This window comes from Quercus lobata, chromosome 12, assembly GCF_001633185.2.
Source record: "Quercus lobata isolate SW786 chromosome 12, ValleyOak3.0 Primary Assembly, whole genome shotgun sequence".
Classification (NCBI taxonomy): Eukaryota; Viridiplantae; Streptophyta; class Magnoliopsida; order Fagales; family Fagaceae; genus Quercus; species Quercus lobata.
The window spans coordinates 14883124-14955212 of record NC_044915.1 but is presented as its reverse complement, the minus strand read 5'-3'; the positions used below and the strand labels follow the sequence as shown (position 1 = coordinate 14955212).

The following is a 72089-nucleotide window of genomic DNA, read 5'->3' as shown; positions in this document are numbered from 1 at the left end:
CTACCCTATTGTAAACTGACTACAAGGATCTTTAGTTACTACATAGCCCCTAAGCATAGACTATAAATATTTGTCAATAAAGAGAAATAAAAAAGGAGGTGAGGGTTTTAATTAAGGTTATAACTTATAACTACCCTCCGAAAGTCAAGCCAATCTTTTTGGCCTTTTGAACTCTAGCTAGTGGGTAGATCTCACATTCAGATGTTCATGCTTTGTTCATCCAGTTGTTATTTAGATTAAGGTTGGAATTGATCTTTGATATAACAACTCGTTGAAAGATGAGTATACTCCCTCCATCCTACACACACTAAGCAATTACATGTAAAAATATCTTAAATTTATAGTCCGTTTGTTTTGAAGTAAAATATTTTTAGGTGCTTGGTATGATATATAAAATTTTTCAAGCAAATCACTAAAACCTATATCTCAACCACTAAACCAACTAGTGTCGAAGGTTTCGTGATTGGACCACTGGAACAGTGGTTGTGATGAGTGGATCACCAATGACAGTCGCTAGAACGATGTCTTTGGTAATTGAACCAACGACACAGGTTGTCAAAACGGAGTCTTTGGTTACCGGATCGCCAAAATGCTGGCTTTGATGAATGGACCACTGGTGATCGTTGCCGAAGCGATGTCTTCAGTGATCGGACTGTTGACACTAGTTGTCAAAATGGTGGTTTGATTGTCAATGATCACCGTTAAAATGGCATCTCCAATTACCAAGCTGTTAGGACTGGTCACCGGAATGATGTCTCCGACCATCGAACCACCAACAACAGCAGCTCTGGCCACTGAACCATTGGCACCAACTGCCCAACCTATCCAAACCTATGATTTAGCCACCAGATGGTGGGAGGGGAAGACATTGCATGTTTTTGTAAAATGTTTTACCAATTTTTAAAGGATTTTACAGTCAACAGAATTATTTTGTAAGTTTGACTACATTTTACATGCATACAAAAACCTGAAAATGGGAAAACATTTTCTGAGAAATATTTTACTTCAAAACAAATGGAGTGGTAGTCTCAAAATGTTAACTATAAAACTTAAATCAGGACCTCATGAATTACAAAAGTTTAATAAACCACTATTTAGACCATGACTGATGACTTGTATTGACACTCTATTGCTTGCACTTGTATTGGGGTGCATGGCAAGAAAACATAATTAAAGAGAAAATACATATTATTTTAGTAGTAAAAAAGACCTTTTGGGGTTTAGGTAAATTGCAAACTAACCTCCTTAGCTATCAAATTTGTATTATTTATCCCAACATTTAAGAATTATCCAAATTGATCTCTCTATCTCAATTTCGTTAATTACTATAATTGGCAAGAAATGGTCCTGTGCTATGCGCGTATTGCTTTTTAAATTATTTTTTAAGTAGAGTGATCATGTGCATACCACGTGCAGATGACCATTTTTTTTGTTGGTTATAGTTAACGAAATTAAGATGGAGGGGTCAATTTGGACAATTCTTAAATCCTAGGGATCTAATACAAAACTGATAGTATGCCCTATAGGGTCATTTTGCATTTTGACCAAAAATTTAAAAAGAAAAAGAAATTGGAAGATTAGTGCTAATCATGCTATTTATGATGTTCTAGACAAACCTCTTCAGGTTAAGGTGGAAACTAATTGTTTGAGCTTTACTTATTGTTGGAATTGACTTATATTTTTTGGGCCAACCAATCCAATGGCCTTATGTGTGTAGTAGAGTGGAATGGAGCAATAAAATATGGTAAAGTCAAGGATATTTTGGGGATTCATACTGGGTAGGGTTATGTTATATATTAGCATTAATGTACCATCATTTCTCATTTAGTGGATTGATAGCCACTTGTAAAGGTGTCCAAGTAACCCAAACACTTGACCAAACTGACCAACCCACCCGGACTGACCCGTTTGCCGCTCAATCTGACAACTCTAGCGGTTGGCAATAGGTTTTAGCCTTCAAAACCTGAGTCTAGCGGGTCAAGTGGCAGGTTTTCTCCTTTAAAACCTGAGCCACTCGACTTAACTGACCTCCACTTTAAACAGTCCCCCTTCACTTAGATCTAGCAACAATCAACCCTCCTCTCCTCAAATTTGGCTATATTTTTCTCAGATCTACTTAGATCCGGTGACCTTTGGCTTATTTGGTGATATTTTTCTCAAATATGCTTAAATCTGGTGACTTCGGCTTAGATCCAGCGATGTTTATCACTCTCTAGCTCAGACCCGGCCAAGTTTTTCTTTCCTTAGCCCACTGTCACCCTTCGCGGTTTCAACCGAACCTACCAATCATTTTCTAGAGTTTGATCCAATTTAACCTGTGGTGATTGGCGATTAGTTGTGAGTCTCATCTTCTTCCACTCGACCTGAGTGAGTCAATTTCAAGTTAAGTCCAAAACCAACCTGGACCGACCTCTGGACAACCCTAATTGCTTGCTTCATAAATGTAATCACATAGGCATATTGCCAAATCACATAAAATTTCTATGTTGATTTTTCTCTTCTTTAATCTTACTTAAACAAATTATTCACAACACCTATTTTCCCTACAAACATAAATAGGCTAACCAAGCTATAAAATTATCATCAATAATTTTGTTCATCATAAGCATATTGGCATCTATATCTTCTAACAATTCCATAGCTAATTGCCATCAATTCTAGAAACATACAATTTAATCGTATGATATGTGCCCAACATTCTTATAACTAGCATGTTCCTTGCACATGAGTATACTTAAAAATATTCACAATTAGATGCATATGATATGATGCCTAAGTTTAATATTATTCACATTTCTTTTTAAATGTCAATTCTTGAAATATTCTTGCAAGAATATATCATTTGGTAAAGTATGCAAATTGCTTATTCTTAATTGTGCCGGTTTAATAATTAAAAAAAGAAGAAGATAAATTGATCTATTTATATACTTAGATTATTTTTTACTCCTTAAATCTTAGCGTAATTATTATTTTTTTCTTTTTATTGTGATACAATAAATTTTGTTAATCTTTAGTAACGAAATTTTAGTCACAGACAACTTGTTTTTTTGGGAACATGGTAAATTTTTCATTGAAGTTTATACTCGAGTTAGAAATAAGTTTTGGTAAAAGAAATTAGATTAGTTTGCAAATTTACATGTGAAGAGGTGAAAAGTCGTGATTCTCAAAAAAAAAAAAAAAAAAAAAAAAAAAAAAAAGGTGAAAAGTTTTTGGTTAAGCCTGCAGCAAGATGGGCCACAGCCGGGCTCAGATTCGTTCTAGGGAGTTTGATTCGCCTGTCTAATTAAGACTCCAATGACAAATCCACACAGATAACCAAAAAAAGCAAGCTTGGCCACACTTGATAAATTAGTACCTAAACAAATAATGAGGGACAGCTCAGAACTCGCCTACCTAGTAAAAGGATCGGCCATGGGATGATGATTTGTGTTTAGTGTTGACTGTTTGGCCACTGTGAAGACTGAAGATGTTGTTAAAGAATAAAGAAAAATTTCCAGCAGCTAGGAAAATTTTGAAGTTTGAATGTTTTGATTTTTGCTTTCCTCCATTTGCTTCCCTAAACTTATTATTTTTACACTGAAGAGGTTCTTTGAAATTCCGAATTTATTACTTTTACACAATTAGCTCTGTACACGAAATCTACAAGCAGAAAAAGTTAGAAGTGGATACTATATAGTATATATAAATAGTTTAGTCACCCACTTTTGCTGTAGAGTGAAGGAAATTAACATCGGGCTTATTATTTTTCTTTTAAATGAGCTCAATTTTGTTTTTTTGATAAGAAATGAGCTCAAAGTACAGCTCGGGTTGGGGGTGTTTTGGTTTTTTTTGCATGAACGTCTTGTGTTGTCTAAAGTTGGGCCTAACTGTGGGCTGTGCATAGCATGTCTCTGTTTATTGATAAGCATCGTTTAGTGAGTGATCGGCCCTTAAAGGTTGCCCTCAAGCATATAGAGTCATTGGTTTGGGCCTAACACGTTTTCCGTTAAAAAAAAAGTCCCTCGACAACACGCTAGCACAAGTTTCTATTTAAAAAAAAAAAAAAAATTATGATAGAACGATTCTATTCTAAAAATGGGTTAGAATACACTTAATTTCCTCCATATATATATATATATGTGTGTGTGTGTGTGTGTGTGTGTGTGTGTGTGTGGGAGGATGAGAAGCCGAGGATATAAGTGAACAAGAGGAGATCAATGCCAGAAGAACACACATTGGAAAATACTATCAAAGAATTCTCGGGGCAAATACGACAACACAATCACAAGCCCAAGGAAACTAGAATGCCTGAGGACCCTAAGGATACTAATGCATCCTCGGAAGGGCCGAAGTCTAATGCTGAAGACCATCAAACATGAACCGAGAAAGAGAGGGAAAGCTTGTCTCTGACCAAGAAAGGGAAGACTGCAGATAAAACATCCATCACCTCCGCATTCAATGCTCTGAACCCACTTAGCTGACTGCATTAATGAGGAAATGACCCCTAAATAGTGTCATCACAGCTCATAGCCTGATGTAAAAATTTTCTAGTAAGACTCTGATGGGACAAGTATCAAAGGAAATGAACCCTAGCCCTACAAATGGAAGGTCAAGATACAATCTGGGTGACTATATTAGATAGAGAGGCCTCTGTGAATAGGGGATGAAACATTTGAAGAAAGAGAAAAGGAAAGTAACACCATTGTAATCTAAGAACAAGTGTAAATCTGTATCTTGGACCAATCTCGAGAAACATAATTTAGGCAATCCGAGACTATTGTTAATCAATTTCCTTGTCTCATACTCATTCCTAGCTCTTATCCTCTCATTTCAAGTTTAACCCACTTAAAAGAGGGTAACAAAGGTTGATTGGCATCCCATCTCTATAAATTAATTGTGTGAGGTAAAAAGTTAGTCTGTCCTATTTTTGCCTATATATATTTGCCTCTCTCTCTCTCTATATATATATATATATAATGAATTAGGTAAATTTATAATTGTAAATAAAAAAATATAGATGTAAAAATAAATTGATATTTACATTCTATTTCATTAGGGCATTAAAAGAGTCAAGGTTTTTCAAGTATTGAATGTTCAAGCTTGGCTCAACAATAAAAGTAAAACGTTTAAACTCGACTCAACAACAAAAGCAAAATTTTTAAGCTCAACTTAAGCTTGACCCAAGCCTACATACAACATTCTCGTCAAAAATTCTAAAAGTTTGAGTTTGGTTTGACACAGCTTAATTCATTAGTGAAACCGAGCACAAACTCATTACCAATCTTAAACTCAAGCTAAATATCAAGTTCTTAAGCTAGAGATATAACCTAGATACATTATTAAGTCAATTTCAAACATATTATAAACTTCATTTGATTTGAATGAGTTGTCCTAACTCCCAATTAATTGAAAGATTAATAAGATATAATTTTATTTTTTGAATCCATATAAAGATTATTACCAAATCCATATACCATCTTATGCTCGACTTGTTTTTATTTATTTTTATTAAGTCTTATTTTTGTGAGCATGTTTATATAATCCTAAAACTAAAACTCAAGTTTGGCTCTTCTTTTGTGTGTGTGTGTGTGTGTGTGTGTGGCAAATAAGAGTATTTAGACTTTTTCAAGTATCAAACTATTTTTTTTGACATGTGCAGTCTTCTTGTTCCACAGACACCGGGTATCCAGCCTAAATCTAAGTTAGTTTTGTTTATAAACAAACATGAACGAGTTTTATTTTTTTATCAAACTGAACTCACATTTTGTTGTTTCTCCAAAAAAAAAAAAAAATCACAGTTTGTTTCATTTACTGCCTTCTGTTTCACAAGCAAAAAAATAAATAAAAAGAAGAAAAGAAAATCACAATGGCGGAAACGACATCGTCTTTGAATAAACAAAAGCGGCCCCAAGTGTCCGTTTCCAAAGGCAGAGACACAAAAGCAACAGAAAACGTGCTCCGCTACCAACATATTTCCATCTCGGACAGCGAGCGAGCCAGAGAGAGAGACAAACTCACAAACTCGAAAACAGACCCGACCCGGAAAACAATGGGCAAGGATCTGAGCGATGACCAAGTTTCATCAATGAAAGAAGCTTTCACGCTCTTCGACACCGACGGAGACGGTCGGATCGCCCCGTCGGAGCTAGGAATCCTGATGAGATCTCTCGGAGGAAACCCGACCCAAGCCCAACTGAAATCGATCGTCGCCGGAGAGAACCTCACCGCCCCATTCGACTTCCCTCGGTTCCTTGACCTCATGGCCAAGCACATGAAGGCCGAGCCCTTCGATCGCCAGCTCCGCGATGCCTTCAAGGTCCTCGACAAGGACTCCACCGGCTACGTCTCCGTTTCGGAGCTCCGACACATTCTCACCAGCATTGGGGAGAAGCTCGAGCCATCCGAGTTCGATGAGTGGATCCGGGAGGTCGAGGTCGGGTCGGATGGTAGGATCCGATACGAGGACTTTATCGCTAGGATGGTCGCCAAGTGACGACGTGGCAGTGTCGATTCGGGGTTTGTGTTTCTCGTTATGTTTGTTGATGTTTTGAAATTAGGGTTTGTTTGGATATTCTGTTTTATTTTTATTTTTATTTTTGTGTGTGTGTGTGTGTGTGTGTTGGGAATTGTTGAAGTAATGCTAAATTGCTAATGTGTTTTTCTTTTTATTGAAGGGAATTTTGGGGGTTGTTGTGATGTTTATAATGTGTATGGTCTTCAGGGTAATTGGGATTTCGCTGGTTCTTATTCTGGAATTTTGTTTGGTTTTATTTTGTCGTATGACAATTGACAATGTTGTGTGCTTTGATGAATTCAGTAATTGTGTTTATGATGAGATTTGGGGACCTGTTTTTTTTTTTTTTTTGGTTGGGTATCTTTGTTTTGACGAATTCATAGGACCATGGGCGGCTCTTTTCTTTGTTTCTCCTCAAATTTTCAAAAAAAAAAAAAAAAAAATTGTGATTATGAGAAATATATCAGTTGTGTGAAAATTTGAAGTCATGCTTTTTAATAAGTCTCCTTATAATTTGTATAAAACATGTCGTGGGATTAACTGTCCTTTCTCTATTTTTGATTGGTTTTGATCTTGAATACAACTGAGATAGGTAGATCACAAGTGAAGACTCTGTTCTTTGTTAACTTCATGAAAATTCTTTGAGGAGAGAGGCAAAATGTTTAATACTTCAGATATGCTACAATGTTGGGTGTGGGATGCTTCTTGTGCAACAAGTGGTGATTAATGAATGGAACTTCTACACGCTGAAAGTAACATGCATGCATATTGGATGAACTAGAGATTGTAGTAGCAATGAGCTATAACTCAACTGGTTCTTCCTCCTCCCATAATAATGGGATGGAGGGTGAGGTCGTGGATTCAAAATCCATTGGGTGTGCAACTTACCAATTAGAAAAATGAACTAGAGATGAAAGTGATTGGCTTAATCTCTTCAGCTTTCAAGCTTCCTTTGCCTTCTGCATAACCCACATCTAAAAGAAAAGTTTATCTGTTTGATGCAAAAAAGAAACAATGTTGGCTACCTGTGTGTAGAAGTTGTTGCATTTGGAATAACAGGGTAGTTTTGTATGTGAAAAAAAGTGTGAAGGGAAGAAAATAATTTGTTATGCATTTATAATCCAGCAACATTTATAAGACTTACCATCATGAATATAAAGTTTTACTGATTCTCTTTCCAGATCTGAGGATATTCCCTTTTCCATTTGTTTCCCTTTCCAGAAGCTAAGAACCATCCTATGTTGCTACTTATGTATTGGGTATTGACAGAATTGTAATAGATGCATCTTTTTAGGTAGGCAGTGAACTTTTCTTGGTCTGCATGGTGGTTAGGGTCATCTTGATTTGAGGCGTTTCTACTAGGATGGGAAGCAAAGGCTTCTTGAGAGGTGTGCTTATTAAGCATCTTCAGAATTTGAGAGGTATCTTAAGCATCTTCAAATTTTATTAGCTAGTTGTACATATTCATTGACTAGGAGCTGTCAGTAACTTGTGAAGCAGAGCCTCCTTGAGAGGCGTCTTAAGCATCTTCAGAATTTGAGAGGTATCTTAAGCATCTTCAAATTTTATGAGCTAGTTATACATATTCATTGACTAGGAGCTGTCGAAACTTGTGTTTAAGTTGAAATTTCAAAAATTGTAAAATTCTCTAATCAAGTAATATGATCTACAATATTGATAACTATTAGACTACGAAACAAGCTGGCTTCTTTTGCAAGTAAACCTTGGAAGGTTGGATGAAGCTTCCCACCCCCCAATATCCATATGTGTCTGAGTGGTGATGGATATTCTCCTTTGGCCATGGAATTTTAGTCCTGAATGGGGACCAAGTACATTCATTTTGATTGTCTGATTGCATATGTAGACTCGCATAATCTCTTGGTGTTACACATTCTAAAGAAATAATTATAAATTGTTCAGTGATATCCATGGATAGATCAAACACAATCTATTGGGCAATGGTATACCTTAGTAATACACTATGGATCTGTTTGGGATTTATTTATTGAAATTGAAATTGAAAACTTTTTTATGAAAGTATTGTAGATAAATTTAAAAATTAATTAAAATAGTATAGTGAGACTCATAAATAGTACTTGTGGGGCGCAAATGATTTATGGGCCAGGCCCCTCTACCCAGAGAGAGTCCAAAGGCCCAGGCCGAGGAGGATTATGGCCCAAGTTCAACGAAATAGCCTTTGGGTACCGCCGAGGGTAGTTCAGTCCTCGGCAGACCCACAGTACCTCCAAAGGGAAAGGTAAAAACGGTATAGGACTGAAACATGGAAGAAAGATCTAAAATATCCAGGGAAAGCTGCTGTTATTGCCATTTAATGTTCTGAACCCGACAGAGCCGCATTCTTTGGCTTTTACAACCATCCCCAACGACTTTGAGTATGGACTGATGGGACAAGTATCAATCTTGGAAAGTTTAACCCTACGCGTGGACGAAGGACAGTGGACGCGAGCTAGTATAAAAGGAAGAGTAAGTAATCTATAGAGGGGGTTAGGAAAAATGGCCAGAAACCAGGGCCTCCCAGCCCATCTCCAGGAAAAAGACTCCAGGGGTGTAGGAAAGCTTAAGTTCATACGAACACCGCGAAAAACCCACCGCCTATCGAACAAGGCCTAGCCTTCCAAACCCACGCTCTACAAATGATATTGTTAGGGGCCTTTTCACGTGCGAACCCGACACTGTTACGATCCGTCACGAATCGCGTCCTTACAATTGGCGCCGTCTGTGGGAAAGGCTTGTGTGTTGGTATAGGAAGTGGGTCGATAGAGTTTCTTCGTTATATCTAACCGTCGATTATAGAGTTCTAATATAAAGTTCTGTTAGGGACTATGTTTCTTGACTAGGGGCTGGGTTGAGGAACTAACTCCCTTAAAGCCAAGGTCCCCTGTAAAGAGTAAACTAGGCACCTGGTAACGTTAACCGTATGGATAAACTCTAGGGGCTTGGCCGAGGAGCTAACTCCCCTAAAGCCAAGATCCCACACAAAGAGAAAACTAGGTTTTGGACAGAACTAAGGCATTGCATGGTCCACGGACCCAAGCCTCAGGGGAAACCAACTACCTGGATGTGGAAAACTAGGTTTTGGACAGAACCAAGGCATTGCATGGTCCACGGACCCAAGCCTCAGGGGAAAACCAACTACCTGGATGTGAAACTAGGTTTTGGACAGAACCAAGGCATTGCATGGTCCACGGACTCAAGCCTATGGGGAAACCAACTACTTGGATGAGGAAAACTAGGTTTTTTACAGAACCAAGGCATTGCATGGTCCTCGGACCCAAGCCTTTGGGGAAACCAACTACCTGGATGTGGAAAACTAGGTTTTGGACAGAACCAGGGCATTGCATGGTCCACGGACTCAAGCCTCTGGGGAAACCAACTACCTGGATGTGGAAAACTAGGTTTTGGACAGAACCAAGGCATTGCATGGTCCACGGACTCAAGCCTCAGGGGAAACCAACTACCTGGATGTGAAAACTAGGTTTTGGACAGAACAAGGCATTGCATGGTCCTCGGACCCAAGCCTCAGGGGAAACCAACTACCTGGATGTGGAAAACTAGGTTTTGGACAGAACCAAGGCATTGCATGGTCCACGGACCCAAGCCTCAGGGGAAACCAACTACCTGGATGTGGAAAACTAGGTTTTGGACAGAACCAAGGCATTGCATGGTCCACAGACCCAAGCCTCAGGGGAAACCAACTACCTGGATGTAATGAAAACTAGGTTTTGGACAGAACCAAGACATTGCAAAGTCCTCGGACTCAAGCCTGTGGGGAAACCAACTACTTGGATGAGAAACCAACTATTTAAAGAAAAAACTATGGCCCGTAAACCTCGAAATCCCTCCGAAGAGAACTCCGCGTTAGCAGACGGGTTAATACCTTGATTGCGCGGATTCCTCGGTCTACCCTCGGATCCCCAGTATCAAAGGGGTTGATGCGATACGGCGCAACATATTGCCCCAAAAGCACAACCAAAGTCCCTCGCTACTTAGCTACCCTTTCAGACGAATTATTTAGAGATTATCGTTCTCGGACATTGGTCTAGCATGCATCGCGTAGTACTCAACGCTTATCCCGGTTAGTTCCAAGAATTTAATTTATTGAAAGTTACCATTGTTATACTTGATAATATTTGTGAGTTTAAATTAGTAGGAACCCGTGTTAAAGCATTTTTTCTGCCTGGAATATCCTTAAGGGCAAGCTTGCATTTAATATTCATGCATAAAGTAGTTGTTACGGAGAAGAAAGATATGTATGGAGAAATAGACACATATTTTATTAAGACAAAGGAACAGTACAGTGTACAATGAAAAGCTGAAACAAGCTTACACTAAAGCTGACCACATAAGTAAAGGAAAATACAAGCGAGTGGAGAGAAGGCCGTGGGGACAGCTCAGAGGAGAGGTTGGCTACTGCGCCAAGTTATTGTCTAAGGAAACCATTCCTCGACACCTCTGCATGCCCATAACTCAGGCAGCCAAAGAACCTGACCTCAGGCTAACACCATCTACAGAAAAGGTGCTAGGAGCTTGAGGTTGGGAAGCCCCCACAAAAATTTGCCTGCCACAAGGTAGACAGTGCTGATGGTGGAAATTCCTTCTTTGGACATACCGAAAAACTGGCATGACCAGAACCTGTTTCGGATTTTGACTAAAAGAGGGAAGAGGACCCCCTCCCCTATGACGAAATGGAATGCTCCCTTGAACTTGCACCTCCTTGGCCCGTATCTCCCTACTCTGAGTCTCGGGGGGACATGACGCCTTTGTGGCGGAGGGAGCTCCTTTTTCCCAATCTCTGCCTCAAGCATGATGAACTAAGGGAGGAATCTGAAGGATTTGTGTGTGAAAAGGAGCAACTTTCTCTCCTATTTATGTTAAAAGATAAGGTGGTGGCATTTAATTCGCGCAGCGTCCCAAGGAACGCTACAGACAAAACGTCTCTGGCTCGACTTCCAACGTCGTCTGCAACCCTGAGGTTAAAGGAGTCTCGAGAAGGTGCACCTCGAACACTGGGACGCCAAAAGGTACCGCGTGATCAAAAGTTATGGAAACACCTCTTAATTTGTGGGCCCAGTAAATTCGTGGCCCAGGCCCGTTCGGCATATGGGCCCAGGGGCAGAACCAAGGCCTTATATGGTCCTCGGACTCAAGCCTATGGGGAAGCCAAGCACGAAAAATTATAAAAATTACAAGTTTTTGGGCAGAACCAAGGCCTTGTATGGTCCTCGGACTCAAGCCTATGGGGAAGCCAAGCACGAAAAATTATAAAAATTACAAGTTTTTGGGCAGAACCAAGGCCTTGTATGGTCCTCGGACTCAAGCCTATGGGGAGGCCAAGCACGAAAAATTATAAAAATTACAAGTTATTGGACAGAACCAAGGCCTTGCATGGTCCTCGGACTCAAGCCTATGGGAAAACCAAATACTTGGATAAGAAAAGGTTTGACTCTCATAAGAAAGGTTACTTGGTAAAAATGTCAGGTCACTTCATCCACGGCTTAAACACCATAAAATGTTAAGGCCAATAAAGGTGTAAGGAAAGGGGTGGAACGCCCCAGCATTTAGTCGTATAAGAGGGCTATTCATTTGGTAGGGGATATGTCCTCGGACGGCTATTTCTCACACGGCATCAAGCCTTCGGTTCTCTCCTCGGCTAGTTCCGGGTGAGTACTATTTTTTACGGGTCGGCCTTATTGTGCCAAGCACTTCTATTAAAGTTATGGCGACATCATTTTATTATCAAATGTTTTGGTCTTAGTCGTCATTGATTTAGATGCTATATTATTGTGCCGAGCAGCGCTTGCAAATTTATGAAAACATAGAGACATAACATGCGAAATAAGGTAGACAACAATTTTTATTAATATAAAAAAAATCATTACAACATACAAAAAGGGGCTCAAACGAGCCTATACAAAATGTAAACTGCCTAAGCAACCATTACATCTGTAGTACAGAAAAGTAAACTGTCAAGCGTCTTTTAAACTCGTCTTCAAAGTTTCTCCAATCTCTGCCTCATTGCTGCTCATACTGAGAGAGGGACTCACTTTAAAAAAGAAAATGAATGAAGAAGAAGGAAATAGTAAGGAAGAAATCAATGACGAAGATGAGGGGGATGAATAAAGAAGATGGAGGACATGAGTAAAGAAGGAGGAGAAGAAGAGAGAGAGATGAAGAGACAAAGAGAGGAACAAAAGATAGAAAAGAAACAGCACCAGGGCGGAACTGGTGCTGGGAAGACAATAAGAAGAGGGAGGGGAAGGGCACCAAGGAGCAAAAGAGGGAGAAGCAGAAGCACTTAGCCCCTGCCTCCGCCCTGACTCCTAACACGCCGGTGCCATATTAGGAACGCTCGTGAGGAGCCGGATGGTAACGATCTTGGGTGTTCTCGACTCAGTCACGTCGAAAGTTTGACGTGACGAGTCCCTGCTTCGGATTTTGACTGAAAGAAGGATGAGGTTGATTTTGAATCTTCGCCATCCTTGTCCCGATCGAGCCATGATAAGCTTTATCGGAACGTGGCGTTTTTGGGAGGGGTGAGACTTTTGCATCCCTTGTTGTTATGGTAAAGTATTTTGCGATTAAGTGTATAAACCGGCGAGTAAACCGAATCTTAAGGGAGGCTAAGTATTCCAGAGTCGCAGGAGGATGAAAAGGGATTTTTGATAAAAACAATCACCTCCTCCTGTCCTACTTATACAGAGGGCGGAGCGAGGGACATTTAATAAGTTCAGATCTCCAGAGGAATCAGCAAACCCAAACACGTCGGTTCCGCTTCTCCACCCCATCAAAATAAACCGTCGAATTAAAGTAGTCTCGTAAATAGTGATTATTCAAAGCGCGTTTTGAATACCCCAAGCGATAAGAATGCATCAAGCGCGAAATTAAAAACTGTCTCACAGACCGGTGCACCTCTTGGGCATATGAAGCGCCGCCAGCATGTTCAATAGGCCGAATGGATTGGGCCGTAGGAAGAAGTTTGGCATCACCAAAACCCCCCTGTCCAGCCCAGAGGTTGGACAGCCGGGTTTTGAGGGGCTAATGTGGGGCGCAAATGATTTATGGGCCAGGCCCCTCTACCTAGGGAGAGTCCAAAGGCCCAGGCCGAGGAGGATTATGGCTCAAGTTCAACGAAATAGCCTTTGGGTACCGCCGAGGGTAGTTCAGTCCTCGGCAGACCCACAGTACCTCTAAAGGGAAGGGTAAAAACGGTATAGGACTGGAACATGGAAGAAAGATCTAAAATATCCAGGGAAAGCTGCTGTTATTGCCATTTAATGTTCTGAACCCGACAGAGCCGCATTCTTTGGCTTTTACAACCATCCCCAACGACTTTGAGTATGGACTGATGGGACAAGTATCAATCTTGGAAAGTTTAACCCTACGCGTGGACGAAGGACAGTGGACGGAGCTAGTATAAAAGGAAGAGTAAGTAATCTATAGAGGGGGTTGGGAAAAATGGCCAGAAACCAGGGCCTCCCAGCCCATCTCCAGGAGAAAGACTCCAGGGGTGTAGGAAAGCTTAAGTTCATACGAACACCGCGAAAAACCCACCGCCTATCGAACAAGGCCTAGCCTTCCAAACCCACGCTCTACAAATGATATTGTTAGGGGCCTTTTCACGTGCGAACCCGACACTGTTACGGTCCGTCACGAATCGCGTCCTTACAGTACTAAAAAGTACAGTGGGATCCATGAATAATAGCAAAAATAAGCTGATTAATAAAATAAGTTGGCAAAATTAATCATGCCAAACGTACACTAAATTTGACTTGTTAGAATTAGTTATGTTGCCTGATCTGTAGATTTGTCCTACATTTCATGATGGTTTTGCTGTGAGGATTTTCATGGAAAGGTTCAATGGTTTAAACTTTAATCCATGAACTGTCGTTGAAAGATCAAACCCGTCCTTGATGCAGTAAAATTGAAGACGAAGTGAAAGAAATGGTTGTAGTCCACAAATCTTATTTAGCTTAGTAAAAGGAACAATTACGCATCCTGGCTTTAACAAAGTGATCCCAATTATGGATTAATGGCATGCATATAGCATATGAGTAATCCAGAAACAGTTCACTAGTCTTTGATGTGGACATTGAATAAATGTGGATATTTCATATTTGCGGGCGCACTCTTTAAATAGGGAATTTTGGAAAAAGACGGGTGTTGAGCATTAGCATCAGTGCTTAAAAAAAAAAAAAAAAAAAAAAAAGCTATTTTCACACATTAAAAAGTTAATTTATCTATTTTAATACACCACTTTATTATACACTCTACATCACATCTTCTATTCTTTTACTACTTTATTTAAATATTCTTTTTTTATTATTTTTAATTCTTTTCTTATTAATAGAAGAGAGAGAAAGTAATAAGATACTCCCTCCGTCCTACTTTGTTTGTCCTGTTTGAAAAGTCAAATTTTTTAAGGGAACATCATTTATTATCTTGTCTACCTTTTAAAAATGTATAAGTTTCCAAAACTACCCTTAAATAAATTTATCAAAATATTGAATTATTAATAAAATAGGGGTATAATTGAAACATTAGTAAATTAAAGATTTATATTTTTAGAAACAGGACAATATTTTGGGACATCCAGAAATAGAATAGAGGACAAACAAAGTGGGATAGAGGGAGTAATACCTAAATTTTTAGCACATTTAGTCTTGCCTTTCTAAAAATAAAACATCATTATAGCATGTGCCAATGTTTTTTTGACATTTGGCACATCTCATGAGGTATGGTTTTGGTTTTTGGTGCTTGGTGTTTAGCATTTCTGATGCCAATGCTCCAAGTAATGAGCAACAACAAAAGTACTCAAGATTGTGAGAATGAAGCTTGTACTTGTAAATTAAATGTCACAGATGGTAAAATAGGTCAAATGCTCCAGCGTCACGAATAGTAAAGTAGGTTATCATTATTTGGGGAAAATGTACCCAAGCATTGATGGTTCATGGTTATAAAAAACACAGCTGTTTGAATTCAATGGAGCTTATTGTTTTTTTTTTTTTTCCTCTTGATAATTCATTGTTGGAAGAAGTGAGATTTGAATGTTGGACATCTTTGTTGAAAATATCAGGAAGTACCAATTGATTTATAAAACACTTGATTTAGGAAGAAAAATGGGAACAATAGAAAATTTTTACTACTTATTTCATAGTTTAGAAATAATGACCCATGGAATTCAAGTAATAGCTTAGTGGTAATAATATCTTTTATAGTGTTTTACATTTGTAGTTTGAATCTCACCTCTACTTCTCTCACTATTTTACCTATATATATATATAGTCATTCTTGAAATATGATTCTTCACTACATATAGTCAATCTTGAAATATGGTTTTGTGGGAAATACCATATCATTTATTTTCATCCTTATTTCATATCTTGGAAATCATACATCCATTTAATATCCCCATGCTTTGAGAGGTGTTCTAAGCACTATATATAGTTAGTCGACTAGACTAAGAGATCAGATTATAAGAGTGATTATTTCAGAATTATTTGTGTTATATTTTATATCTTTTTAGGTAGTTCGTTATGTGGTGAGTGTGTTCAACCTTTTATCCTTGGTAATTTCTTTGGGTGGTGAAATTTTTTGTATCCCATTGGTTTTTTTCCCTTGGTGGTGAGCTTGTTGTATTAGTGTGTGAGTTCTATTTCTTGTCTTTTCTTCCACCCTTTTTTGGTATCAAATTGGTGTTAGAGCAAGTCTTTCTTGTGGATTTATCCAAGTTATCTTTGTTATTCCAAAATACTCTATTCATCTACGATTGTGAGGTCAATGTATTGTTGTATTCAAAACATATTTGAATGTGGTGAGAAATACTCTAAAGAATACGTTACCATGGATTGTAATTCTCCACAAATCTATGACAAGTACCCTGATGAGGAATATGAATTGTGCAAACAAGTTTTGGAAGATGATGATGAGTCTTTCTTTGGTCAAATACAAAAGGCTGTTGATTTTACAAAAGAAAGATTCATTGTTTTAACATTATCACTTGAGGAGCAAAATCCTTATGTTGATTTTCTTGGGGTTGAAAAATATTTATTTCCTAACGATAAACTTGATATTGATGTTGTCCCATTAATGGAGATGAATGGTCTTTGTCTTGAAAAGATAAGTGAAGAATTGAAAGGGAAACGAAATCTAGGATCAATGGATGAATATACTGATTTGTTTGTGACATTGGCTTCATGTAATGTACTATGGAAAAACAAGTTACAAATCAAGATTGGTAAGAAGCATGCCAGTTCCACATGTATTGTTGAAAATAAAGGGATGGAAATGAATGATTGGGCATCCAATAGATCGAGGCACGTATGCTAAACTCAAGCCTAATGCTGATTTGCTTGACCACTATGGAGTTTCAACAACTTTCAATATAGCTAACCCCTCTCTGTTCCATGGTGAAGATAGCAACTAGACTTGCAAGCGAGTCTTTTCCAACTGGGGGAGTTTCACATGGGAGTGTCCAATAAAGAGCCAATAGACTTAACAATCCTTGTTGTCTTACAAGTCCAATTAGAGGAATCTTATGGTTTAGACATGGAGGCCCATACCAAATTTATTGTCCATAGTTTGTGCTGCTAGTCAAAGGCCATTAAGGTTGGTCCTACAACATTTATTTAGTCAATCTTGTTCGTTTTAATGCATTTAATTAGTCAATCTTGAAATATGGTTTTGTGGGATATGCTATATCATTTTTTTTTTTTGGGGTCAAAAGGATAATATATTAAAAAAACTACAGAACAAATAGGTTCTTAAGACACTGCCTGGTTAGGTACAATCCATTAAAATCAAAATCCAAAAAACTAGGTAAGTCCACGACGGATTGTCAAAAACTAGAAAATCTGCTTCTTGAAGACCTCCCATTCTAGCCAATCTATCCGGCTTCACAATAGCAATGTCTAAATCCGCTTATTTTTCATGTCTTGGAAATTATATAGTCATTTAATTCCCCCATGCTTAATGGGATGTTCTAAGCACTATATATAACTAGTTAGCTAGATTGAGATATTAGATTATTAGAGTGATTATTATTCAAAATTGTACTAGCTAGATTGAGATATAAGTTTATTAGAGTGATTATTGTTCAAAATTATTTGTGTTATATTATGCATCTCTTTGGGTAGTCCTTTGAGTGGTGAGTGAGTTCAGCCTTGTATTCTTGGTAATTTCCTTTGGGGGAGGGGGGGGGGGATAATATTAAGTGGGCAAGAGGGTTTCCAATTTCAGTCGAATTTGGTCATGGTATTGACTGACTTTGGGCCCAAACAGGGGGCCTCTTTAAAACCTTCTCCTATTTGGAAACAGAATATATATTATGTCATTGGAATTGGAAGGACAGTGGTCTTTTAACTTTGTATATATAATACTTAGTTGCATGAAACAATAGTATTGTTGCAGTAGCAATGCTTTGTTCATAAAAAAAGAAAGGGTAGCAGTGCGTTATACATTAGGTTTGAGCTCGATGGCTAATTTTTCAAATTCTCATGAAGATACAAGAACTGAGATTGGGAAGCCAATAATTTCGTACTAGGACTTCATTAACTTTAGGGCAGCTTCTACTGCATGTCGGTCGGTATAGGGTCGTCGAACCTGTACCAGCGCTTTTCAAAAGCGCTGGGGATAGGTCCCAGTGTTTTTCAGACCCTATTCCGGCGTTTTTACTTATGTCAGGACAGCCTTTACGGAAATATGAATATAACCTATACCAGCGCTTTTGAAAGTGCTGGAATAGGTTCTGCCTATGCCATCGCTTTCAAAAGGAAAGCGCTGGCATAGGTCTTGAATGAATATAATTTAAAAGGGCATAGGTTGTACCTATTCCAATGTTCTCAAAAGCGCTAGTATAGGTCTTGAATGAAAATAATTTAAAAGGCCTATGCCAGCACTTTCAATAGTGCCAAAATAGGTCCTTTTCCAAAAAAAAAAAAAAAAATAGCACCTGTAATGTACCTACAATACATATTTTCCAATACCTATTTTATAGCAACTGTAATGAACCACAATACATATTTTCCAATAGCAAATACAAAACCACATTAAACCAAGAAACTAAATATATTTAATTACACCATATCAATACTTACATCCCAAATGTCTAGAATTTTATACACAAAATAATACATCCCAAGTGTCTAGAATGTTATGAACAAAATAATACATTCTAAACAACTATGAACAACGTCCTACACAAAAGAATACATTCTAATTATATAGAATGTTATAATAAAGTTTCCAACTATGATGTGTAATATATATGTATATATATATATATATATATTTATATATATCAAAGTTTGAAACTTTATTATAAATATCAAAATGTCATAGTAACTACTCCAAAATAGGTGCCCAAAGTATCGTCTACTATGTATCATCAAATGATAAGAACTGAGCACCGAGAGACTGGATATCCACTACAGAATCACCATCACCATCCTACGAATTAAAAAACACACAATGAATTAGTGTACTAAACAACAGAGTTAGTAGTTGAATGACACAATATCACTAATATGCTATACTCATACAATGTAGTACTATTCTCTTAACAAACAATAACTGGTTGATATGAACAGGTGATTTCTCCAATATAACATAAGCAAACATGATAGCTCAGAAGTCTCCCATTTGAATGGACAAGGTTCTAGAGCTTGTTTTCTTGGAAGTGGTGCACTTCTATTAAAAATAACATTTTGAAGGTCTTCTTTTTTTATCTTTCTTTTAATCAAAAAGATCTTATCCTCTGTTCAGGCATATTCAATGTGTTGGAACCCAATGCTATTAATTAGAGTTAAAAATAATAATTTGCAAAAGAACAGGCAAACATACCCTCTCACATGTTCTTATTATTATTTTGGGTAAACACCTATTTCTCATGTTATAAAGTACAATCCACAGCTAGTGATGGTTTCTGCAAAGGTACCTAAATAGTTGAAATGATTTCATTGACGAACTCAAGTCAATAGCAAAAAGAAGTATAGACGAAAGGCATTCCATCCTAATCCTTTTCCAAATACTAGAGCAATTACATGTGTACCCTACTGAAATATGATATAATTCCCATAATTTTTTATTAAAACCCCATGAATGCACACAGATTTAATCAAAGATGATCTTCTTTATTTAAATTAAATTTGAAAACTAAACCAAGATTCTAGACCATTGCCTTCAAGTTTGTAAATCCATGTATAATCAAACTTACATGATATATGAGCCTCATAAATCTATTCCTCTTTTGTAATTTCAAATGGCTTGACAACCAAGCTTAATGAAATCACTATCCAAAAATATTTCAATTTAAGTAGGATTTAACAACTGTCATCAAATCTTCTATCCACAAAGCACTAATAGTGAGCCTTTACTGCTTGAATTGCCAATATAGTCTTTCTGGACTTGAAAAAAACTAAGTATTCCCCTCCCCTTCAGGAGCACCAATGGGGCAGTCGGTGAAGACAAAGCAAGATCAGCATCCAAACCCAACTATACATAATAGATCTGAAATTGAAAGAGTGGAATTGACAAACTTACAAAAGCCCGAAATCAAGATTTGATTCAACTTTGGTTTTACTTATACTCTTATATTAAAAACACTAACTATTTTTGAAAGCAGTGATATAGGGGGAAGATGTGAAAGACTACACAAGAGTACTACATCATAGAGACTTCATTACTCACCAATCATCTACAGTCACACACCCACAAAACCATCATATATTATCCAATAACCGATTAACTTCATATACTATTCATAACCCATTTTACAGCAAAATTCATCAGATCAAAACTCACCAATCACCTACACACACACACACACACACACACACACACACACACACACACACACACACACAAAGCATCATATACTATCTAATAACCCATTAACTTCATAAATTATCCATAAACCATTTCCAAAAAAAGTTTTATCTGATTATTTTGCATCATAGAAACTTAATGACAACTCACCAATCACCATACAAACATGAACAAAAATGTACATTTTCAGACCCAAATACCCACAAATAGTAACACATTTTATATTAGCTAGCAGTGTTATATAACTTATTAACCAGCGAGAAGGATAGAACTTCCATTGCCAATATATATCTTTGTTTAAGCCTAGTAATTTTCTAATTGTTGCACATATCTAGAGATTGCCAATTGTATTATGTGAGCGTTTGGATTCAGCATTTTTGCTGAATCCCGCGTCTCACGTTTTCCTTTTTTTCTTTTTTTTTGCTTTCACGCGTTTAAGGGAGCAAAATTTACTGTTTATGAGACAAATTTTACTATTCATGTACTGTTCTATCATTGTTTACGTACTATTTATCACTGTAGCAGTACTGTTTATATTAAAAAATATTAAAAATGGGTCCTACGGCACTATTCACACATTTAAAAATTATTTTGCTACAGTGTTTTCAGTTTTCAATTTCAACAACAATAAGTTCAATCCAAACGGACCCTATATCTCATGGGTATAGTCTTCAATGAGTTGTTCAATAAGGCATTCCACTTGCATGGTACAGATTTTGGATTATTGAAGATGTTACTATGTTTTGAATGAAAGAAAAGCATGATGTTTTTCGTTATCATGGGGCCACAATCTACATTACCATATTTGATAAACATGCACACACATGCATATATCTAATACATATGACACACAACATACTTTGCATTCAAACTTCTTGCCATAGACATACTGGGAAATGATGGGCACAGTTGGGTCAACATCCTCCGCATTAACCTCATTTCCACTTCATAATGAGTGCATTTCTCCTGCATTGCTTCTACTTGAGTAGACAACTCTATAACCCTTTGGTCGGTTGCAGTAGATGTTGGAGGTGGCGTATTGTCATCCATTAACCTTGACGATTATTAATATAATTTGTTACAAACTTACAATGTTCAATTCCACAGTGGCATTCACAGTAGTACAATCACGGCAAGAACACACCACTTCATACATCTCACCTCTCTCTAGTTGCCTGCCTTTCTTTTTTGCCTACAACATGGTCAGTACATTCGGCATATTAAAGCGAGGGCGTCGATTCGATGGCTTCGAATCACATTTATTCCTACTTTTGAATGCAAAATAATATAAGCTTTGTTATTTTTAGCATGTTATTAATATATATAATATTTTTCTTACAATGCTATCCGCCGTTTGGGCCATGCTTCTGGATCCCAGCATATGCATCTCCGCCTGCTTCCCACGCTACTCTTTGTTATCTTTCGACGGTTCCTACAAACATTTCAAGAAAGTCACTACTAATTACAATAACAAGCTAATATATTACTCTTGAGCATGGAACCTATAAAAGCAAAACATCTATATTACCGTAACTATTACTACCTTAAAATCGTCAGAGAACCAGTACTCCACCAAGTCATGAAATTGAGTGTCATCAACCTCCGACAGTGATAGTTGAAGTAAATCTTCCTTAGTTGTGCCCAGGTTGCAGTACTTCTCCTTCAACTTTAATTTGTAGGTCCTCCACAACTTCCCAATCCGTGAGAGTGCCCATTTCCTTTGCTTGGCAGGTGGGATGCGGTTTGTAGGAATTATCCATCGTGCCTACCATGTGTAAAGTTGAATTAACTTTAAAATATCACATTTTTAACATAATAGCAAACTGACATAAAGCTTTAAACAAATAATAAACAGTGAAGAATTTGAAAGAGAGAGAATTTGATACCAAAATGGTGTACTACTTCATAATTTATAAGAATTTGAAAGTGTCAAGGAAGATACTTTAAAACTCTTTATAACATTTTATCCATAAATAAAATAAAATTTATGAATTAAGGAAGGAGAATGCATTATGACTTATGAGGCCGTATTTTAGAGGCATAAGTAACCTAAATAAGACTAATATAAATATACACCAGAAGAACAATGTGGGCAGGATAATACTTCTAGAGCAACCTAAGACAAGAAATGTTACTTCAAGGCACAGAAGTACTTTTAAACTTGTGTGGTAAAAATACAAACCAGGTTGAAGATGCTAATTCAAGGAAGCAGAGCCAATGCATGATCAATTCACAATATTGAAAACTGAAAGATTAACTTTAGATAGACAAGATGAACCAATTAAAACAACAAATCTTAAATCCAAATTGATTACAGGGTAATCAGAGATGCACACTCCTCTCAAAAAACATTTTACTATGATTTTGATCCACTTTTCGCTGATATATTTTATTATGTAATGATCTCCATGAGAAAGAAAGTGTAAGAGGTGCTTATGAAAAATTTATACAAGGTAAACGGCATAATCACCACAAGTAGCACTCAAGATAGAGAAATTTGAAATCCATAAAAAAAATTTTCTATACAAGTGTCAATTCAAATGTAATAGAGATTTCCTCTAGTTTATTGATAAGGATATTGCTATGTGCCACTCTATACCAACTTGAATTTTTGAAAAGGTTCCTAAAAAAATATGGCCATTATATTTGTGTAATGCGAAAATACAAGTTCACTTGTTCTATTTGTTCCAACTCCCAACAACATAGCAAGATGTTAAATTGTAAAACAACTCATATAATACATGCAGCTATAAATTGGTACAATTAGCATAAGTAACAATCCCTTTGTGTATGAACCTCATAATATATATTGGTACAATTGTACAAATATATTCATATTCTACAAGCAATTAGGGTCCCAATTATTTTTTTGGCCTATTATTTCTTAGAATCAGGTCCACATGTGATCTTAAGTTCAACCAATGAGTGGGAAAACTTTTTTTTTCCTTCTGACTTTTTATGCCACAGAATTTATTACCTGTTAGCTTCATCATTAGGGGTGTTTGTTAGTATCTCATTGTTTTAAAGTTTAAATTCACACTCCTTGTTCATTCCAATGTTATTAATATTTTCATTAAATATCCTTATACTAATAAGGATACAATATAAATTTACTTATATGTTTTTTGGAATATCCAAGTATCCGAATGGCTAGTTTCTTGACATTTCATTCTTTTGTGTTTCATTGTAATTTGATGCAACTTGGTGTTTTAATAGATCCTGAGGACGTACCTGCAGCTGGAGTGGTCATTATGCCCGATAAACGTGGGCCTAACCGATTTGATGATATTTGGAATATGCCACTAGGCAAAAAATTATTCTTGAAAATAAATAAAGCGAGCCAGCCGATCGGGAAGAATGCTGGATCTTGGGCAAGGTGGCTGGGGACAGTGGCAAGAAAGCCTAATATATGTCCAATCAATTACTGGAAATGGCCTTCCGTGCCACTACAATACAAGAATCGGTGTTGGGAAGCCATTCAGGTATTAGGCAAAAAGCAATGGTAAAAGAAATGATCATGAATTTCCTTTAAACATACATCAATTGCATTGAATAGTCATGATTTTCTTCTTCTTCTTTTCTTTTATCTTTTGGTTCAAAATAAAATTCAATCTTTCTAAATAAAATTATATAAAGTTATGCAAACTACAAGAATAGGTTCTATAGCTTAGCTTATTGAGTTAGAATAAAATATTTTGTAGATTTCAAATTTCTCTATCTTGAGTGCTACTTGTGGTGATTATGCCATTTACCTTGTATAAATTTTTCACAAGCATCTCCTACACTTTCTTTCTCATGGAGATCATTACATAATAAAATATATCAGCGAAAAGTGGATCAAAATCATAGTAAAATGTTTTTTGAGAGGAGTGTGCATCTTTGATTACCCTGTAATCAATTTGGATTTAAGATTTGCTGTTTTAATTGGTTCATCTTGTCTATACTCTACCCTATCTAAAGTTAATCTTTCAGTTTTCTATATTGTGAATTGATCATGCATTGGCTCTGCTTCCTTGAGTTAGCATCTTTAATGCATTGGCTCTGCTTCCTTGAGTTAGCATCTTTAACTTGGTTTGTATTTTTACCATACAAGTTTAAAAGTACTTTTGTGCCTTGAAGTGACCTTTCTTGTCTTAGGTTGCTCTAGAAATATTATCCAGCCCACATTGTTGTTCTGGTGTATATTTATATTAGTCTTATTTAGGTTATTTATGTCCTTAAAATACTGCCTCATAAGTCATAATGCATTCTCCTTCCTCAATCCATAAATTTTATTTTATTTATTGATAAAATGTTATAAAGAGTTTTAAAGTATCTTCCCTGACACTTTCAAATTCTTATAAATTATGAAGCAGCACACCATTTTGGTATCAAATTCTTCACTCTTTATTATTTGTTTAAAGCTTTATGTCAATTTGCTATTATGTTAAAAATGTGACATTTTAAAATTAATTCAACTTTACACATGGTAAGCACGATGGATAATTCCTACAGACCGCATCCCACCTGCCAAGCAAAGGAAATGGGCACTCTCACGGATTGGGAAGTTGTGGAGGAGCCACAAATCAGAGTTGAAGGAGAAGTATTGCAACCCGGGCACAACTAAGGAAGATTTACTTCAGCTATCACTGCTGGAGGTTAATGACACTCAATTTCATGGCTTGGTGGAGTACTGGTTCTCTGACGATTTTAAGGTAGTAATAGTTACGGTAGTATAGATGTTTTGCTTTTATAGGTTTCATGCTCAAGAATATTATATATTATCTTGTTATTGTAATTGGTAGTGACTTTCTTGACATGTTTGTAGGAGCTATCGAAAGATAACAAAGAGCGGCGTGGGAAGCAGACAGAGCTGCATACGTTGGGATCCAAAAGCATGGCCCAAACAGCATATAGCATTGTAAGAACAATATTATATATATTAATAACATGCTTAAAATAACAAAACTTATATTATTTTGCTTTCTAAAGTAGGAATAAATGTGATTCGATGCCATCGAATCGACACCCTCGCTTTAATATGCCGAATGTACTGACCATGTTGTAGACAGAAAAGAAAGACAAGCAACTAGAGAGAGGTGAGATATATGAAGTGGCGTATTCTCACCATGATGGTATTACTGTGAATGCCACTGCGGAAGCGAACATTGTAAGTTTGTAACAAATTATATTAGTAATTTGAATGTATTGTATTTTGAGTTAGAAAGAAGTTCTTTGATTAACGTCACATGGTAGGGACTTTAATTAAATGGGAGACTAGTTTCTCATTGCCGAACCTTGTCCTTGATTAGGTTGTTGGCATTATTAGATTAGATTAGATTAGGGTCGTCCAATGTTAGGAAACTTTTGTTTATAACATTATTATTTTTATTTATTAAAAGATCCTTAGATATTGAGGATTTTACTCAGATGCTCTTCATTTCATTTATAAGTATAGTTTACATTTTTTTTTTTTTTTTGGGGTGGATTTAACAATATATATTGGAATGAGTGTGATGTTAACCTTTGAATCAAAGACTGTCTTTGTAGCCACAGGGTCAAGACATGTAACCGTTATAACCAAACCCCTTATAACAACAATGAAGCCTTTCACCAATATTTTTTATATTTAGGCATGGTTGTATTGAGCCACATAATGCAGTTATACTGCCCAACAAAATGTGAATAATTATGATTTGCTAAGGCCCAACCAAATTGAGTAGGCACAAGGAAAAACAATCAGATAAGAATGGTGAGCTTCGTAAAGATACTTTGAAAAAAAATTTCCCTTGCCTACATACTTAGAAATCTACATCATAGTGGACATTCAGTATGTGTGATATAATTTCTGCAAAAGACATATATAATAATAATACATAAGTATTAAATTTGAGCTCATAAGTAATTTAAGCTAGATGTTTACTCACTGAGTACTTATTGGAATCTATATACCTCTCAAAGACCTTGAAATAGTATAGCAGGTAGAGTCCAAACAACAATTCTAGTGTAGATGAAAAGGCAAAAACTGATGCAATTAACTTTCAAATGCGAAGCTTCCCAAAAATATTCTTCCATTAAAATAAAATGATTTACAAAAATGCTTACTCATAGTAAAGCTGAGTTCAGGGACCCTTTCTAGAGGAGGAGAAAAAAATGTAATCATATATGACTTTAAGGTTACTAACGTTCACATACAATGCTCCATTACAAGTGCATATTTAATGTGGCTCGCTAGAAAAACAGTCAGCACATGAAATATAATGTTTAGGGAGTTACTACTGTATATATCTTTTTGTTTACTCATGTATCTATCTATCTATCTCTTACATAAAAAACTTTTCATGAATAAGAGAATATCTTGAAAATAATCTCCTATGGCAAACCATGTCATGGGGAAAACAAAAACATCAATTATAAGTTATGAGGGAGCAGATGGAAAAATTTATATATGAGCAAAAGCAAACTTATTATTGCATATTAGATGAATGATACACTACACACATACTCTTTCATGAGTTTGTAATTTATGAATAAATATGACTTTTTTACATAACCAGAAATTCACTAATGTTGTTTCAAAAAATTTTCCAGTTTTGTAAATCATCCAAGAGTGGCTAATATGTTGCTAATTTGTTGCTAATATGTTGTCTTGTTTATTTGTGATTACAAGGCAAAGATGAAACATCTTATGACAACGGGGTCATAGTTGCGAGGAAACGACATTGAGGGTGGCATGCTTTGGCAACCCAACAATGCATTGGACAAGTCATCGGTGCAGAGAGAGGTGGCCGTGTCAGAGGGGTAGGCTTTGGTCCAACCCCCTCTAGCAATCATGCAAGGTCAATGGATGACAGTACGCAACTTCCAACATCTACTACAACCGAAGGTCAATGGATGACAGTACGCAACTTCCAACATCTACTACAACCGACCAAAGGGTTATGAAGTTGTCTACTCAAGTAGAAGTAATGCAGGAGAAATGCACTCGTTATGAAGCGGAAATGAGGTTAATGCGGAGGATGTTGACCCAATTGTGCCCATCGTTTCCCAATATGTCTATGGCAAGAAGTTTGAATGCAAAGTATTTTATGTGTCATATGTATTAGATATATGCATGTGCATGTTATCAGATATGATAATGGAAAACACCATGCTTTTTTTTCCTTCAAAACACAATAACGTCTTCAATAATCCAAAATCTGTACCATGCAAGTGGAATGTCTTATTGAACAATTCATTGAAGACTATACCCATGAGGGTCAGATATAGTACAATTGTGTCTCTTGTTTAGTTCAATCTCTAGATATGTGCCGCAATTAGAAAATTACTAGGCTTAAACAAAGATATATATTAGCAATGGAAGGTCTATCCTTCTCACTGGTTAATAAGTTGTAGAACACTACTGGCTGATATTAAATGTGTTACTGTTGGTGGGTATTTGTGTGTCTGAAAATGTGCATTTTTCTTCATGTTTGTATGGTGATTGGTGAGTTGTCATAAAGTTTCTGTGATGCAAAATAATCAAATGAAATTTTGTTTGGAAATCGTTTATGGATAATTTATGAAGTTAATGGGTTATTGGATAGTATATGATGCTTTTTTTGTGTGTGTGTGTGTGTGTGTGTGTGATGAATTTTGCTATGAAATGGGTTATGAATAGTATGTGAAGTTAATGGGTTATTGGATAATATATGATGGTTTTGTTGGTATGTGATTGTAGGTGATTGGTGAGTAATGAAGTTTCTATGATGTAGTACTCTTGTGTAGTCTTCCACATCTTCCTCCTATATGGCTGCTTTCAAAAATAGTTAGTGTTCTTAATATAAGAGTATAAGTAAAACCAAAGTTGAATCAAATCTTGATTTCGGGCTTTTGTAAGTTTGCCAGTTCCGCTTTCAATTTCAGATCTATTATGTATAGTTGAGTTTGGATGCTGATCCTGCTTTGTCTTCACCGATAGCCCCATTGGTGCTCCTGAAGGGGAGGGGGATACTTAGTTTTTTTCATGTCCAGAAAGACTATATTGGCAATTCAAGCAGTAAAGGCTCACTATTAGTGCTTTGTGGATAGAAGATTTGATGACAGTTGTTAAATCCTACTTAAATTGAAATATTTTTGGATAGTGATTTCATTGAGCTTGGTTGTCAAGCCATTTGAAATTACAAAAGAGGGATAGATTTATGAGGCCTATATATCATGTAAGTTTGATTATACATGGTTTTACAAACTTGAAGGCAATGGTCTAGAATCTTGGTTTAGTTTTCAAATTTAATTTAAATAAAGAAGATAATCTTTGATTAAATATGTGTGCATTCATGGGGTTTTAATAAAAAATTATGGGAATTATATCATATCTCAGTAGCGTACACATGTAGTTGCTCTAGTATTTGGAAAAGGATTAGGATGGAATGCCTTTCCTCTATACTTCTTTTTGCTATTGACTTGAGTTCGTCAATGAAATCATTTCAACTATTTAGGTACCTTTGCAGAAACCATCACTAGCTGTGGACTGTACTTTATAACATGAGAAATAGGTGTTTACGCAAAATAATAATAAGAACATGTGAGAGGGTATGTTTGCCTGTTCTTTTGCAAATTATTATTTTTAACTCTAATTAATAGCATTGGATTCCAACACATTGAATATGCCTGAATAGATGATAAGATCTTTTTTATTAAAAGAAAGATAAAAGAAGAAGACCTTCAAAATGTTATTTTTAATAGAAGTGCATCACTTCCAAGAAAACAAGCTCTGGAACCTTGTCCATTCAAATGGGAGACTTCTGAGCTATCATGTTTGCTTAGGTTATATTGGAGAAATCACCTGTTCATATCAACCAGTCATTGTTTGTTAAGAGAATAGTACTACATTGTATGCGTATAGCATACTAGTGATATTGTGTCATTCAGCTACTAACTCTGTTGTTTAGTACACTAATCCATTTTGTGTTTCTTAATTCGTAGGATGGTGATGGTGATGGTGATTCTGCAGTGGATATCCAGTCTCCCGGTGCTCAGCGCTTATCATTTGATGATATGTAGTAGGCGATACTTTGGGCACCTATTTTAGAGTAGTTACTATGACATTTTGATATTTATAATAAAGTTTCAAACTTTGATATGTATATATATATATATACACATATATATATACACATCATAGTTGGAGACTTTATTATAACATTCTATATAATTAGAATGTATTCTTTTGTGTAGGACGTTGTACATAGTTGTTTAGAATGTATTATTTTGTTCATAACATTCTAGACATTTGGGATGTAAGTATTGATATGGTGTAATTAAATATATTTAGTTTCTTGGTTTAATGTGGTTTTGTATTTGCTATTGGAAAATATGAATTGTGGTTCATTACAGTTGCTATAAAATAGGGATTGGAAAATATGTATTGTAGGCACATTACAGGTGCTAAATTTATTATTTTTTTTTAAAGGACCTATTCCGGCGTTTTTGAAAGCATTGGCATAGGCCTTTTAAATTATTTTCATTCAAGACCTATACCAGCGCTTTTGAGAACGCTGGAATAGGTACAGCCTATGTCAGCGCTTTCAAAAGCGCTGGTATAGGCCTTTTAAATTATATTCATTTAAGACTTATACCAACGCTTTTGAAAACACTGGAATAGGTTCTGCCTATGCCAGCGCTTTCAAAAGCATTGGTACAGGTCTTTTAAATAATATTCATTTAAGACCTATCCAACGCTTTTGAAAGCGTTGGCATAGGCAAAACCTATTCTAGCACTTTTAAAAGCGCTGGTATAAGTTATATTCATATTTTTGTAAAGGCTGTCCCGACACAAGTAAAAACGACAAAATAGGGTCTAAAAAACGCTAGGACCTATCCCGGCGCTTTTGAAAAGCGCTGGTACAGGTCCGGCGACCCTATACCGACTGTCACTGTGCGGCGGTTTGAAGCGCCAGGAAAAAAAATGCCGGGATAGGAATTTTGACCCTATCCTAATGCTTTCTAGGGCTATCCCAGCGGTTTTGAAAACGCTGGGATAGCCCCCTTTTTTTGTAGTGTGATTATGTGTTTTTGAATGATTATGATATTTGAATTATGGAAGTGAGTGATTCATTATATGTTGCATGTTGTGAATAACTACTTAATAAATGTGTGGCCTACCCCATCATTTACCTTTTTCAAATTAAAGTTTAGTTAAGAGCTATATCTTTGGAGCGCTTGATAATGTGCAAGGATAGGGCTTTGGAGTACGTAAGCATCTTCAATAGGGATTGTCTTTATTTATAGGTTTTTAGTTATACTTATTCTTATTCAGATTTATGATATTTGGAATTTATTTCTATTTGTTGACATTTATGTGTTGTAAGAGATTTAATTGAGAGTTTATTATATTTTGAAGTTAGTTACTTTTATTGACTTATGCAAAAGCAGTAAGTTAATCATGCCTCTAAACTCATATTTTATGGGTTTGGGTTGTGATATTTTATATATGTTTGGAGCCAAACTTTTTCCGATTTCAATTGTTTTTGTTTCAATTTTTAGCTCAAAGAAGACAATAATAAAAAATATAAAATCAATTCTACACTTTAATTTTTAGAGAATGTATGGTAACCATCTCATTCTCTAATATTTTATGACTCTACTCCAATTACATTTGTTCAATCAGGAGCTCTGAAAATTCAACATAGACATGTATAATTGTTAATATTAGTTGCTTGTATTAGGCCATTCGTGTAGTCATTTTTCATCTGTTGTGACACACTACTTAGAGATTTAAATCTACATATGTGTGCGAATTACTTCTACATTTCTTTCAATTATTTTTCTACTCTCTCTTCGAATTCATTTTCAAATATCACAACTAGGCTTGTCCAAGATAACCTGTTGACTCGACCTACCTGCAATTCTGACCGACCCAATCCAGAAACCGTCCTTTCCAACTCTTGTGACGGGTCGGCAGCGGTTTCCGAGGTACCAAACCCAATTCCGGCAGGTCAGTTGGCAGGTCCTTACATCTAAACTTGATTTCAACAAACCCACCGATCTCGACTGTTTGAAGATTTTCTTAATCGGAGATCCGATGAGATCTTGTCAAGATCCGACGAGATCTTGTCAAGATCCAGCGAGATCTTGCCATTCACAGCCGGTTTTCGGCCATATTTGTCAGATTTCTGCCAGATTCGATGAGTTTCGGCCAGATCCAACTCTGATCGAGGCCTGACCATGTTCCAACAAAGATCCATCTGAACCGACCCAACCATTTGACCGGTCGGCGGCGAGTCTGCAAATTGTTCACCCGACTTGGTTGGGTCGGTCGCGGGTTGGGCACACACCCAACCCGGACCGACCCATGGTCACCCCTAATCACAACTCAGAAAAGTAGTGCGATTTGGCTTCCATGCAAGGGCATTAGCCCATCAACCTACACAAAGCTGCTTTCAATAGTGCCAATATGCAAGTGAGCATTCCAAATTCTTATAAGCGCTGCTCTATAGCCTACTAGATGAATCAAAGTCCTAAGATGGATTCCAAACCAAACCCAAAAAGGATAATGGAACAATTGTGACAATTTTCCCTTCGTCCTCTCTCTATTACTCACCGCTACTCAAGAGCACGTGATTGATAATGTTTAAAAATAAATAATATACTTCACATGGCTTAAATAAAGAAGATTACATCTTACTTAATTAAGAGTACAAGAAATCATCTTCTAATGTACAAAAATCACATTAAATAATATAGAAGAATGTTAATATTAGTTGTTTGTATGAGGTATTCATATATTCCCTTTTCATCTATTGTGACAAGCTACTTAAAGATTTAAATCAATGTATATGTGGGTTCTACTTCTACATTTCTTTCAATTGTTTCACTACTCTCTGTTCGAGATCATTTTCACATATCACAATGCAAAAAATTAGTGTAATTTGGGTTGTGTTTAGTTTAATCTGTATTACTCAGTTTTTATTATTCATTCTCACTTTTCCGTGGGCCCCACCAGCTAGTCAGTTTTTTGGATTAATTTTTTCTCAATTCTTATAACTCATAACCCAAAAAAGTGAGTATGAGTTACGAGAATTGAGAACAAAATTTCAAAGTCTTCAGTTCTCATTAAAATGAGTTAAGTGGCATTTTTTGGGTTTGAGTTGTTTTTTGGAATTTGTTTGTTGTGCTTGCATTTGCTGATAACAATTTAGTATAAGAAATTTTTTGAAGTAAACCAATTAGTTGAACAACAAGAAAATGGTCAATCAAATGTACCAAAGATTATGATAGTCTAAGATGTGATTATGTGGATTCCCTCCTAACAAATTATTGAGGAAGAGTGACATAACAAAGAGACCAAATTTGGTAAAGATTTATGAGAATTGTGCGTAGTAGGGACAGAGCAAGAATTTGCCTATGGGTTTTGATAAGTAATGGAGTTTGAGATTTTCTTGGTCATGCGGGTTATGATGAGAAGGGACACATTTAACATTATGACTGGATCAGTAGAGGTCAGTGAATTAGAGTTGCTTTTATTAGAGAAAAAAAAAATTTTTGATTTAGGGTGCCAAATTTGGTGACATTAAGTTAGGAGAAAATTGGGTAATAGATATGAATTAAGAGTTATGAGATATGGGATATCGGCTATGAGTTATGATGTAACCAAACAAGCCCTAAATCACACTAATTTTCTGAGTTGTAATATGTGAAAATGATCTCGAAGAAATAGTAGAGAAATAATTGAAAGAAATGTGAAAGTAGTACTCACACATTAAATCTTTAAGTAGCTTGTCATGTTGGATGAAAAGGGAATATGCAAATAGCCTAATACAAGCAACTAATATTAACATTCTTCCATATTATTTAATGTGATTTTTGTACATTCCAAGATGATTTCTTATACTCTTAATTTATACTCTTAATTAAGTAAGATGTAATCTTCTTTATTTAAGCCATGTGAAGTATAGATTCTCAAAAAAAAAAAAAAAAAAAAAAAAAAAAAAGCCATGTTAAGTATATTATTTATTTTCAAACATTATTAATCATGTTCCCCGGGTTGTGTTGAATAACAGAGGGAGGATGAAGGGGAAATTGTCGCAAACCACCTTTGAAAATAACATTTTTTGGTTTGGTTTGGTTCGGAATACACATTAGGACTGTGTTTCATCTTGTAGGCTATAGAGCAACGCTTATATGAAATTGGGAATGTCTCCTTGCAGATTGGCACTATTGAAAGCAGTTTTTGTGTAGGTTGATGGGCAAATGCCCTGGCATGGAAGCCGAAAAGCTTAATGGAACAATGGTGGTTTGCGACAATTTCCACTTCATCCTCCCTGTGTGATTCATTACAACCCGGAACGTGATTGATAATATTTGAAAATAAATAATATACTTCACATGGCTTGAATAAAGAAGATTACATCTTAATTAAGAGTGCAAGAAATTATCTTGGTAAGTACAAAAATCACATTAAATAATATAGAAGAATGTTAATTTTAGTTGCTTATATTAGGCTATTCAAGTATTTCCCTTTTCATTTGATGTGACAAGCTACTTAAAAGATTTAAATCGGCATATGTCTGTGTTCTACTTCAACATTTATTTCAATTAATTCTGTAATTCATTCTTCGAGTTTTCACATATCACAACTCAAAAAATTGACAATTTCCTCTTCATCCTCTGTTATTCACCACAACCCCAGAGCACGTAATTGATAATGTTTAAAAATAAATAATATACTCCACATGGCTTAAATAAAGAAGATTACATCTTATTTACGAGTACAAGAAATCATTCAGCCAAAAAAAAAAAGAAGAGTACAAGAAATCATCTTGAAATGTACAAAAATCACATTAAATTATAGCACAATCTAAAATGCCAAAAGTGCAACAGAATTCAGAAACATCAGCAACCCAAAACAGACTTGGTTTTCAACAAATGCTTGTGTAAGTTTATACAATAACGACGTCCAACTATTTTTACACTAATTGTCTGAATTTCCAAGAATAACTCAAAGTAATGTACAATGCTCCCAAATTAAGAGGAAGCAAATATAGGAACAAAATCTCCCATAGATGAGGTAAGAAAGGCACCAGCATATTTTCATTAACAAAATGACATACTCTGGCATTACTGAGGAGCTGATCATCTAAACTATGAGATTCTGAACTCTCTGGAGCTGGATGCAGCTGACTATCTGTGGATGGGTCTTTAGTGACCTCCCCATCATCCTTGGGTGGATCATCTGGATCTTCTCCTTTGTCATTCTCTTCACTAGGACTTGCACCGCTACCTCCCCTTGAGATTCCATGGATCAGGTCTGGCCGAGCTTCCACACCAACTCGCCTCAAGTGTAGCTGCCACATTGTAGAATACCCATTACACAGGCCCTTCAACTGATACACATGTAAGCAAACAGAGAAACAATAACTACCTGAAGGTGTAAGTTAACTTCATCTGGACGTGAAAGAAACGGAAAATCCCCCCCAGATTTCAAGTATGCTCGCCTTGCTTCAGGATACCTCTCACCCAATTGATCTTTGAGTTGTTGGGGAATTGCACAGTAGTCATTTGTCTTCAAGATCGGAACATGCAAAAAACAAAATATGATAAGAAACATGCAAACATGTTAAAAAGAAACCAGCATGTCTTAAAGTTAAAAACTTTTTAATTTCCTTATTCATTATTACAAGTGAAGAGAAAAACCACCATGTTAATTATGCTGATCTAGCAAGAGTTCAATGACTTCAAAGCATTGAAAATTCACGCAGGAACACAGAAATAAATAAACAAAGCAAATGAGTAAATTTTGACAGCATTATCATTATATAAGCAAGCAGAAACAAGGGATTGTGTTGACAGAGTTTCAGGAAACTTTAAGAACCTGACTGTCATATATTTATCCAGGTACAGTATTTTACTGACCTGTGATCTATCTAGCTCAACACATTTAACAACAAAACTAAGCTTACAGCCATGAGATTCATTTCGAACCTATGTTGCACATGTCACTGGTTTCCTTTCCCTAAATAATTCATAATGGAAAAACTTAATAAATGTATCATAGAGAATCTTTTTTTTTTTTTTTTTTTTTTGCATGGGTCAATAAGTTACAAATGTAGATAATTAGTTTTAGTAGATGAAGTCCCTTGGTGTACACTTTATGCAAATGAAATAGTTTAGTGGATGAAACTTGAAGTGGAGTCAATGCCAAGTTAGAAATTTGGTGAGACACTCTAGAATCTAAAGGCTTTCAATCAAGTGGGACTAAAACAGAGTACATGGAATGTAAGTTTAGTAAAAGTAGAAATAGAAACCAAGGGGCACTAAGACTTAATGGTTAAGAGATACAAAAGAGCAATAGTTTGTTATATTGGATCAATAATTCATAAAGATAGAGAAGTTGAAGAGGAAGTGAATCAGAGGGTAAATGGATGAAGTGCAGAGGGTATCAGCAGTGTTGTGCGATTGTAGAATACCCATTAAGTTAAAGGGAAAATTTTATTAGACAACTATGCTTTTATGCTTTATGGCACAAAATTTTGGGTTGTTAAGAAACAACATATTCATAAAATGAATGTAACTGAGATGAGAATACCAAGATGGATAAGTGGAAATACACAAAAAGATATTATTTGAAATGAAGAAATTCGCCTAAAGATAGGGGTAGCCCCTATTAATGAAAAGATGAGGGAGAGTCACTTAAGATGGTTTGGTTATATGCAGAGGAGAGTGACTAATGCACCAATAAGAACAAGCGAATTTATCCAAGTTGAGGAAACGAAGAAAGGAAGAGGAAGACCAAAAATCACATTAGTAAGTAATAAAAAAGTACATGTCAATTAAGGGAGTATCAGAGAATATGACTTTATATAGTGTAGAATGCAAGTAAAGAATACATATGGCTAACCCTAACTAATATGTTGAGGATCCATCGTCGACTCCAAAATTTTGGGACTAAGGCTTTGTTTGTTGTAAGTTACAAATGCACCTAATCGATCCTACAACCTCACTCTCCATCCCACTCTTATTAGGACCACACTAACATCAACTAGTTCAAAGTATATCCACATTAAAACAATTAATTGAAGTAGATATCACCAAAATGTGAGTTATACCTACTGTAACCAGAGAATTGAAATTGAATGGTATTGGCAAAGCTAGCACAAGCCCAACTAGAATCAAGGGAACAAAGGCCACAAATGATGCTACTCAATATCTATTCATTATCACTATTTTTGCAGCAAATTCACCAAGGAATTACATATGCTGTTTAGGATTTATAGCATAACCCATAAGACTAAGGCTTGGTTGTTTTTGTTGAACTCCATATGCAAAACATCAAAAGGTTCTCATATAAAAAATAAAAGAAATTAAATTATAGTGTTTCTGCTGAATTCGGAAGCCACATGCACAACTTGGAATAGTTTTACCCAATAAGGCTGCCTCTTTTTTGTGGGGTGTGTGTCTAAAGGGGGGGGGGGGGGGGAGAGAGAGAGAGAGAGAGAGAGAGAAGGAGAGGGAGGAAGAAAGAATTAAACCAAAATCAGGTCAAAGTTTCAAAAAGCGAAGAAGCCAAAACTACAAGGACTTTAATAACTTCAGACCATACCAGACCAAAAATATAGAGGTACAAACACAGCACAACATTTGAGCCTTAGTCTCAAAATTTTGGGGTTGGCTACACACACATACACCCAATGAAATTAGATGACTTACATCCATTATAGTGATAAATGAATCTGAAAGCAGCAAAGGTCCAACTGTAGCAGCATCAACTGTCAAAGTTAACCTGGAGGCCAAGTCTTCTCTTGAGAGTGTTTCAACCTGAATTGATAATCACATATTATGACCAAAGGAATTAAGCAAGTAGTTTTCTACAGCACATATATACACATTGGTGAGGCACGAACCCAGCAGATCTTGAAGCTACGATTTCACCCTATAACTTGCTCTTACAGGGGAAGGAGGTACCATTTACTCTATAATTCATTGGCAGTTTTCTACAGCATATATATTAGCATTTGAAGTAAACAGAAACAGAGAAAGCAAATGGATATGAATTGGCTCATTCACAAGACTCGTCTCTTTATTTTGTGAACAGATTAGTTAAAAAAATTGAGCCCTATCTAGAAATTTTAACGTCACTATTCTTATAGATGTTGCAGACTCAACGTTTAGAATATAATAGTAAGAGAAGGTTATTACCAAAACCGCAGAAAAGATAGTTGAGCGGACTAATCAAATTGATTGCAAATACTTATTTATTTTCCACAAATGAATCCCAGTTTAAATTTAATTGCAAGTCTGTGTTGAAAACCTTGTATGACCATCTAGTTCCTATAAAGCTCTCAGCCTTTCCACCAATAGGTTGACAATTTTTGGGGAAAGGATGGGAAAGTAAAAGGGAGGGGACAGGAGGGGCCAAGGGGGACGCATGGTTGATGCCATAAGTCAAAATCATATATGCAGGTACAAGGAGCTGGAGATGGTTGCATATATGACAACTTATTTAGGCACTTCTCTTCCTTGAACATTAAAATTTTAGAAATCAACAAAATACAAGGGAAAAAAATTTTGAGTTACCAATAAGTACAATTAACTTTGACAAAGACAGTTTCATCCTGTGCTGAAAACTGAAATAGAGAGTTCGAGGACAGATTGCTTCAAGACACTAAATAGATTGCTAAAACCATAATGATGTAGACCTTCACAAACTCTACCTGAGAAACAACAAAGTCCACAGAATCTGCAATGAATGGTTCATGGGGACCATCACGAATTCCTGTTAACACGTATCGTTTCAACAAAAAGGAAGGGGTCCAACTAACACTGCATAAGGCATATCACAATCAGGAAGTTAATTTCTTGAGAAAAGTACACATCTAACAAGCAAATTGCTACAAGTGACATATGAGCCAAAGATAAATACACACCTATTTACAAAGAGAATGCAGAACATGTGTGTAGATATATATATATATATATATATAGTAATTGATAGATATTATGGAGCTGGTGATTGCAAACTGATGCCACTATAGAATATTGCTGTTGTAATTTGTAAAACCACAAAGACTAGCTATGAGAGAGGATGGATAAAATAAATAAAAAACAACAACCAGCACAAATTGTTCTGCTTGGCTTGTGCTAAGGTGTCAATGGTGTCATTTCTTTTTGTGGTCAGCTACGTGGGGTAAGATTCTCTCAATTGATAACCCGATGAAGAAAGGCTTTTTGCTAGTCAGTTGGTATTTTATGCATCGTTGTAGTGGGGAAATGGAGGATCATCTTTTGATCCATTGTAAGACTGCATATGCTTCATGGAGTGAGATGTTTATGATGTTTGGGATTCAATTGGGTGTTGCTGGACAACATAGCATCCCTCCTTTTTGGTAGGCGGAACTGGCTAGGAAAACTTTCTTTGAATGTATGGAACTTGGTGCCAGCGAGCATGATATGGTTAGTGTGGAATGAGTGTAACAGCCATATTTTTTAGGAGAGTGTGAGACCTATTGAGCAATTTAAGTCCTTGCTACTCCGTAGCTTGTTTGAATGGTCTTAGGCATGGAGTTTACCAATTGCACTTCCATTTTTTATTTTCAACTCTCTCCTAGATCTTCTATTTGATTTGCTTGTATTTTTCCACGGTGCTTTATGTTCATCCTTGTGATTATAGAGTAATCCTTTTCATTTGCAATAAAATTCTATTACTTATCAAAAAAACATAAACATAAACAAAAACAAAAACAAAAAGTTCTGTTCAGCTCATGCCCTTTTTTTAAGTTTAAAAGGCGTAAAAAGGGATGCAACCCTGGTATGCAGGATGCATACAAGACCAAAACCCAAAACAAAAAATTAACACCTATTAGAATTAGACATGATCTTCAACTAAAAATGCACGCATCATAATATTTAGGCAGGTACTAAAAAATCATCCCACATACCCACCCCCTTCTCTTGGAAGGGGAAGAGAATTTTTTAATTTTATGAGAAAAAGTATTCATAGACAGTACTAGACACATATCCAAACAGTGTTGAAAGAAAGATAATTACAGCTAGGGAATAAAGTTGAATAGAGCTGTAATGCACCAATTTTTTGTCAGGGTTTTTGGGCTATGCCTAATAGCCTTGTGGGATGGGTTTATAAATTGTCAGCTAAGGTGTTGGCCAATAGGTTGAAACTTGTAGCAGACACTTTGGTGTCGAATTCTCAAAATGTTATCATGGCTAGTGAACAATTTTTGGGATTTGGTGCTATTGCTAATTAATGCTTATATAGTAGGAGTAAACACCGAGCAGCCTGGGATGATCCCTAAGTTTAATATAGAGAAGGCCTAAAATTGCTTGAATTGGAATTGTTTGATTTATATAGGCAATTTGATCATATCCAGCTAACAATCATTATCTCTAAGAAAAAATGCAATAACTTACACAGGAGCCCATGGCATTGCAGCAGAGAAACTGCATGTATCCAGAAAAGAATTTGATAGTATCAATGAGCGAACCCGTCTTGGACGATGCTGAGCAAAAAGTTGTGCTAGAAATCCCCCAAGGGATGTACCATAAAGATGTATCTGTTAGACACTCAATGATTAGTTGAGTTCTCAACAACTAATGACACCACAAATGTATAAGATATGTCAAGATTAATTATATTCACACAGGCAGGTTATGAAACATGGGTATGATCAGGCATCTAAGGTTAAGCAAATTGTTAGGAAACAAATTGCTCATAAAAACTATTTTCAAATTGTGTCACTGACTGCTAGTATCTTCTCCAATATATGGGCATGATCAAGCATCTACGCAAACTGTTACGAAACACATTGCTCATGAAACCAATTTCCAAATTGTGTCACTGACTGCTTGCATCTTCTTCGATACATGGGTATGATCAGGCATCTATGCAAACTGTTAGGAAACACAATGCTCATGAAACCTATTTTCAAATTGCATCACCAACTGCTTGTAGCTTCTCTTCCATGATTGGCACACACCAGTTGTAGCTGAAACCATATACAGGCAGTTCGTTTTTGATTAATCTAGACATAATTTATGTATGGAACAGGTACAATTCCAGTCATGAAGAAATCGACTGTTGAATAGATTATATCACCTAGGCTTCATGACTTAACATTCCATTGTATATAAACAGCTATAACATGGGCTGGATATATCAAAGAGTTTAAGCAACAGCGAAAAAAACCAAAGAATGAGATGAATATCATACATCTCAGAAACCATGTATAAAGGATCCTCGGTTTTGGAAACCAAATCCCACTTTTGATCCAACTGCTTACAAGCTAGCCAACAAGGCCTTCGGCCTTGCAATATAATACCATATTGATGGAAAGAGCGAGAGAGAGAGATTAAAAATCATTATGAGTCTAGGCGTTCTCCAATACAGATATAATATTATACACTATTAAATACTGATTAAGTGCCACCATTTACCATGCTTAAGGAAAAATAAACCATAAGCATTTTAGTTGAGATCCAAGTGATAACACTAGCTCCTTAAAGGAGCAAGAGAGAGAACACCTCAACAAAAGGAAAAAGGCCACCTAATATATCACAACCCGGGGAAAGTGCTTGTCAGTTGTCACATGCGCTATATCCCAAAAGCACTAACCAAGTTACAGTTAGATATCCTCAAAGTCACTTATACAATCCAAATTGACCTCATAAACATCCTCAACACACACCTACACAACATCTATGCAATTGGAATCCAAAAAACAAATACAAACAATCGAAGATATTACAATCTTACCTACTTAAATCCCTAACATCATATTGTCACATCCTACATTGTGCTAAATTGCTCCTGAATTACAGGGCATTACCAAGTTGGCTTTGATATTAAAGTATTAGCCACATCTACACCTACCCAAAAGAACTAGTCAATTTTTTTTTTTTGATAAGTAAAAATTGAATTTATAATTAGTGTTTCTTGTAATAGCTTAAATATCCCAAATTGACGTAGGGAACACCCAATGTGGTATTCAACACTTGCTCATACATCATCTTCACAATCCAAATCCACACCTAAATCCAAACAATCTGGGCTATTACAATAGCTTCTAGAGAGGATCCGTACCTATGACTTACTTATTAGTTAGGTTTTGAATATTTTATTTTAGGTTTTATACTTTTTTTTAGTTAAGGATATTTTAGTAACTCTGTAATTGTTGGGTGTGAGCCATAATTGTGGGTCTTGAGTTTTATTTTATTAGTAAGTAAGTTTTATTTAGTTTATGGGTCTTAAGTGGGCTTTGGTTCAATTTGATTTAGGTTTGGTTTGCTAATCAAAGTGGGAATCATAGTTCAATTAGGTGAAGTTAAGATTTTAAGGGTCTACCTAAGTTTCTTATTGTATTCAAAAAAGAGGAAGTTGATCAATAAAATATTGAGCATTTGAGCATTGGGGCAAGTTGGCCTTATTGTTCTTTTTCCTTCTTTTCTCCTCTCTTTCTTGTTTTCTTTTCTGTGGTACTGTTTACAATATTTTTCAAATAAATTTCTCTCTTTTCCTTTTTTCATACAACCCCAAGTCAGACCCTTGCTCTAACCTATCACAACCCTAAAATCCCACATATTTTCTCTATCAAATATCCACAAGAAAACAATCAAACCCCTAGCCAACTTTGAGTCTTAACCTTTTCTTCTACAACTCTAAAACACAAGATTCACAAATCTTCTCAAACCTTAGCCCACCACAAGCACATGTAGACAAATTCCCCAATTTATCCTACATCAATTGGTATCAAAGCCAAAATTATTACAAGTTCTTTGCTGAAATCTTCTTTAGCCAACCAATAACGATGAGCTTAGTCCCAAAATTTCTTAAGCCAACCACTCAACAAAATTTCTCATCTTAGATAATGGTGACTAACATGGAATTAGAGTCCAAATTTAGGGCATTTTCTCAAAACTTAAAAGGAACAAAGAAGGTTGAATCAATTACATGCAAAGGAGAATTCAATAGAAGCAAAGCTCAAAGAATTATTGGCTATGAAACAAACTGTGGATAGGCTGTCAGCTATTATTCTTGGCAATACTGATCAAGACCCCAAATTATTTAAATTAGGTCTAGGTTCAGCCCCTGTGTCTCCCTTGAGCTCAATGCCTTTTTTTTCCATAAACTCCTATGGATCGAGCACTGGTCAAATGCTTGCACATCAAACACAATCCAACAGTTTTCACTTATCATCCACATTAGTGCGGTCTAAAGGAGAAGCTAGATTCACTGAAGTAGATAGAGGTGTTAGTGGCTTTTATGGGGAGCTATTCAAAGCTGTTCTCTGATTGGTTACACAATTTGGAAAGCTTTATCAAATGATATAGCTTAAGCGAAGAGCAAAAACTCTTTTACCAGGAGTCTTAATACTACTAGTACAAGAAAGAGATTTTATATATATATTTGTGCTTAACGTATTCAAAGGAGATACAATTGATTGATAAAATTATTGAGTGTTCTAAGTATTGAGGCACATTGGCCTTAGGGTTCTTTTTTCCTCCCTTTCTCTTCTTCTTTTCTTTCTCACAGGTACCATTCAAAAGTATTGTTCACATTACTGCTCACTGTTCACAGATATTTTACTAAAAGTTCTATTATGTTTCTTTTCTTTTTCCTTCTACCCATAAATCAAATATTTTCTCTTTTGAACCTTTTTTTTTTTGGTAAGTAACATAAGAAATTTTATTAAAAACCACCTCTTTTGAACCTTAAATCTTCTTTTAAAGGGTTTTAAACCCAATATCCACAAATTCTCCTAACCCTAAACCCACCACAACCACACGTAGGCAATTTCCTCAGTAGGTTTGTCCCATGTTAACGTCATAACCTATCTTTTTCCTCTAGTGAACCTTAAAAGCTCATATGATTCTCACCATATACTGATTCATTTCCCCCATATTCATATATAAAAAATTGATGATGCAATAACAACAAAACCTTAGTCCCAAATTTTTTAGGGTTGACTATGGATCCTGAACATATTAATTAGGGTCGACGATGGATCCTGAACATATTAATTAGGGTCAGCCACATGTATTTTTTAGGGGACACCCCGATGAGTATTTGTTGTGGATCCAGTCATAATAGGGTGACTAAATACACAACAACCGTCAAGCTGCAGTAACCCTCCTCCTTTTCCTGGGCTTGGGACTGGCTATGACCAAATGTATGACACTAAGTACAAACATAGGCAAAGTTTCTATAATAAATTGATGATAAGAATGATATTATAAGGAAATAGAATAAAGGATGTAACAATATCCAATTTTTGTTTAAGAGACAGATTTGTTGAAGTTATGATGTAACAATATAAATCTCACTTCAACTCTTTTTACTAGTTAAAATGGAGTTGCCATTAACCACTGGTACCTTATGGAATTAAACAAACTAAACTTGGCAAGCAAACAACATCAATGCATCTCTTGATTTTTTATAAAGGAAAATTTCTAGGAAGATTGGTAATGAGTTACGACGTATTCCACATACCCTAGTGATCCGTATCTATGTAAATCTGATTTGAACGACCTATGTACTTTAAACAACATGAAGCACAAAGGTGGCTTCTGAAGCAACATGCCAATTCAAAATGCAAATTTCAGTTTAGTGCATCAAGATAAGAAAGCATTTGGTAAGTGCTACAACATTAATTACAACAATGAGTAAAATGATATACACAAAAACTGTATTGATAAACTAAAAAATTGGTAAGAGATGTTTAAAGGAAATGACGCTCTTACATGATGAACATCAATAGCATCCAAGAACTTTTCAAATGCTTGAATCCATTCATGATGATTCCATACCCGTGGGATATCAACAGAAATTACCCGGTAACCCTACACATTTCGAAAAGAATTTAATTCCTCAATCTTAGTCAAAAAACCTATTTTATAATAACTTCATAACAAAGTTAGCAGTCCAGAACGTTATTGACTACACACAAAAAGGAATTTAGACAAATACAAGAAAAGCGTCAATAAAAATCACATCTTGAAAATAGTCTAGTTTCATGCCATACAAATATTCAAATAACAAGTATAAACAGAATAATTAAAGTGCCTCTTGGTTTGTTGCTATAAGAATTTTCATATTTCTACCATGTGGAATCCTTATCCCACAGAGACTGTTGATATTATCAAGTTAATGCTTCTAAAGTAATTCTAACCAATTCATTATTGGCATAACAGTGTCCAAAATGCAGGAATTGTTCCATCTAGTGAGATAAGGACAAGGAAGACCACAAGGAAATGGCTGTGTTCACTGAAATTCTAAATGAAGTGAAATAAGTTCAAACGTTACACAGGTACACTTCATTTAGGTGGCAACTAGCTTACGAATAGTGTCTCCATTTGTTTAGTTGTAGGGTCATGAAAAACCAAGTTCATATCTTCAATGTTTAGTAATATGTACATATATATATATATATATATATATAAAACAAGTCACACCCAATGCACAAGGCTCCTACTTCTGCAGGGTCTAGGAGGGGTAATTAATAATCAGCCCTTATTTTGGAAGAACAAAGTTTTTCTCCAAATTAGTTTGGAGAGAAACTTTTCAAACTTCTCATATATTTATTTTTTGGGTGTGAATTTTGAAAATCTAACCGTTGAATTTCATATTCCTTATGTTCTTAACATTCATATCAAATTTCGGTCAAATTGGATATTATTTACTATTTGGTCAATTAACTTATTTTTTATATACAACTTTAGATTACAAAAACTTAAAATTATAATATTTATTTGATGACATAGCAATTGATCTTTGATTTTCTTGAAAATTTTTAAGTATTAAGGATGTAATAAGAACATGTAATCTAACAGTTAGATTTTCAAAATTCACATTCAATATAAATATATATGATGAGTTTGTAGAGTTTCTCTTCAAACTAGTTTGGAGAGAAACTTTGTTCATTTTGGAAAGGCTATTCCCAGTCTCAAACCCACAATACATCACTTGGGTAGGGAGCACTTGGCATTGATTGCACCATGGTCTGACCCTTCTTATAAATATATAGAACAGTTTAAAGAAGTAAAATGGGCATAGAAAGGTTCAAGCTATAAATTCGGAACATACACCAGAGATTTCAATAATATAACCGTGCTAAGCTGATGGCCATCATATCTTGGCATTTGGTCTAGAACTGTATAACCTTCTCTTCAAATACTAAAATTTATAGGAAAATAAATCATTTCCAAATGGACAGAGGTTTTTATGATAATGTGACATTTCAATTTCATTTCTCATATTCTTTTGATGAAACATACTCCCTCAAATAATAATGTTGCACAACCAGAATGATGCCCAACATCATTTTATTTGCATTCCAAGACATGACACTTATTAGAAGTTAATGACTCTTGGCAGAAATTTTCTTTAATTAAAAACAATAAGGTAGAACTGTAGAAGATTAGAAACAAGCCCTATGAATTTCAATGATGCAGAATGGACTATGAGAACTTAGAAACCACAACGTAAACTTCCAAATGCCTTATTTTGAGAGAGAGAGAGAGAGAGAGAGAGAGAGAGGGATAAAAGGAATGAATATGAATTCCTAATATGTGTTGACAGTACATAATGTAGTGGATATGATAAACATAAATCAAATCAAAATTGAAAGGAAAAAAAGGTGGGAAAATAAAAGGAATTGAATTCCTGATATGTGTTTAACTGATAACACTTCATAATGTCATGGATATGATGAAGACACCATAAAATCAAACTTACTACCTTCATGGACAAGGACATTATCTGTTTGTAGTAGACATCCGCTGTCCCTGCTGTTCCAGGAATACAAATAAGAGGAGACACCACTTTTGGACCAAAATCGTAATATCTCCACTGCTTTGTCCCAATCTGTGAGAAGAAGAAAAAATGCTGGCTGAGAAATTATCAATCAATAAAAATTAAAAAGTACCATCAAGGTGAACCTTCTCATGATGGAGTTGATGCCAAAAGGGCACACTCTCCACAAATAAATTCCTAAACAACTACTCAGCTAAAAAAAAAGCATAAGTAACTGTACTTCTGTCCTTTAAAATAAGACATTAATGAAGCAAGAGCTGATATTCCGAAATGATCTGGTCAATAACCCTAGACCAAATGATAAGAAGTATTCAATGCAATCATTCCCAAAGCTCCCAACTAGGTGTCAAAATTCATCAAATAAGCCCCCCCGCTCCCGCTCTCAAGTTGCAATTTGGTGACTGGGGAATGGATCCATGGATTATATTTATCAAAATGCAAATTTCTTGCTCGCTCTTCTCAATGAAAAGGAAAAAGCCAAAATTTAGTAGAGTTGGGGAGTTGAACCAAGTACTCAATAATAGAAAGCCAAATTAAGTCAATTACATAACAGAGAACAATAACTACAATCAACACAAAATGCAAGCCAAGCTACATTACAAAGCCGAGGTGTATAATTATAAGCCACAATTTAAGATTTTCAAAACTTTCATAAATCGGACTTAAAAAAGAAATCAAGTAGATGCTATAAAGAGTAAAATATGAATCTATCTATTTCTCATCAAAATCCCCATAATTGAGTGAAAGCCAAAAAAAGTTATAGCTAAAACAAAGGCATACCCAGTAATAAGTGTAGACTAACAAGCAAAACCCATAAACAAAGAAACTAAACCATACCCACATAAAAGGACTCACAATTACAGTATTTAAGCTCAAACCCAATTCATAGAATGGTCAGAGAGAATTACAAACCCAAGCTCATCCACTAACAAAATGAGGCTAATGAGACGAACCCATGATCAGAAACCAGATGAAAAATGAGAAAAACAAAAACAAGCTCAAAATGAAAATGAAAATGAAAATGAAAATCGAGAATTTAGAGAGAGAAACGTACGGGGATCTTGTGGAGAGGGACCTGAGACTTGAAGTAGATGTAATCTCCGGGAGCAGAGAGAGGGCCTTTCATTGCTATTATAGCCTTATGCCCAAACACGCCCCATATCACACAAACCAGTTCGATTAGATGGATCACTGAAATTCTCTCTCTTAATTTCTCTTTCAATTCTCAGAGCTTTCTTTTCTCTTTTTATATATCTATCTTGTTTGTCCTTGCTGTCCCTTCCAAATTCTCCAATATAATTTCGAGGGATTGAGGAACAGGAAGACCACGTGGCTGGGCCCAAACAACGTTAATCGTAACGGTCAATCACGGAAACGCTTCCCCCATCTGCTCGTCAGCGTTATATACTATGCGCATCATTATTTGATGCGCCAATCGCCATAGAGGTGTATTTTTTTTTTCCTTGGAAATGGGTTAAGTGTCCGTTTTGTATTTTGTATTTTTTTTTTCCTTGGACATGGGTTAAGTGTCAATTTTGTATTTTGCATTTATTTTTTCCTTGTTCTACGAGGCCAAGCTTAGGTCAAGTGTTCAGTTATAATAAGCCTGTTAGGATGGCAACACATATTCATTTTGGCATATATGCATTGAACCCAAGTCAAGTCGTATGCTGAAAGACTTTAAAATTTTCAAACTAATTTAAGCCAATTAACTAGCCTGATTTCAAAACAATTGCACTACTACCTGAGGTTGCCAACCGAGACAAGGGAGGTGGTCAAAGAACTCCTCCCCTTTTCGACATTGGATTGTTGGACATGGGTTTGGTATTCCAACAAGATTCAAACTGGCTGTACTTCTATATATATAAACAAAATGACATCTTTTTATCCTTAACATAACCCTAAATAAATATCTCATTAAGCAATCAATTCCAACAAAACTCTCTCTCTCTCTCTCTCTCTCTCTCTCTCTCTCTCTCTCTAAACCCTAACCCTAACCCTATCACCGAGTTAAACCAAACAGTTGAACTGAGCCCAAAAATCTTTACTGGCCAAAACCAAAATTCAAACAGCTGACCAATATAGTTCGATTAAGAATTCCCCCAATAGCCAACCATACCAACCAATATACAACCCTACTCAATTGCATTGTTTATGACTATCAATTACTTAAGAATAAAATTTTCAATTTACTATTCAATTCATATACAAAATAGAGTTGATTGTTACAATCCATTTTTTTGGGAATAAATATAAATTAAAATATATTTGAAGAAAATAAACATAAGAACTATATAGTAAAAATGGAGGAATTGGTAATTAGTGTATAGGAGCAAGGATACATTGTCATTACTCATCAATATTAGTAATTTCTCCCACTAAGTTGATTTTTTTAACATATTAAAAATAAGCAAAAATATATCATTTTTTTTTATATTACACACACCCACTATAGAGTTTGAATCTTAATTAAGAAACTTTACTTAACTAAAGGTTAAGAGTCTTCATAAATTCAAATGGATAACCAAAAAAATCATAAAATTTTGATAAAATGATTGGAATATGTTGGCGATAAAATGATTGGAATATGTTGGCATCACCAAAGACTGTGAATCTTTTATTGATCCTACAATTATTAAACTTGAACCAACTCTTAGTTAGACCAGTAATTTGATGTATAAACTAGTCTAAATATTTAATTTTATTGTTTAAACTCGAATCAACTCTTAGTTAGACCAATAATTTGACGTCTAAACTAGTCTAAATATTTAATTATATTGTTTAAATGTATGACCCAGTCTAACCCAACAGTTTTTGGTGACCTGTTCAACTTAGGCAAGCTTCGAAGAATTGTTTAGGTTTTTTTCCATATGCTTCAAATTATATGATTACCTAGAAGTATAATTTTTTTTTTTCAAATATTTTAACTTTAGTGTCAAATAATGAATAATGCTAGAGACACAATATTCTTCATAATTAATAAATTTTTTTTTATAGAACATAACTACTAACTTGGTTAGTTTGTTTTGTTTGCTTCTCAAAATTTTTTTTTCAACTTGGTTATTTTGATTCGAGTAATATCACTTTCAAATGGATCTACCATTGGTACCATTTGTATTATGCACAATCACACTAAACCATATCCGCAGTTGTAAATTTTTTATTTATTTAAAGTTGTATCCATATACTTATTCATGGTTGAAATTATACGTGGAAGAGGTGTGAGCTTCCAATGGTATGAATTTGTTATCTCTTGCATATTTTTAAGATAAACTTGATAGTTACATTGGGGGGGGGGGGGGGGGGTGTTGAGACATCTCCATTAAAAATACCATAAAGTATCAATTGAGTTATAAGGCTCGTTACTCTTTTAGCTCTTGGATATAGCAGCTACATTTCAACTGGAGTCCAAACGTATGCTGAGGTCATTGAAAATGCATGGCTGAAGACTGCAGAGGGTTAAAGCGGTTTAAACTTTACCAAAGGAAAATCCAAAAAACCAAAAGAGCACAACCCAAAAAGAACTCTCAAAAGATGGAATGAGGAGGATTATGGTCATTGCCAAACAAGAATTAGAGATCTGACAACCCAAATAGAAGAAATTCAAAAAGAAGAGTGCTTTGAGAAGAATAGCAAAGCTACGGTCTAAGGCTCTAAGCTAAATGAACGGTTCCTTCATAATGAGATCATATAGAGGCAAAAATCAAGAGAAGTATGGTTAAAAGAGGGAGATAAAAACTCAAATTTTCCATCTCTCAAAAATAATTCGAAGGAAATGGAATTCGATAGATGACATCAAAGCTGATCCTAGAGATTGGATAATAAACAAGAAGGAAATCAGTTAGCACTTCCTATGCAAATTTAAAGAGCTATTCACTAAAGAGATGATAGATTTTCCCATGGATTTGGAAGACCTAATCTATACATTCATAACAGAGCAAGAAAATGATTAGTTATGTCAAATCCCTTCCCCTGAGGAGATTATAGACACTCTTTGGAATGGTTGCTCTAAAAGCTCCAGCCTCCAGGGCTAGATGGGTTACCTATTATGTTCTACAAGAAATATTGGTCCATAGTTGGGGAAAAAACACCAAGGCTGTCAGAAGATTATTTCAAAGGGGAAGGCTACTCAAAAAGATAAACAACTCCTTAATTGCTCATATCCCAAAAATAGAGAGTTCATCCTCTTTTAATCTTTTCAGGCTAATTAGTTTATGTAATGTAAATACAAAATCATTGCAAAACTAGAAGGGTCTAGATTAAGACCTTTATTACAGAAACTGGAATCACCATGCTCCATGTCAATCTGCATTCATACCAGATAGATGGACGGGAGATACTGAGGTGGTTGTACAGGAAATTCTTCATAGTCTCAAAAAATGGAAGGTATAGGAGGCTTCATGGCTATCAAAGTGGACCTACAGAAGGCCTATGACAGATTAAACTGGACTTTGTTGAATGTGATTCTGAAATTGTAGGAAGCAGGAAACTGGGAAGGCCTTGATTGTGTCTTCATGTGAGGAAGTGAGCTTTGCTAATTGCTATTACAGGGATGCCTTTTTCTGATCGAAGGATCATGCCACTGAACATTTGCCTCATTTTTCGATAGTTCACACAGTATTGCCCCATTCACGTCAGATATATGTACAACACATGGAGAGATTTTTCTCCAGTTCATATGGGAGGGGAGGGGAGATTGCAATGACCAATGATTATGAACTCTTAAATAAGAGGCACTTTTCCTCCACCACCAATTATTGCTGCAAAATTACAAAATCCGTTCTCATCGTATGTCCACATTACACCTTGGAAAACAAAACCATGGGAATAATACCATTGGTGTTGTTCACATTACAATATCAATTACACTTTATACTCAGCTTGCCCAAGCAGGTAATAGCAAATATTTTTCCAAACGAGTTTTTGAATATTCTCTCTGGTTAGAACTTGGCTCAGTTTCAGATTTCGAAGCCAAATACACTCCCTTGCCCACTCAATGCACTGGTCTAGACTTTAGAGCAAGAAATAATATGCGCAAAAACTTCTAGATCCAGAATCCACCCCGACAAGCCTTGTTCGAAAACATTACAATAGTTTTACCATACCTGAGCAATATATAAGTGCCCAGTGCCAACGACAAAAGGCTAACCCAAAGAATGGGCTCAATCCCTTCATTCTACCAGAAAAATTATCAAACTAGAACTTTTTTTTTTAATCACTGAATTACTTAAACCTACAACACCACCATTTATATCTTAAAGTTCAACGTACTTGGATGTGATTTAAGGGAAAAAAAAAAATCATTTCCGCAGATACCCAATATGAACAAAACTTCTAGATCCAAAATCCACACGGTGAGCCTTGTTCGAAAACATTACAATAATTTTACCATCACTCAGAAATAAAAAAAGTGCCCAAATGCGCATAGAAACACCAAATGCCAGTGCCAATGACAAAAAGCCAACCCAATGAATGCGCCCAATCCCTTTATTCTACCAGCAAATTATTTAACTACTTAAACCTCCAACACCACCATTTATATCTTGAACTTCAATGTACTTGGATGTGATTTAAGAAATAAAATCTTTCCGCAAATACCCCATATGAGAAAAACTTCTAGATCCAAAATCCACATTGATAAGTTTTATTCGAAAACATTACAATAATTTTACCATCACTTAGACATATATAAGTGCCCAAATGTGCATAGAAACACCAATGCCAATGGTAAAAGCCAACGGACAAAATTTAGATACAGTACCTTAGGTACAGTATCTTAGGTTCCCTATTTAAAATTTTGAAACCTGTCCAATTTGGACATCCCATACAAACGGCGTTAACCCAAGGCTTAAAATTTTTTTCTTTTTTCCTTCTTCCTTTTTTTTCCTGTACTGCGAGAACCCACGGCTTCAAATCTCCAGTTGCCTCATTTTCTACTAGGTTTCAAACTAAAAAAAGGGACCCTTCTTCCTCATTTTCTCAATAACCAAACAGAAAGGATCAAAAAATAAAAGCAAGATCTACTGGGTTTTAAACAAAAAAACGGCACCTGAACTTGAAGCTACGATCAGATCCAATTGGATCTGATCCGTTCAGATTCCACAGAATCATAGATCAGAAAAGAAGAAAAAATCATAGATCAGAAAAGAAGGAAACAGATACACATACATACACACACACACACCGAGAGAGAGAGAGAGAGAGAGAATCATAGATTAGAAAAGAAAAAAGAGTCATAGATCAGAAAAGAAAGAATCATAAATCAGAAAAGCCCCAACAACAAAAACTACACAACCCATTTCCACTTCAACCACCCCACCTCCAAAAACAACGTCCCAAACCCCATCCTCCATTAGATCATCATCTTCAAATTCTTTACAATCAACAAAGAGAAAAGTAGAGCCATCAGTGCCAGCACTGATTTTCAATGCATTAGACGACATAATCAACACCTTCATAGACCCTCCTATCAAACCATTAGTGGATCCAAAACACACCGAGAGAGAGATGAGATTTTTTTTTTTTAATTCTTTTTTGGGTTTTGGGTTTGGAAGAGAAAGGTTTGTAGATACAGGAAAAAGAAGGAAGAAGGAAATATGGGTTTTGGGTTTGGAAGAGAAGGGTCATGGGTGGTTTGGAAGAGAAAGGTTTTTGGGTTTGGAAGAGAAGACGTTTGCAGGAACAGGAAAAAGAAGGAAGGAAGAAAAAAAAAATAGTTTTAATGCCGTTTACTTGGATTATTAAATTGAACAGGTGTCAAAATTTTAAATAGGGAACCTAAGATATTGTACCTAAGGTACTGTACCTAAATTTTGCCCAAAGCCAACAACACAAGGAATGTGCGCAATTCCTTTACTCTACCAGCAAATTATTGAACTAAAACTTTTTTTTAAAATCATTTGCTACTTAAACCTCCAACACCACCATTTATATCTTGAACTTCAATGTACTTGGATGTGATTTAAGAAATTAAATCATTTCTGCAGATACCCAATAAATATCAATTACATTCAGGCCACAAATTTGGTGAAGTCACAATAAAAACCTGTGTGATTTAAGCTTCCTATGTTATTTCTCTTACTTATACTAGCAATCCCTCCAAAACAATGTTAACATCCCCCCCCCCCCCCCCTTTTTTTCACTTTTAAATCAAGAGTAATAATACATATGAATATACCATCAATGAAGTATGACAACCTCTAAACCCTAAGACTTTTGGCTTCCTGTCATATGTATTGAAATTCTGATCAGGATGAGGGAGGAGTTCTACTGTTCTACTCAATCAAGTAGTACAAAACTAAAACCAACACAACAATGTTTAGAGTGAATAAATTATCACATATACTGTAAACCTAAGGAACCAACCAAAATGGTAGAGCCACAAAACTGCACAGACTAATCACCCTGCCGCCCAATGAATCAAGCAAGAAGGGGACAATGAATCACCTAACTTAATTTGTGTCTAATAGAACTTATCACTAGTTACCATGAAGAAATTTCTCTTCTATGCTTCCTCTAACCTACATCAATGTTCTTGCAATTCAAATGTTCTAAAAAGGCACAGTACAGTGCACATTACACATCGCATGTGACCTAGCAGGAGGGCCAAGTGACCTATGTCAGCATGACTGCACACATAACAATACTCAAGCAACACCAGAAGTATGACAAACAAGCAATATTATGCATAATGGGATAAATAATGTAAGAGAAGCACAAGTGACCTCAAAGTACATTCCATTTGGAAACATAAAGTAAACCAAAATCACCATAAGCTAAAATTCATATAAAAATAAAGGGAAGAAAATTGCAGATATCATAGAGCTCATGACACACACACACACACACACACACACACACACACAAAAGACACAAAAATCCATTGCAAACAAATGCTATTTTATTTCAATATCAAGATGATAAAATGAAACCCGTCAATCAGAATACCTCTGTGATCTATCAGTCATGGACTGTACAACACCTAAACTAAAAGAAACACCCTAAATAAAAGCAGCAACATGTGGGAAAAAAAAAAAAAACATAAGTTTCTTATACTCTGCCCTGCAACAAAATGCCTCTCAATCACAGGACATCATTCTCTCTCATATGACAGTATCACGATAATGACAAATGCCAATGAGCACAAAGTTATCAAAATGAGTGAAACACGTTCAAATAAAAATTGAGAAACTTCACCAGGCACTAATCTTCTTCTTCTCCTCCTTGTAATATTTAAAATACCACTTCACAAACTTCTTCAGCCCTGTCTCCAAATCAGTAGTGGGCCTATACCCAAGCTCCCGATGCGCCAAACTTATATTTGCGTGCGTAAACTTCACATCCCCATTTCTCGGCATCGGCAACACCAACCTCTTAGCCTTCACCTTCAAAAGCTTCTCCAATATATTCACAAGCTCACTCACCGGCACTGGTGCCGTATTCCCCAAATTAAAAATCCTAAATTGCGCAGGACCCTTCTTCTTCCCACCACTTCCAGTACTCTTCTTCGCCGTATCCAGCGCAGCCAAACAACCCTTCACAACATCATCAATGTATGTAAAATCTCTCGCCACACTACCATGATCCGCAGTCTCATATATCTTAATCACTTTCCCTTTAAGAATATCTCTAGTAAAAAAGAAATACGCCATGTCCGGTCGACCCCAAGGTCCATACACAGTGAAAAACCTTAACCCTGTAATAGAAAGACCGTATATATGATTATAAGTATGAGCAATTTCCTCACCGGCCTTTTTCGTTGCTGCGTAGAGACTCGCAGGTTGATCGGTCCGGTCTTTTTCTGAAAAGGGTACCTTAGAATTCAATCCATAGACAGAACTCGAGGAAGCCCAGACAATTGAAGGTTGTGGGTTCGCTGATTTGCAAACTTCGAGAAGATTAACGAGCCCAGCGATGTTGCTATGGATATAAGAGCTCGGGTTCTGCATAGCGTAGCGAACACCAGCTTGCGCTGCGAGGTGCATGACGTGTGTGAACGCAACGACATCGAAGAGCTTATGCAACAACGGCTTGTCGTTTAAGTCTCCCTCGACGATGAAAACGCCATTCTTTTGGAGCTCCTTCTGGCGATTGCGCTTGAGGGTGGGTTCGTAGTAGAGGTTGAAGTTGTCGAGACCCAAAACCCCGTCGCCTCGTCGCTTCAGGGCCATGGAGACGTGGGTCCCGACGAAGCCGGCGGCGCCGGTGACGAGGACGGTCATGCCGGAGTCGGAGCGGCGGCGAGCCGAGCGAGTGACGTGGCGCTCCCAGTCGGAGCCGCCATAGGAGCCGAGAGATCGGCGGGGGTTGGAGCCAGAAGGAGAAGAGAGAAGGAAAAAGAAGCAGAGGATGGCTAAGAAGAAAGCGGAGTAGAAAGTGAATTTGGACAAGTTGTGGAAGCGGAGGCGGTGAATGTACGGCGAGGGTTTGTCCGGTTTGAACTTTCCAGGGGTGGAAGGTGTGTCATCAAGACTACCACTACTGCGGGAAAGTTGTGACATTGGGGAAAATGAATTCGATGGAAAACTAAAAACACCAACCAACCCCAAAAACCCTAACTTGTTTTTCTTTTTAGGGGATGGGATGGGAATGTTTTTCCTGGGGCTTGGTTTTTTGGGTTTGAGAGAGAATTTGAATTTGATTTGGGGTGGGGGTGGGGGTGGGGTGTCAGTTTGGTGGTGTTTATCAGAAAAGGTCAGAAGAGGGGTGTTTTATAAGAGTAGGTGGTGCCGTGTAAGAGTAATAAGTTTTGCTAATTTGGAGAAGAAATTATTTCCAAAATGCGATATGCTGGGTATTTTGTTAATTTTTTGGGACTTGAAGGGTACATCCTATCAATTCTTTTATTTAAAACTATATTGAAAAATTGGAAAGAAATCTGAGAAATTCTTTCTTAAATTATTTATTTATTATAGAAAGAAGTTGAAAATTCCATTAAATAAAATTCATATAAGTTTTGGATTACAGCAAATACATATTATATATTTAACATGTCTAGTAAGATTATGAATAACAAAATTACCATAAATACAAACATAATAAAATGTTTAAAGGAATCTTCTTTCTTAATATTATACCGCTCTTCTAAAAAAATATATTATTATACATCAATTTTTGGTAAATCTAAAATGCATGACAGTTGAAGTCTTTTGTGGTCAATCAATCACTTAATTGGTTCATTTCGTGTTTATTTATTTATTATTTTATGTTTTTCTCATTAATGTGTTTCTTTCTCTCATAGTGATTTTGATAAATGACCTATAATAGGAGATATTGATGGTAGTTGGTAGTACTTAGAAGTTTAGGTTAATCCCTTAGGTGTACTAGTTTTGATTAGCAGTACACAATAGTGGCAGTTCATGTGTAAGAGAAGAGAAAATGATTGTAAGGTGAAATTAGCATTGGAATCAAAGATGTGATGGTGAAATATTAATAATCAATTTTTGAATTTTTTTATACTTTCTAACCTTTAAATTTTTTTGAAAATCATAACTTAATGTGGTTTAGTCATGACTAACCTATATGATATTACCTCTGTTTATAATTTTGTGATGGCTTGGAGTATATGTTTGCTATCTTCGGCTGAATTAGGTACAAATATAAGAGCATCCACATCAGTCTCCTCAAGTATTTAGCTAAATAAATCCAAAAAACTTTAACTTTTTCTTGTTTAGCTATCTATTATTTTCTTACACATACATCAGCCTCAATATTTTATCCACATTGAAATTTAATGTAGTGAGGATAGAGGCTTGCTACATGTAGCAATGAGACTGTCCTCTTTAAAAACTTTAATTAATTTAGTGAGGCTGGTGCATGCTTGTTTCAGTTGAGTTTAAATAAATTTTTGCTAAAATATTAAATTGGTGAGTCTGATGTGAATGTTCTAAAATGCTTCTATTGTTATGCAAGTACTAATTGTATAATAAGAAGTGGTTACATTTAGGGCACATTTTGGTACACTTAATAGAAATTACAATATCAGTAACAAAGTCTTTTACATAAGGAATTTGAGTTCGTATTTCGTTTGAAAAAGAAAGTCATTGGAACCATTAGTGTTTTGATCTAATAATGAAAAACAATCAACACAAAGCAGACATTAAATATATATATATATATATATATATATAACTCCATTTTGGCCTAGAGTAGAAATTAAGCTTTGAATTTTAATTTATTTTATATTTTAACTTCATGCATGTTGATAATTTTTTCTCCCTAATTAGGTATATCTCAAATTTTTAGTGGGTCCTTTTTAAGAATTTTGTTTTTTTATTTTAATTGGGAATAATTTTATGATGGTACTTCATTTTTTTTAAGAGAGTTTCAACATATAGCATCCACTCCTGATGATAACTCTTTATCATCAGACCAAGACATTAATCAATTTTTAGTGTAGGCGGGGATTGAACCCCAGATCTTTTATTCGACTATCAGAGACTTTACTAATTGAGTCAACTAGAACAATTTTATGGTGGTACTTATATGTAATGATTGGTTATTATTTATAATTTTTTTATTTTATAAAATTTTTAATTTTGGGTAATGAGATGGCATAAATTATGTAGATTTTATATTTATTTTTTTAGAGTATTTATATTCACACCCACACATACTATCATAATTCCAAAACATTATACAGGTATGCAGTCTCGAAATATCTTTTTCCAATGATCAATACGAAACATCCCAAACAAATATTCAAAACTTTGACAAACCCCAGAATAAAACACAAAATAATATAGCACACAGGAAAAGAATATATATATATATATATATATATTTTTTTTTTTTTTTTTGAGGAAGAAAATGAATAATATGTTATAAACCCAGCCTGACAAACTTGAGCCATGAGGTGCCATTAAGCAATTGGAAGCTCATGAAATCAATTGTTAGATCCAACTGTAAGATGTACATGCAACTTAAATCATGTAGGAGTATTGGAGTAATGAGTTATGAAGTAATTAATTTAAATACTTCATTTTACATCTACTTTGGGGGCTTCCTTATTTATGGTTGTTTACAAGTATAAGTACTTGTGAGGTGAAGGGAGCAAGAATCAGGATTCAAGTCTCCAGAAAGGAGCTTCACACACATATACACTTAGATTAGACTAAAGTAAAATTTCTATCTTATATATAAAAAAATAAAAAAAAACCAATTGTATTAGAATAAGTGTTTCTTTTAACTTTTATTTATTTATTTATTACTTATCTATATATTTTTAAGTGTGGAAGGAGATTCGAATCATATATATTTTCTGTAGGGGCGGTTTTTGGGGCTCAGGCCCAACAAGTAAGTGGTTCTGGCCAAAAAGTCCCTAGACAATGAATTTGTAGAGAGCGGGTTACAGAACTAGGGCTGGACGAAGTGAACGTTAGTTAGTTGTATGCCATACAACAGTCTGAACGTGAGAATATTCCATTTAAGTTTTGCAGGATACTGGTCCGAGGAGACGTATAAGTGCACCTGTTGCTCTGGTTAAAGACTACGGAATTCTTTAACCTCTCTCTCTCTTTTTCTCTAAATTCTCTGATCCCCTCTTCATGGGGATTTCCTTCTCATATATAGCCTCCTTAAATTGATAAGGGCCTTACACTTGTTAACCATCTGGACCTTCACTTGAGTGCCTGTTCCATCGGACATCCACCTTATCTTTCTGTGAGTTGCACTGGCCAATGTAACACTGTTCGCCTGTCTTCTCCACATTAATGCGGCTGAAAAAGTAGCTTCCTTGCATTTAATGCGGTAGTTGTGACTTCTCCCTGGACATTTTACATTTTCTTCTTTCCTGCTATGTGAGGCTCATCCTACTACCCACGTTTGTCTGGGATGATTCTTCATTGTGGAGGAGGCGCACATTGGGCCCATATTTGTGTGTCCGAGGAGACATTCCTCCTCGGACGTCTTTTAAAATAAACTGGGCTCAATAGGATTGGACCAGAAGTCTTTTGGTCCGCCTTTTCCCTTTTGGTCATGGTTGGGCTCTGTGTGAGGCCCAAGGCCCATTGTTGACTTTGGAAATTTTACCCCTACATTTTCATTAAAAATATTAGAAACTATTAATTTTTTTTTTTTTACGAGAAATAACTGGCCGTTGACTCACTGGTGTCTCCTAACATTATTTTTTTTGAATGTGCTTCCTAACATTTCTAAAATAATGAATGAATGAAATTCAATTGTATGTACGTTTTTTGTTTTTAATGAAAACAAAATAGTTCTCATTTCATTTAAAAAAAATGATAAATTAGAGATTACACCAGCTAATTTTGACCTGTTTTCAATTCAATCATTTAAGGTTTTTTTTTTTTTAATTTTATTTTATAATTTAGTCATTTCATTTAATTCCATCCAATTTTTCCAATAGTTTTAGTATTTTTCATTTTCCCAAATGGCATCATTTTGGTAGATTAAGGGCATGAATTAGACAAAAAGACTACATTGAAAACAAATGAAAGTTCAAGGGCTAACATAAAAATAAAAAATTTTAAATAACTGAATTGAAAACGGATCAAAATAGAGAGTGGGATTTAAAATTTAACATTGAAAAAATTGTGGGTATGCCAATCTTACAATTTGCTCAATTATATGGAGGCGGATTCCTCCAAAACCAAACCAATAAAACCTAATACTAGTCGGCATTCACAAAAATCTAACTAGCTTGAGGTCTTGTTCTCATCATTTTTTGTACGAGAGATATAGAGTACATAGAGAGAAGCCTTTTAATCAAAGGTTTGATCCAGGATGAGTCCAATGCTTGTTGGGTTTGCATTGGACCAAATTTTGAAAAAGTGCACTCGAACATGAATTTTTTTGCACATAACCGCATCCCCACCAAAACTCTCTTTTTTTGCTCACACCTCCCTCGAATCAGGACTTTGCTTGAGATGTGGGTATAGCTAGAACAATGTCCACCTTTTTTTGTAGCAATGTTTTGGTTCAAATATGAGATGTTTGTCGAGGGAGTAATACTTATGTATTCCCAGAACCAGGGCCAGCTGAATAGTAGAGTAAGAGATGTGGTCGCCTAAGGCCCTAAGTAAAAAAAAAAAAAAAAGCCTCCAAATTTTAACCAATAGGATTATTTATAATCAATAAATCAAATAATATTTTTTTACCAGATAAAAAAATAAAAAATAAAGAAAAATGCAACGTCTACAATATTTTTCACAACACTTTTACAACTAATACTAAGTAGTAGGTTGTTACAACCTGTTATTGATGGCAAAAAAATAATTATAATGATATTTTCAAATAGAAAATAAAAAGAAACTTAAAACCTAAGATTTGTTGTAAAAAATTATTGTGAATGTTGCACTTCTAAAAAAAAATAAGAATAATGATAAGAGTTTACTTAGCAAACTTTTACAAGTTCTCATCTAAGTCTACCACTAACACCACTCTTTTTACTTACCATTATCAATCTACTATATCAACAAGTATAAAAATTTTGTCAAATTTTTTCTGTCTATAAAATTTCTAAAAAAAGAAAAAATTCTACATAGTTCATGTTAATTAGTAGTAATTTTGCATCTAAAACAAAATAATCAATTTTCGTCTTAGGCCCCCAAATACATCAAGCCGCCCTTGCCCGAAACATGGAAAATAATGCTCTCTTCTCTCATATTTGTGGTGGACTTTACTATAAATTTAATGAGTGAACTCCACTATGAATATTAGAAAATGGAGCACAATTTCTTCGTATTCAACGAATATTTAAGAATTTTTCCTGTCAAAGTGTTCCCTTTTGCCCCCAATGAAATAATGATGAGACACTTTTTTTTTAATATTATTTTCCTTACTAAAAAAAAGGTTAGGACTCAGGGCACATCCATTTTGTAATTCCTCTTAAACCAAGTAAAAGTTGGGGCAAATAAAATGATGAAATATTGTGATATTCGGAAAATTATGCTTTTTTTTTTTTTAGAGAGTTTCAATCTATGTTGTCTGCTCTTGAAGTTAGGATATATTAATATATAAGATATGACAACATTAATATCATTGATAAATCTTTGAAATAGCAATATTATTTCCCTTCTATATGCCTTGTTCCATGACACCTTTGAGTTTATGTTTATTGGAGACTTCACCTAACGACTAAGATTCATAATTCAGCGTAACTTTGATTCCAGCATTTGGCCTAAAAACAAAAAACAGCATCGTGCACCATGGCATGTACAACTGTGGCTAGTAAAGAAATTGGCTAAGAGAGGTTCACAAACTAAAAAACAATAAAGAAAAAGTTGTACTGAGTATGACGATACCTCTCCGTACCCTTGTGGTACCCTTTTCCCCTTTCCCCTAGCCTGAGCCCCATCTCATTCACCTCCAATTCCTCCTTCCTTTCTTCTACTGCCTCCATTACTCTCACCCCTACTCCCGGTCATGGAGGTCTCAGACCTTGTGAATCGCACAAAAAATTTCTCCTGTCATGACATTACTTTAGAGCTCCCTCCAAGACAAACCATGACCAAAAACCCAGACCTCACTATCCTAGCTAAACTCATCACCTCCAAACCCATTAGCCTCAACCTTGTAAGGGATGTTACCACCAAGGCTTGGAGCCCTGTTTTTCCGATGGAGGTTAAACGGCTGGATAAAAATGTGTTTTTGTTCTCATTTCAGTACGAGACCGACGCCCACAAAGTGTTTACCAAAAAGCCGTGGTCAATCCGAGGAGGACATCTTATCATGAAAAGATGGCGTCCAAATCTATCTTGGCTTGAGGTAGATTTCTCCACCACATCCTTCTAGTTGCAAATCCATAACCTCCCTTTCCTTTGGTGTACGGAAGACAATATAAGGAAAATAGGTTCAACTATTGGAAGAGTAAATGATGTGGACTTCACTAGCGACAGAGCTGAACCTTGGAAGAGGTTTATTCGTTTAAATGTAGACATCCCAATAGATTCTCCCCTCATCCCTGGAATTTTTCTCCCTCGCCCAAGCAGCAAGGATTTATGGGTTGGAAAAAAATATGAGAAGCTTGCTGATGTTTGCTATAATTGTGGAATCATTGGACATGAACATAAAAGTTGCAGCTCTGTATCCTTTTGCCTCCGCAAACCCTCGGGAGCTATGTTTAAAGCTTTTGGACCTTGGCTCAGAGCTGGTAATGGTGACAATCCACCAGGGATTTTCCTTACTAGCGGCACTGGTTTGTCCGTGGACTCCAATTCCAAAAATGAAGGCTTTAACCGCCCTCCTCCACCCACTTCCACGGCGGCAGCATGTCTACCTCTGCCCCTAGTTCCCGTTGGGGACCACTCTAGTGTGACTACCCCAAGCTGTGACGCGTGGCACAGGTACAATAGTACACATACGGATGGAGAATCGTGCATTACCAGCCAGGAGGACACGGACATGAGTGTTGGTACCAAGGAATGTTTGAATCAAGCTGACGTGGAAGAGCCAATATTATCCTCAGGCACGCTCCTTACTGCCCCATTAGTGCCAGAGATACCTGCTGGGCCTACATCATGTGACCTCTACCTCATCTCTCCTGTAACGGTTAGCCTCAAGCCCATTAATCCACAAACTCTTATTATCCCCACCTTTCCTTCTTCGGCCCAACTCCACGACTCTAGCCCACCCTTCAACAAAACACCTTCCCTCAGCTATGCTAGCCTCACCTCCGTCCAAAATCCCCAAATCACGCCTTTATCCCTACCCACCTCCTCTCTTCCTAAACTTTCCCCATCTTCCCCTGCCGAAATCCCAACCTAGTCTAGCTCTCATCGGCCTTAAAAAAGAAAAATATCCAAGCTCAATCCAGATATCTTTCACAAACGTCTGAGACACGCAGAGGAGGGTATTGAGTCGGTGTTCATTGATCCAGCTACAGCTTCACTCATTCCACAATCACGCTTGGAGCAGTATTTATCGCACTTGAGCTTCAATCCAGGTTATTCTTATCCTACTAAGAAATTTGGTAAATCTCATAAATTTAATCCTATCTACCACCATGTATCTACACTTTTTCGCTCCACCAATCCTAGCTATGCTAGTTCTTTTGATTCTGTCACTACGGCCGAGGAGGCGGGCCTTATTATGCCCCCACCATCGCCATGAGGATCCTCGGTTGGAACTGTCGGGGTATATGCAACGCCTCGACAGTTCGAGCCCTTAAGGCTCAAATAAATGGCGTTAGGCCAGACGTTATCTTTTTATCTGAAACTAAAGCTAAGGATAGTCGTATGTCTTTTGTTCAAAACTCTATTAATTTTGATAATAAGTTTGTGGTGGAAGCAAAAGGCAAAGCAGGTGGTCTCACCATTATATGGAAGGAAGGCATATTAACAAAGCTCTTTGAGTTCAACAAGAATCTTATTGCTGTTAAATTTTCTGACCCTGTTTGTGATTGGTTATTTGTTGGATTCTATGGCCCTCCCTACTATTCCAAGAAGAAGAAAGCTTGGGAGAATCTGTTTGCCCTGCTTGAGTCATACCATGGCCCCTGGGTCTGTCTAGGGGATTTTAACTTCACTCTCAATGAGGATGAGTCTAGAGGGAGTAGGAAGGGTAATTCCTTAGCCACCAATTTTTTAAAGGAGCTCATGTTTGATTTTGGAGCCATTGATCTGGGGTATTCAGGCAACAAGTTCACTTGGGCCAAAGGAAGGTGGGGCAACGCAACGATTAAAAGAAAACTTGACAGGGGCATTGCAAATATATCCTGGAGACTTGCTTTCCCAAAAGCTTCCTTGTCTCATCTTGGGGCGATTATGTCTGACCATACACCTATTTTGCTTGATACCAACCTAGTGGAGGATTTTGCTCATAGGCCCTTTCGTTTTGAAGTAGCATGGCTTAGAGATGAAAGATGTCTACCAGTTATTGAAAAGGCATGGGAAGTGGTTCCCAGGGGCTCTGACTTCACCAATCTTTATAAAAAATTGGCTGCCACAAGAGATGCGCTCCGACAATGGAACAAAGAGGTTTTCGGTCGTTGCCAAGATAGAATTAATGCTTTGATCCATAAAATCAAAGATGTCCAATCCCTCCAACCATCATCTGAAAACGATGTTCTGGAGAGCTCTTTGCAAGCTAAATTGTCAGAATGGCTCTATAGGAACCAAAATTTGTGGAGGCAGAAATCAAGAGAGCATTGGCTCAAGCTAGGGGATAAAAACTCAAAGTTCTTTCATCTCTCAACTATCATCCGCAGAAGGAGAAATAACATCGATGCAATCAAGGGAGAAGACGGCTCCTGGATTTTTGAGCTTAAACAGATCAGAAACCTCTTCTATGAGAACTTCAAAACTCTGTTCAAAAAAGAGGATGTCTTTTTTCCACCCCATCGTGAGCACCTCATGCTGCCGTGCATCACTGAAGAGGAAAACGCTTCTCTTTTAGCCATCCCAACACTAGAAGAGATTAAGTCCACATTGTTCCTCATGCAAGATTTGAAAGCCCCTAGCCCTGACGGATTTCTTGTCCTATTCTATAAGCAGCTCTGGCCTACTGTTAGCAAGGATATTATCAAAGCAATTACCTCCTTCTTTAGGCTTGGGTCAATGCCTAGAGAGGTAAACCGATCTCTTATCGTCCTCATTCCTAAAGTATCTAATCCCTCTATTGTTAATCATTTCAGGCCTATCAGTCTATGCAACGTGGTATATAAAGTCATCTCTAAGATCCTTATTGCCAAGTTGAGGCCGCTACTTGATAAGATTATTTCTCCTTCCTAATCTGCCTTCATTCCAGGTAGATGGATAGCTGAAAATCAGGTCATTGTCCAAGAAATGATTCACGGCTTCAAAACTCGTAAACCCAAACCAGGCCTTATGGCCATCAAGCTTGACCTCCAAAAGGCCTACGATAGAGTAAATTGGGAATTTATAAGGACTATCCTCCTGCATTTGGGCTTTGATGAGGTCTTCACGGGTTGGATTTTTGCTTGCATCTCTTCTGTATCTTTTGAAGTATTGGTCAATGGAGGCAAGACTGAAGGTTTCAATCCTAGTAGAGGCCTAAGGCAGGGTGACCCACTTTCACCCTATCTCTTTATTCTTGAGCAAGAAATACTTTCTAGAATGTTGGAATATGAATTGAAAAATAAGAACCTGAACGGTATCAAGACAAGTTCAAATGGCCCCACCATTTCTCACCTCATGTATGCTGACGACATTATCCTGTTCTCTAAGGCCACGGTTAGAGATGCACACTGCCTAATTAATGTGCTTGAGAAGTACTGCTCCTGGTCCGGACAGAGCATTAACAAGCACAAATCTGGGGTTTTCTTCTCTAAACACACCCAACTCTAACATCGCAGAACCATCAAGAGAATCCTTCAGATTAAGAGCCTCAAAAGGGATGCCATCTACCTGGGCGCCCCTCTCTTCCTATCCAGAGGTCCGTCTAAGGATTTCAGTTTTCTTCAGAATAAACTCGAAACAAAATTATTGGGTTGGAGAAGCAAGTGTCTCTCTTGGGCGGGAAGGAAGACTCTTATTACCTCAGTTGCACAATCTCTGCCGACTTTTGCCATGGCCACCTTCAGCATTCCCAATAAAACTTGTGAAAAGTTAGACTCCCTCACAAGGAGATTTTGGTGGAAGCCTAAGGCAAATGAGGGCTGTTACTTAGCTTGGAAGTCTTGGGACAAACTTTGCCTTCCTAGAATGGCGAGTGGTTTGGGGTTCAAGAAGCATAAGGATATTAACTCTGCCCTTCTCGCAAAGCTAGCTTGGATGATAGTTTTGAATAGCGACAGCTTGTGTATGCGTGTTCTTAGAGCCAAATATAAAATCAAGCATGATTGGATGAGGTCTGACCCCCCAAGATTAGCCTCCCCTATTTGGAGAGCCATAGAAAGGGCAAAACCCATCATTTTAAAGGGAGCATGCTACCTTATTGGAGATGGATCATCAGTTGATATTTGGCGAGACCCCTGGGTGCCTTGGATTCAAGATTTCACCCCCAAGCCTAGAGATGTAAACATCAACCAGCCCCCTCTCAAGGTCTCTCAACTCATTGATTCTGACTTGCACTATTGGAAAGCCCCTCTTGTCATCCAGCTTTTCGATCTAGCATCGGCTCAAGCTATCCTCTCCATTCCTATTCCATTATGCCCTATACTAGATAAGCTCATTTGGGTTCTGGACTCAAAAGGTGTCTTCATTGTGAAATCTGCTTACCAGGCTACTTGCCACCTCCCTGTGGCTCCCCCTGCCCCTACTCCTATTTGGAAAAAGCTCTGGAACATGAAAGCACTTGAAAAAACTAAGATGTTCCTCTGGAGAATGTGCGTCAACGTGCTTCCTACTAGGGAAAATATCAAGAGGAGGATGAGCGTAAATGATGATTCTTGTCTCCTATGTTCCGAATTCCCAGAGGATCCGATCCACTTATTTCTCAAATGCCATATAGCAAAAGTGTTGTGGTTCGCAGCTGTTTGGGGATTTAGATCAGAAGATTTTGCTGCAACATCTTCGTATAACATCATCAATCTTATCCTTAATCCTCCTTTGCCTCCCAATCAAGCGTCTGAGCAGCGAAATGTCTCCCTAACCATTGCTCTCACCCTTAAGGAAATTTGGCATCTCAGGAACTCCAACTTGCATTCTAAGGGACATTTTAGATTGACTGATTCTGTGCTTATCATTCACAGGAAGGTTCGTGAATTCTCCGAAGTTTGCTTGAAGCCGTCCCTCCTTCCGTCTAAGGTAACCCCTTCCTATTGGGTCCCACCTCCTCCTGGCTGGATTAAGGTTAATGTGGATGCTGCTTGGACTAGTGCTAAGGCAACGTTGGCAGTGGTTGCAAGGGATTCCACTGGCTCACTCTGTAGTATCTGGGCAAGGAACTCCTCTCATCGTTCTCCCCTCCAAGCTGAGGCCAAAGCTCTCTTGTGGGCTGTTTCTATCGCAAAAAGAGAAAAGTGGAGCCATGTGTTATTCGAAGGTGACTCTAAGATTTGCTTTGACGCACTGTGCTTTGTTTCGGACTCTCTCATCTGGGTCATCCAACCTTCCATCTCCAGCATTTTGTCATTGGTTCAGTGTTTTGCTTCCTTTTCTTTTTCTTGGGTCTACAGAACTTGTAATTCTGCAGCCCATGTAGCTGCTAGATGTTCTTTACTTTCCCGCTCTTCTTTTTTCTATTTTAAGGATATCCTTCCTGCAGATTTAGCTACTGTTTGTAAGGAAGGATACCCTCTCTTGTAGTCTTGTTTTTGCTTTTTATTGAATTGAAGTTTATCAAAAAAAAAAAAAAAAAATTGGCTAAGAATTTTAAATTGGTTCTTAGATATCATTAAGAATCTGAATATGTTGAACATGATATATATTGTAGGCAAAAATACAAAACTGACCTTCTAACTTTTAGTCTTTTTCATTTCAGTCCTCTAACTTTTAGTTTTTTTATTTATTTCAATCCTATAACTTTCAATTGCTGTCAATTGGTACTTCGTTAAACCCCAGTTATGTCTTGCCGTTAATTGAGCCAAAACAACATCGTTTTCGCTCTTTTTTTCTTTTCTTTTTTATTAATAAATTTTGGAATTGAGTAGCCTAATGTAGAAAATCAAACCCAACATTATCCTAAATCACATTATCTTCTTCTCTTCTATATCAGTAATCGAGTTCAGTCAGCTTCAACCAACTCTCACCGTGCCTTTCACTTTCACTCTTTGACCACCATGCCACTCTCACTGTAAAATGATGTCAGCACGTCCAACACCCTCATCAGCGTCAGTTTTAGCCGTGATTGACTCTATCCAGCAATTGCTCTCTAAGCTCTGACCCAACGAGGACCACCAACCTTGGTTCTACTTCGACAACCCTCGGCGTTTCTGCTCCTTCACAAGCCGTCTCTAGTTCATTCTCCAATAGCTCCTCCGCTCGTCCCATTCGCTTGAGTCTCTCCTCGCCGCCGCACTCACTACACTCAAAGGAATCACTGCCAATCTCTCTGTAGCTACTAATGCGGCTTCGCTTTACTCCAAACGCAGCAAGATCTTCGTCCTCGTCAATATTAAACAAATTTCTCATACTCGGTCTCTCTCTCTCAAACCGCCGACCCCAAATTCTCTCTCTCTCAAACCGATTCTTCCTTTTCCCCAAATTCTCTATGTTAGGGATTTGGGTCTCTCAATGTTTCTTTGTTTTGATTTACATTAGGGATTTGAGTCTTAATATTTCTTTGTTTTGATTTCAGGGAAAGGGGAACGACGAATGTTTTCTTCTTTTTTACATATGTTTTTTTTTTTTTTTTTTTCAGTGACATTAACAGCTGCTGGAGTTTAACGGAATCCTGCATTGACAAAAATTGAAAGTTGGAGGACTGAATTGACAAAACTGAAAGTTAGAGGATTGAAATAAAAAAGAACTGAAAGTTAAAGGGTCAGTTTTGCATTTTTGCCTATATTTTATTATTTTTTGTCGATGATAATAATAATAATGCTAATTTTCACTTGAACTATGTGCATCTAGAAATTAATATGAATGGGAAAGAAAAGAAAGGCAAGAGATAGATGATTAATAATAAGATGGGTTTTAGTGAGGAAGACATTTAGCTGAACAGTAGAAAAGAGGTGAGTGATGAAAGGGGAAACTTGGAAAGGAGGCAAGCCTTTAATAAAGAACACTAATGGGGAATCTTGTTTTCTAATTTAAGTCAGGTTAGTCTTATATGTAAATTATTTAATTGATGAAGAATCACATGGAACCTACCTAATTTACTTTTCTGAAAATTCTTCAGGAAGTTTAAAGCAAAAGAAATATGCAAGTTTTTCTATGGTGTTTAGACCTTACTCGTTTTTGAGAGAGAGAGAGAGAGAGAGAGAGAGAGAGAAAGAAAAAAAAAAAAAAAAGAAAGATCTCACTCGTTTTTGACACATTTCTCTTGAAGTATTCTTTTTGATTTTTTCTTTTCTTTTCAGTTTTTGGTTGAATTATCTTGTAGTTTTCAACCTCAAACTCATCCTTCTATTTTGATTCATTCTGTTCTAACATGACAATTGCAAGTGGAGGAGACATTAGAAATTAGAGCCTTGGTTGAGTTGGTTCTCCTTATAAGTTATAGGAGAGACTAAACAATTTTAAAAAATTATAAATCTCTTAAAAACAATATTAAAATATTTCCTTTTTTGATAATAATAATAATAATAATAATAATTTATTATTAACAATATTAAAATATTTCTACTTATTGCTATTTGTTAGCATCACATAAATTCTTTACTACTGGCGTTAGAATTCAGAAAGTTCTAGTTGGCTCTCTCGCATGATTTCTTAAGCTAATTTTGGAGTGAATATAATAATAATAATATTAAGTTTAGGTAAGTTTGAAGTCGTCTTTCATTGCACACTTTCTTTTTCTAAGTCATGGTTAATAACTCTTCCTCACCAGTAACTTGAAAGTGGCATCTTCATATCATCAAGTTACAATGACATCGTGTTGAAAAATTCCACCAAATAAATTCAGCTGACAATTTTTCTGTATTGGGGGCTGTTATGAAAATTCCTCGAAAATTGACAGATATCGTTTGTGATTGTAATGTGAAGATCACCAATAAGCTAGTCAGCAGAAACATCATGCTAGAATTTACATATTTACAATCCTTTTGATAGTGTATCGGTGGTTGTGACAGACCTAGTGGAGGAGAAAAAGATTGACTACTCTTCGAACACCTATAACAAATATTAAGGTTAGGGTGTTGCCATTTGCCAATGTGACACTAACCTAGGCATTTATATGCATAAGTCAATATTTTTGTAAAATGGTATTTACAACTTTGAAGTTACTATATATGAAATTTAGAGAATTTTAGTCAAATTTAGAGGATTGAATTGGATTAAATATATATATATATATATATATTTTTTAAAGAAGAAGTAAGTACTATTCACATAACAATACTATTTTCAAAATCAAAATTTATGCATATTTCAAAGATGTCTTACACATGGCATCCCATAAAATATAGGGTGCAACAAAATATGGAGGATCGATATAAATCTAAACTTGTGTTAATTGTCCTTGCTCTGTTGCTAGCCGGTCATAACAAAAGTTAGTTTTTTGAAAAGTATGCCTCACTTCGAAAGGTGACTTTATTTTATTTTTTATTTTTATTTTTGGTGCTAGGTTATGTTGAAGCAACATGAAAGTAAAATTGACAATAAGTCTTCTTTACACAACCTTAGGATAATTATGTAAAAAGACTCATGGTTTATATCATGTTCAGGGTCAACCAGAAATAATTTGAGTTTGAGGCCTAAAGCAATAATTTTAAGTGCGGACTTTTTTTTATTGAATAATCATTTAACTATTATTTATCTAATTTTTATATCATAATTTTTTTTAAATCCTTATTCTTACTTTTTGATATGCAAAATTATTAATTATGGTTTTTAAATTTTAATCTTTTTTTTTAATATCTACTTTTCAATTGATAATATGACTAGTTCACTTAATCTTCTTGTGATATAATCGATTTTGATTGAAATTTTATCTAAATAAAATTTTAGTTTAAAAAAAAAAATTGTAACAAGTATTATCAGTAAAATTATGTCATACATGCATTTGAAAAGTAATTTGGCCTTTTTATATGATCAAAAATTGTTAAATTACAAATTTGAATATCATTATGATTATTTTCATTGTAATCTTTCCGATGTATTATTTCTTCATATTCTAACTCTTTTTTAATGAATTCTCAATAATGTGTGAGATTATATATGTAAAACATATTTATCAAGCAATCCTAGGTGAGATTCAATTAATTTTTCTATTCTTCCCTCTTTTTCTCTTAAGGTTTTCATATCAAAAATGATATTTCTAGTATATATTTCTAAATAAAAAATATTTACAAATAAAAGAAACACCATCTATAATATAAAATTATTATATAAAGAAAATAAAATAAGATTTAAAAAGTGAATGTGGGAGGGCCGAGGATCGAGGAACCCAATCCGAGGATAAATCTACCAACCCAAGCAAATAAAAACAGATAGACTCCAAGGACTACACCTACCCGAGAAGAATTAAAGAGCCAAATGGCAACCGGCACCCCCGAAAAACCCAAGGATAAGGGAGTAGATGGAAAAGGAAAGGAATGAGACATGCAAAGGTGGAGGAAGGAAGTTTCCTAAATAAGACACCTCCCACCTCTGCATTCAATACTCTGCACCAACTTAACTAGCTGTATTAATGAGAAAATGACCACAGAATAATGGTTTCACAGCTCACAATTCTTTCTACCACCTTCAAAAAGATCCTGATGGGACAAGCATTCAAAGAGTTCCCCTAAAACGTACAGATGGAGGGTTGAGATGCAAGGAAAGGAACCCTCCAGAAAGAAAGCATGAACATTTTCCAAGAAAAAAGAAACAAGTGTGAGAACAAGAGAATTACCATGTAAAGGAAAATCAACCTTACTTATCAATACAAGATCTATCCTCGGACCCGTATGAGGAAGAGTTTACATTGAACTGTTGTTCTATTCACTCCTATTTGTTACTTTAGTTCCATTAGCTTTAGACTTGAGATTGTCTTAGCATTGCATCTAACTTAGAAGCCCACGCTCTTAAAAATTCATTGTTTGGGCTTGGTTTGAAGATCTAGGCATCACTATTCTAAGTTGGCCTGGGCTTTTCTTTTTTGAGCTTTTACAGTGAATAATATAATATAATTTATCAAAGGCATTACTAACATAATCACCTAACAAATTCAATTTTCCAAAATAAAGACAAATCCAATACACAATTTTATGAATTAATACTCACAAAATCAAGATTAAATTTATATAGAGAATCAAATATCATGATTTATGTATAGAACTATAAACAAAAGAGGAGATAAAATTTTATTTTTATATATTTAAATGAGTTTTAATTTACCTTAAATAAAGTGTTACATGGTGACGAAAAGTTGAAATATAATTTCCAAGTTTGAGAGAGAGATTATTTGGTGTGTATTGTGTGAGAGATTCAATGGCTAATATTGACAATGTACTATGTGGAAAAGAGACTTATT

General features: G+C 36.0%; 3 protein-coding genes and 1 long non-coding RNA gene across 4 annotated transcripts; 1 reads left to right on the top strand and 3 right to left on the bottom strand.

Annotated features, from left to right (window-relative positions):
* Nucleotides 1-5845: 5845 nt before the first annotated feature.
* On the top strand, nt 5846-6814 carry LOC115969938 (probable calcium-binding protein CML13). Its single transcript, XM_031089580.1, has one exon. The coding sequence runs from the start codon at nt 5846-5848 to the stop codon at nt 6470-6472; it is 627 nt and encodes a 208-aa protein (XP_030945440.1). The 3' UTR covers nt 6473-6814.
* Nucleotides 6815-34108: 27294 nt separating this feature from the next.
* On the bottom strand, nt 34109-47499 carry LOC115971225 (maspardin). Its single transcript, XM_031090996.1, has 8 exons — nt 47167-47499; nt 46038-46163; nt 44042-44140; nt 39716-39858; nt 38005-38113; nt 37001-37108; nt 34716-34856; nt 34109-34638 (listed from the first exon to the last, which is right to left on the bottom strand). Exons 1-8 carry the CDS (start codon nt 47236-47238, stop codon nt 34261-34263), a joined length of 1176 nt encoding a protein of 391 aa, XP_030946856.1. The 5' UTR covers nt 47239-47499; the 3' UTR covers nt 34109-34260.
* Nucleotides 47500-52388: 4889 nt separating this feature from the next.
* Nucleotides 52389-71331, bottom strand: LOC115972152. The gene is made up of 3 exons (XR_004087408.1): nt 71316-71331; nt 64119-64124; nt 52389-52476 (listed from the first exon to the last, which is right to left on the bottom strand). It is a non-coding gene; the product is annotated as an uncharacterized LOC115972152 (long non-coding RNA).
* Nucleotides 53991-55767, bottom strand: LOC115972150 (UDP-glucuronate 4-epimerase 4-like). Its single transcript, XM_031092327.1, has one exon. It carries the CDS (start codon nt 55610-55612, stop codon nt 54305-54307), a length of 1308 nt encoding a protein of 435 aa, XP_030948187.1. The 5' UTR covers nt 55613-55767; the 3' UTR covers nt 53991-54304.
* Nucleotides 71332-72089: the final 758 nt, after the last annotated feature.

Coding starts and splice junctions, on each gene's coding strand:
- LOC115969938 (XM_031089580.1), top strand. CDS start 5,846: ATGGCGGAAACGACATCGTCTTTGAATAAACAAAAGCGGCCCCAAGTG.
- LOC115971225 (XM_031090996.1), bottom strand. CDS start 47,238: ATGAAAGGCCCTCTCTCTGCTCCCGGAGATTACATCTACTTCAAGTCT. Junction 38,114..39,715: donor GCAATGCCATGGGCTCCTGT/GTAAGTTATTGC, acceptor TGCCTTATGCAG/TGTTAGTTGGACCCCTTCCT. Junction 34,639..34,715: donor AAGTTAACTTACACCTTCAG/GTAGTTATTGTT, acceptor ACAATGTGGCAG/CTACACTTGAGGCGAGTTGG.
- LOC115972150 (XM_031092327.1), bottom strand. CDS start 55,612: ATGTCACAACTTTCCCGCAGTAGTGGTAGTCTTGATGACACACCTTCC.